This window comes from Silurus meridionalis, chromosome 16 (assembly GCF_014805685.1).
Source record: "Silurus meridionalis isolate SWU-2019-XX chromosome 16, ASM1480568v1, whole genome shotgun sequence".
NCBI classification, from domain to species: Eukaryota; Metazoa; Chordata; class Actinopteri; order Siluriformes; family Siluridae; genus Silurus; species Silurus meridionalis.
This window is the reverse complement of record NC_060899.1, coordinates 3,545,581-3,617,669: the sequence shown is the minus strand read 5'-3', so window position 1 is coordinate 3,617,669 and position 72,089 is coordinate 3,545,581. Positions and strand designations below refer to the sequence as shown.

At 40.0% G+C, this 72,089-nt stretch overlaps 3 protein-coding genes across 4 annotated transcripts in view; all 3 read left to right on the top strand.

Moving 5' to 3' along the window:
* Window positions 1-4,227, top strand: part of hmgn3 (high mobility group nucleosomal binding domain 3) — a 15,797-nt gene extending 11,570 nt beyond the window's left edge. Inside the window, exons 5-6 of one of the 2 annotated variants that reach the window (XM_046869962.1) lie at window positions 609-710; window positions 3,505-4,227. In XM_046869962.1, the coding sequence (XP_046725918.1) occupies window positions 609-710; window positions 3,505-3,546 (144 nt within the window). In that variant the 3' untranslated portion in view covers window positions 3,547-4,227. Of the gene's footprint in view, window positions 1-605; window positions 711-3,504 lie in introns of both variants that reach the window. The other variant, XM_046869961.1, reaches the window with a different exon arrangement.
* An 11,531-nt stretch (window positions 4,228-15,758) lies between these two features.
* On the top strand, window positions 15,759-66,119 carry LOC124398770 (pleckstrin homology domain interacting protein). Its single transcript, XM_046869106.1, has 39 exons — window positions 15,759-16,152; window positions 16,283-16,341; window positions 16,430-16,459; window positions 16,626-16,685; window positions 19,637-19,787; window positions 21,255-21,353; window positions 24,467-24,627; window positions 32,023-32,244; window positions 32,826-32,926; window positions 33,073-33,143; window positions 35,649-35,749; window positions 35,874-35,914; window positions 37,235-37,333; window positions 39,851-40,007; window positions 42,160-42,294; window positions 43,834-43,962; window positions 45,381-45,606; window positions 45,878-45,997; window positions 46,081-46,264; window positions 46,703-46,808; window positions 46,936-47,067; window positions 48,372-48,463; window positions 49,592-49,811; window positions 49,990-50,103; window positions 50,462-50,569; window positions 51,494-51,618; window positions 51,744-51,826; window positions 51,907-52,018; window positions 53,854-53,915; window positions 54,122-54,277; window positions 55,577-55,697; window positions 57,008-57,133; window positions 58,165-58,237; window positions 59,476-59,538; window positions 60,403-60,558; window positions 60,965-61,117; window positions 61,283-61,473; window positions 63,653-64,044; window positions 64,795-66,119. Exons 1-39 carry the CDS (start codon window positions 16,113-16,115, stop codon window positions 65,460-65,462), a joined length of 5,439 nt encoding a protein of 1,812 aa, XP_046725062.1. The 5' UTR covers window positions 15,759-16,112; the 3' UTR covers window positions 65,463-66,119.
* A 5,939-nt stretch (window positions 66,120-72,058) lies between these two features.
* Window positions 72,059-72,089, top strand: part of si:dkey-261l7.2 (uncharacterized protein LOC569751 homolog) — a 7,919-nt gene continuing 7,888 nt past the window's right edge. Inside the window, exon 1 of the mRNA XM_046870075.1 lies at window positions 72,059-72,089. This exon is cut by the window's right edge and continues 167 nt beyond it. The gene's annotated coding sequence lies outside the window, so the exon portion shown is untranslated.

Here is a 72,089-nt window from a genome sequence, read left to right as displayed (position 1 = left end):
AAAGCCCTGCATCGAACAATTTTGGTATTGAATACGTGTACCATTACAGCCCTGATGTTACTAGAGAAATTTTAAGAAAATTAATAATTTAGAAGAAATATTTACACTGTTCAGAGAAATTGTCTACAAAATCTTAGCAAATGGAATCAAGTGACCAGAAAAGAAACTGTGCAGAACTGAAGTTCAGTGAATTACTGATGATGATATATGGACAAAAGTATTTAGACATCTGACTTTTCCTGCCATATGTGGTTCTTCTTCAAACTGTTGGACACAAAAGCATTGGACGTTTTTAGATGTGATGGCATTCAGTTTATCCTTCACTTCAACAAGGAGACTCAAACCTGTTCCACCTGTGCACAAAACCAGCTCCCTGAAGATATGCTTTTAATGGGTTGAAGTGGAAGATCTCCATCTCTAGATCTCCATATAAGATGAAAAAAGCCCCAAGGCCTATAACAAGTGCTGTGAACACTTTCCATAAATAAAAAATAAAATACTTTTGACCTTGGTTTGACCTTGGTTTACTCTCTGCTGACTTCCTGCCCTGTTTGTACCTCCTCGCCAGCTCAGTGCGTTTTTGTAAATCTGTTTGTTGTTTGCAGAAGGCCTCCGATGACAAAGTGGCAAAAGGAAAGAAGGGCGGAGCCAAAGGGAAGAAGGAGGAGAAAGAGGGAGTGCCCACTGAGAATGGAGAGACCAAGCCAGAGGTTACTACTTTTATAACTGGAGTAAAAATGATGCCCATCATTATTATTATTATTATTATTATAAGTAAAATTTATCTTGAAATATCTTTAATTATTTTTTATATCATTTTTACAATGTTTTTTGTTTTGTTTTAAATAATTATTATATCATAAATTAATTTTTATGTTAATATGCAAATCGATTTAATCCCTGCATTTTCCATATTGTTACTTAGTGACCAACTTTGTTAGCTGAAATATAGGCTGAGCGTAAAAACTAGTAATTTAATAAAATATATGCTTTAATATAATATAATTTTACATTTATGGCATTTGGCAGATGCTTTTATCCAGATCGAATATATATATATATATACACACACACACACACACACACACACACACACAAAGGCTTAAATGATTAAGGGCCTTGCTCAGGGGCCCAACAGTGGCAGCTTGTTGATACAGGGACTGGAACCCCTGACCTTCTGATCAGTAATCCAGTAACTACAGTATCATCTCCCCAGCTGTCACAGCTTTATGACCTTTCTGTATAATATAGTTCAAAGCCAGAGAGTGCATCGTGCACGCGTCACGAGGAATCGCAAGTTCACGCGGCTTTCTGCACCAGCGTCTTTTTTTCTTTCTTTTTTTCTTCTGAAACTAACAGGATATTACAGACGAACAGGAAATCGTTCGAATCTTTCTGCCTTTCAGTCCATCAGCAGCATGAACACACACTTTATCCACATACTTACTTTAATCATAACCTCCATCTAACTTTCATTTCCCAACCCTCTCTCTTTCTTACACACACACACACACACACACACGTAGATCTGCGTCTCTCGTTCGTCCGTCACTGTGTCCGCTCCGGGAAGTCCCTCCCCCACCTTGCTGTCCATCACGGGACAGAAGGAGACGGTGCGAGTAAAGGGTATGAGTAAGAGTGTGAGGAGTGACACTGCTGTGTTTGTGTGTGTGTGTGTGTGTGTGTGTGTGTGTGTGTGTGTGTGTGTGTGTGTGTGTGTGTGTGTGATCATAGCTAGTAACTGAGACTGATGACAGTTTTAGGCTAGAAATCAAAAACGAGAAGATCGCTAGAATTAACGTGACACGCGCAACGAAATTTACGCTCCCGTTAGGCTAAACGCTGTCAATTAAATAAGACGTGTTGTGTTTTATGAGGTGATCAGTTACAGCTTATTGTGATGTTTTCAGAAGAATTTACATCACTTAATGAACGTCATCCTTCTTTTGAGTGTAACAGGGTTTTTTTTTTTTAGCATGCGTTAACTCGACTCCAGTGAAGGCGAGCGTGACATTCGCAGCGTTCCCTCTCAAACCTTCTACAACTTGGTAACTACTACATCTGATCCGTTCTGCACGTTAGAGGTGTACGTGAGGTCCGTGATCTCTTGGCCCGTGGCAGAAAGTCGCAGGAAAGGTTTTGAGTTGATACTTGCTCATGATCAGGGTCGCTTTAGATTCTATTAGCAAACGGTTTCTTATGTTCTGCTCATGAGCAGTACAGGGACGTAAATGTTGTTAGAAGGTTCAGATGGGCAACCTTTGGGAAACGATTGAAAACGAAAGTGTGGACACGGACCGTTTTTAGATGAAAACTCTGTTTTCTAATTGATCTGGATTAGTGTAGATGTAGCCTTTGAGGAGCGTAAAAGAGGGATGAATTTTCTGTTGGAACAGGACCAAGCAGAGAGGATTCCTTCAGGAGTGGGTGTGATTGGTCAAATTTCCACCTAGAGCTGGTGGGATCAGTCCAAATTCCTTTGTGAGAAGAAAGGGTGGACTAAGATTCAGTGGGAGTACACGGAATTGGTCAGACTTTGTCTGAGTGTCTGGGATTGGTCAGACCTTGTCTGAGTGTCTGGGATCGGTCAGACCTTGTCTGAGTGTCTGGGATCGGTCAGACCTTGTCTGAGTGTCTGGGATCGGTCAGACCTTGTCTGAGTGTCTGGGATCGGTCAGACCTTGTCTGAGTGTCTGGGATCGGTCAGACCTTGTCTGAGTGTCTGGGATCGGTCAGACCTTGTCTGAGTGTCTGGGATCGGTCAGACCTTGTCTGAGTGTCTGGGATCGGTCAGACCTTGTCTGAGTGTCTGGGATCGGTCAGACCTAGTCTGAGTGTCTGGGATTGGTCAGACTTTGTCTGAGTGTCTGGGACTCCGCCTCCATCAAGCTTCCACTTTAAAAGGAGCAAATGAAAGTCCATGTACACCAGGATTCTGAAATGTTAGAAAAACAATGATGAGGAAAACGATGATCGTAATGAAAAACTTGTACGACAAACGACAAAATGCATTAAGTACTTTGGGTTGATCAGAGTCGAAAAGAAGGCAAATTTCGCCCAGACATTTTATACAGTTCTTCCCTTTACTCATTTCCTACACTTAATTTACATTTAAAGGAACACATGGCTGGGTGACACCACTATCAAAATGATAATCATGGTCTCGTACACCTTTTGGTTAGAGATGGTCTTTGGGGGCTCGCTGCCTCTCCCAGACTGTTTAAATGAACACTATGATTAGGACTGAGTCAACTGAAATTCCCAACAGTGTGTGTGTGTGTGTGTGTGTGTGTGTGTGTGTGTGTGTGTGTGTGTGTGTGTGTGAGCGCAGTAGTGAAGTTCTAACCCGTGTGGTTTGGGTTTACTAGGATTCACAACTAGTGGTTAAGGTTTTTACAGCAGGACGATTCAACAAGTACAATAAAGTGATATCTCTTTTTCTTTCTCTCTTTCTCTCTTTCTATCTCTCTCTCTCTCTCTCTGTGTCTCTTGCTCCTTATTCAGGAATCTGAGACCACTGAGGCCGAGGCTGAAGATAAGGAGTGACTCTATTTGGCTTTCTGGGGAAAGGAAAAGACTTTTTTTTAATTCTTTATCGAGTATTTTGTAAGATGCTAACTTTTTTTAGACTTCGTCATTGTAGATTTTCTTAGCGACCTCACACTCCTCCCAGAAGTCCTTGTTCTTCTCCACTGTCATCACCGGATCAGACAGATGTATCAGCGGGCGGGGCGGGACGGGGTGGGGGGTTTTGTTGGAGGACAAAATTTTTTTTTTCTTTTTCTTAAATGTTACACCAGCAGCAGCAGCCATATCAGTTCCTAATTTTTAAGTCAGTCGGAAACCTACGTCCCACATCCCACGTCCCCGCCATTACCATAACAGCACGTGCTTAACATTAGCGCCGCGCCGAACGAGCCGCCGGGACGTTCACGAGCGTGTATTTTGTTTATTTTTTATTTCCCAGTTCTAATCTCTTGTTTAATCACATCGTTCACTGTAAAAAATTGCAATTTAAAAAAAGGTTTCTACAATTTTTATTTATTTTTTATTTTTTCCCACGAATTTGAATACGACCCTTTTGATGAAACGGCACATAACCATAGCAATAAAACGCAGAGTGCTGAGAGTGACGTTCGTTCTGAATCCGAACCTGACGTGCTTCTGAAGATCCGCCTGTCCGGCTGTGATCTGTGATCAAGTTTTTAAATAAAACCATGAAAGAAATACACTGTGTGTGTCTCTCTGTGTGTGTCTCTCTCTGTGTGTGTGTGTGTCTCTCTGTGTGTGTGTGTGTGTGTGTGTCTCTGTCTCTCTTTCTGTGTGTCTCTCTCTGTGTGTGTGTGTGTGTGTGTGTGTGTGTCTCTCTGTGTGTGTGTCTCTGTGTGTGTGTGTGTGTGTGTGTGTGTGTCTCTCTGAGTCTCTCTCTGTTTCTCTCTCCGTGTGTGTGTGTGTCTCTCTGTGTGTGTGTCTCTCTGTGTGTGTGTGTGTGTGTCTCTCTCTGAGTCTCTCTGTGTGTGTGTGTGTCTCTCTCTCTGAGTCTCTCTGTGTGTGTGTGTCTCTCTGTGTGTGTATGTGTGTGTGTTTGTGTGTCTCTGTGTGTGTGTCTCTCTCTGTCTCTCTGTGTGTGTGTGTCTCTCTCTCTCTGTGTCTCTCTGTGTGTGTGTGTGTGTGTGTGTGTGTGTGTGGGAGGTTATGAACATTTACGCTTCTAGGTTTCAGGCACAAGTTCCGAAGTCCCCGGTTTAAGTTCTAACTTCATAGAAAACCAGTGAGCATCAGGAACAGCAGCCACAAAGGCCTTTTATTAGATTTGTGTACATGTGACGTGAGCACGTGATCCTACATCATCACTTCAACACACTAAATGCAACTGCTGATGTCAGGAAGTAAAAGGTCAGCAGTGTTACAAAGGGAAGCGAACAGAAAAGGGAATTTAAAAGCCTAAAAGTAAGTAAGTACACCCCTCACGTTTCAACAACCATTTCTGTGTATCTTCAAAGGACAATATAGAAATAAAACATATTTTAGAGCAGTACAGATTTACCTTCCTCTAAAAAAACTCAACACACAGCCATTATTGTCTAAATAACTAACCACAAAAGTGAGTCCACTCTCAGTGATAAGAGCTGTACGTCGTGTAAACGTTTATATTTAAGCAGTTAAAATTTAGTGCTTTGAGTTCAATTCTCTCATACTGACCACTAGATGTTCAACATGGACCCCATGGTAAAGAGTCTCTGAGGATTTAAGATTTAGAATTGTTGCTCTCCACAAAGATGCCAAGGCTGTAAGAAGATCAGTATCACGCTGAAGCTACAGTAGGTGGTCAGGGTCATACATAGGATTTCGAGATGGGTTCCACTCAGACCTCGCAAGCGTCCATCAAAGAAGTCGAGTCCTCGTGCTGTGCGTCATGTGCAGAAGCTGCTTAGAAAAACAGGTAGGAGTGCTGCAGTGTTGCTTTAGAGGTTGCAGAAGGTCCACTTGTCAGTGCTCAAACCAGATGCAGCACACTGCAACAAGCCGGTCTGCATGAACGGCGTCCCAAAAGGAGCCTCCTCTGAAGCTGCTCAAAAGAAGGTCCACAGTTTGCTAAAGAAGAACCTGTCCAAGAGCATGAATTCCTGGAACCATGTCCTGTGGTCTGATGAGATGAAGATAAACTTGTTTGACTCTGATGGAGTCCAGCATGTGTGACGACGCCCTGGTGAGTAGAACCAAGAAAATCGTGTCTTGCATACAGTAAAGCATGGTGGTGGTAGAATCACGGTCTGGGGCTGCATGAGTGCTGCTGGTACTGGGTAGCTGCGGTTTATTGAGGGGAAACGTGGATTCCCCAAACACACCACCACGATGGTAACTGCCCTGCTGAGGAAGCTGAAGGTGTTGAAGTGGCCAAGTATATCTCCAGACCTGAACCCTATTGAGCACCTGTGGGAAGTCCTCAAACGGAAGGTGTTGACACACCATGTGTGTAACATCCAGCAGCTTTGTGATGTCATAATGGAGGAATGGAAGAGGATCCCAGCAACAACCTGTGCAGCTCTGGTGAATTCCATACCCAGGAGGATTCATGTAGCGGTGAGGGAGTGGAGGGCGGAGCCTGAAGGAATACTGTAGTCGCTGTAGTAGAAATACAATACCATTATTCTATTTTTACCACTACTATAAATTTAAGGGTGAAATATTATACGCACAAAATACAAGATTTATGAGCATGAATAACACTATAAATAGAACCAAACGCTTTCCACCAAAAGGTCTTGAAAACTGAATTGCGTTTTTTTTTTACGAAGCTTTATGGAAACCTGAGTTGTTTCTCCACCTGACAGTTACATCAGCTACATTTCTCGCTGTCTTCCTGTTCTGCTTATCTGCTCGGGTATCTCCTGTTTTTACAAAGGAACTTGAATAAAATGAAACCTCCTTAATGTCCGGCTGAGTCAAAGCGAGAAACTGTCTCTTGTGTTACTTTGAGAAACTTTTGAGCACGAGATATTACAGAGTTATAGAGAAGTGATGATGGCGTTCTGATAAGTATATGTCTCACTGCGCTTGCTGTAACAGGCTTAAAATTCATAATGTAGTAACAATTCATGATAGCAAGAAGTAAAAAATGTGAAGGATAAATAAAAGGTGCTAAATTGTTGATATGGTGACGTTCTCTATTTAATTGTTTGGAAGGAGAGCACTTTTGTAACAGTCGGGAAGTTTCCCCTACAGCAGTGTTTTGTGACATGCTGGAACATGAGGCACGGTTGCACATGTACTTCAAGACGACACTTTCTGAGGAAACATTATAGCAGCTATAACCTGCATGTAAATCTAAATGATTAAGAAGTATAATGTAGCTCATTAATCAATGCAAGGTCTCCAAAACAACCATCCGACTCACTGGATTAAAGCATGACTTCCTATCAGCCTGAAAGTCTTTACATGCTTGGCCCGGTGACCTTTGATGCTCAATTTGACCTTTGCGTCTGACCTTTCGAGTGCTTGAGACCTCCTGCGGTTGAGCAAAGCCACTATACATCATTGCGTTCACATAATACATTATACATCAGTTTCAGGTTGACTTTAAAATGTTTTGAGACAGAATTCTGTTCAGTGTGTGTGTGTGTGTGTGTGTGTGTGTGTGTGTGTGTGTGTGTGTGTGTGTGTGTTATGAGTGTGCTCGCAAAGCTTACACTTCAATCCTAACTTCCTGTCTTTCACTAATATAGTCCATATAGTATAATCACTAATTCAGTTCTGTTCATTTTGTGTTTTTTTTTTTGGGCACTTGATTCCAATTCGTTCGATTTTGTCGATTAATTCTTCAAAAAGTATTTTCATTTCTACAGAATTATTTTATTAATCTTTTTTTTATCTATATTTTTTCTAATATGGACATTTGATGTTTTACGTAAGGGTTTGTTGATTTCACATCCAGTGTCATCACTTGCAAGAGCGAGAACGAACTTTTTACGACTATAAATCTAACTATGAGCAGGTCATACTTCTTTGGAAAGAAGTTTTAATTCACAGGAAAAACTGCTTTGGAGAAATAAAAACGCTTCAAGTTTGGGGAAGAACCACATATGGCTGGTAAAGTGAGATGTTCCAACAGTGAGTAATAAATAATTTCTGGTAAGGTATATACATACATACACCCCAATCCGGCATAACATTATGACCACCTGCCTGATATCATGTTGGTCCCCTTTTGCTGCTAAAACAGTTGTGACCCGTCAATCATCAACAGCATGAACGTCTTCAGGGGTTTGAGCTACAGGAGCTCGTCTGTTGGATAGGACCACACGGACCAGCCTTCGCTCCCCACGTGCATCAATGAGCCTCATTGCCCACGACCCTGTCGCCGGTTCACCACTGTTCCTTCCTTGGAGCATTTTTGATAGACCACTGCAGACCAGGAACATCCCACAAGAGCCTTCAATACATCAACTTCAAGGGCAGATCGCGACTAATCGCATGATTGGTAATTAAGAGCAAATTAATTGCACAGTTTTATATTCTAAATGCGCATCAAATTAATACTCTTCGAGTTTTTAATACTCTGAACAACATGGGCATGGACAACTACGGATGCTTTATGCAAATGTATGTTTATTAATAGTGAAACCAAACTCAACATAGAGCATGAAGACAAACTATTGTGAATGTTTGAAAATAATGATGCCGTTTTAAATGACGTAAATCATCAGAACACCGAACAGAACTTTTGCTATGTTTCCACACGGACCGTTTTATTTGCCGGACGTGTGCGTCATGGCGGATTTCGGTGCTCGATTTGAGACTTGGCGCATCAGTAAAACAAATAGTTAGTGATTAAAAATAATTTTTCCGGGGAACTTCATTATTTTTTTTATTAAAGAAAGGGCGTCGTGAATAAATGTGTGTTGCATTAAAGGTTTTAATTTCACCTCTTTTATATTTATTTGGTTATTAAAATTTTTTTATACACTATACTGCTATAAGTACGGTATGTGATTTTTGAGCATCACATTCCACATTTAGTCCCAATTTGCTCTTATAATTCCCTCCACTCTTCTGGGAAGATGTTCCACCAGATTTTGGAGTGTGCTTATGGATATTTGTGTTCATCAGCTACAAGAGTGTTATGAAAGGCAGGTACTGATGTAGGTGAGGAGACCTGAGGTGCAGTCAGGGTTCACATTCATCCCAAAGGTGTTCAGTAGGGATGAGATCAGAGCTCTATTGCAGCAAGATCTTCCTCTCCAAAGCATGTAAACCAAGGAGCTCACTTTGTGCACAGGGGCATCGCCATGCTGGAGCAGGTTTAAGTCTCTAAGTGAATGCAAAATTTAATGCTACTGCATCCAAAGACGTCCTGTACAAGAACCACATATAGCAGGAAAGATCCAGCTTCCACAACCTTTTGAGAAAATAGTGTGTATATATATATATATATATATATATATATATATATATATATATATATATATATATATATATATAAAATTTCTTTTTCCAGAGAATGTGCAATCACTTGACAGCTGTCTTTATCTGATCACGTCCCCGATTGTCTTCCTCACTGTTTTGAACAGAAAAAAGTCACTGTGACTCACAGACGGGCCTTTACACAAAAATTAGGTAATGCTTATATTTGGAACGAAACTCAGTTCAATGTCTGAGCAAGATGCATTTACAGTATGCGTGTGTGTGTGTGTGTGTGTGTGTGTGTGTGCGTGTGTGAAGAACCGAAGTAAAAGTGAAACGAGAGCTTTTTTTCCCTTTTAACCGAAGGTCTGTTTTTTTCCACACACGGGTCACACCTAGTTTTGACCTGAATTACACTTTTACTCAGACCGGAAGGCAGATATGAGCTGTGAACAGAGCGTTATGACAAACTGTGGCTTTTAGTGGAGGCAATTTATAGCCGTTTTACAAAAGAGCAAGAAAAAGTGTCTTTGATAAGCATGGCCATGAGGAGCTGCGATGTCAGGTGGAACTTGTAGGTGTATGTTTTTTTTTTTTTTTTACCTCCCACATATCTTCATATCTTGCCAAATGATCAATGTGGAAATAGTGAGACTTTAGAGAAACACTTGCATTCAACATTGTAATGTTTGCTTTTTAATCTTTCAGTTTTTGCCATGTATCTGAACACATTTGTGACCATGAAGATGAAAACAAGTCAGACGTGAGATCCTACAATTGCAAAATGTCTTACTGTTCAGTTTTTATCTCACACCTGCGACTTTTTATGATTTGTTTCCCCACTTTTAAGATTCATATGACAGTGTTTTATCTTAAATATTATCTTTTTTATCTCATATTTGGCACTTTATATCTCACAGTTCAGATTTTATATCTCACAGTTCAGATTTTATATCTCACTGTTCAGTCTTTATATTTCACAGTTCAGACTTTATATCTCACTTTTTAGACTTTATATCTCACAGTTCAGACTTTATATCTCACATTTCAGATTTTATATCTCACAGTTCAGATTTTATATCTCACAGTTTAGACTTTCTATCTCACATTTCAGATTTTATATCTCACAGTTCAGTCTTTATATCTCACAGTTCAGTCTTTATATCTCACAGTTCAGTCTTTATATCTCACATTTCAGATTTTATATCTACAAGTTCAGATTTTATATCTCACAGTTCAGTCTTTATATCTCACAGTTCAGATTTTATATATCACAGTTCAGATTTTATATCTCACAGTTCAGACTTAATATCTCACAGTTCAGACTTTATTTCTCACAGTTCAGATTTTATATCTCACAGTTCAGTCTTTATATCTCACATTTTAGATTTTATATCTCACAGTTCAGACTTTATTTCTCACAGTTTAGACTTTATATCTCACATTTCAGATTTTATATCTCACAGTTCAGATTTTATATCTCACATTTTAGATTTTATATCTCACTTTTTAGACTTTATATCTCACAGTTCAGATTTTATATCTCACAGTTCAAATTTTATCTCACAGTTCAGTCTTTATATCTCACAGTTCATATTTTATATCTCACATTTCAGATTTTATATCCCACAGTTCAGTCTTTATATCTCACAGTTCAGACTTTATTTCTCACAGTTCAGTCTTTATATCTCACATTTCAGTCTTTATATCTCACAGTTCAGACTTTATTTCTCACAGTTCAGTCTTTATATCTCACAGTTCAGTCTTTATATCTCACAGTTCAGATTTTATATCTCACAGTTCAGATTTTATATCTCACAGTTCAGTCTTTATATCTCACAGTTCAGATTTTATATATCACAGTTCAGATTTTATATCTCACAGTTCAGACTTAATATCTCACAGTTCAGACTTTATTTCTCACAGTTCAGATTTTATATCTCACAGTTCAGTCTTTATATCTCACATTTTAGATTTTATATCTCACAGTTCAGACTTTATTTCTCACAGTTTAGACTTTATATCTCACATTTCAGATTTTATATCTCACAGTTCAGATTTTATATCTCACATTTTAGATTTTATATCTCACTTTTTAGACTTTATATCTCACAGTTCAGATTTTATATCTCACAGTTCAAATTTTATCTCACAGTTCAGTCTTTATATCTCACAGTTCATATTTTATATCTCACATTTCAGATTTTATATCCCACAGTTCAGTCTTTATATCTCACAGTTCAGACTTTATTTCTCACAGTTCAGTCTTTATATCTCACAGTTCAGTCTTTATATCTCACAGTTCAAATTTTATCTCACAGTTCAGTCTTTATATCTCACAGTTCAGTCTTTATATCTCACAGTTCAGATTTTATATCTCACATTTCAGATTTTATATCTCACAGTTCAGTCTTTATATTTCACAGTTCTGATTTTATATCTCACTGTTCAGACATTATATCTCACAGTTCAGACTTTATATCTCACAGTTCAGATTTTATATCTCACAGTTCAGATTTTATATCTCACAGTTCAGTCTTTATATCTCACAGTTCAGATTTTATATCTCACAGTTCAGATTTTATATCTCACAGTTCAGGCTTTATATCTCACAGTTCAGAATTTATATCTCACATTTCAGATTTTATATCTCACAGTTCAGACTTTATTTCTCACAGTTTAGACTTTATATCTCACAGTTCAGATTTTATATCTCACATTTCAGACATTATATCTCACAGTTCAGTCTTTATATCTCACAGTTCAGATTTTATATCTCACATTTCAGATTTTATATCTCACTTTTTAGACTTTATATCTCAAAGTTCAGACTTTATATCTCACATTTCAGATTTAATATCTTACACTTTCAAAACTAGTGCTGTATGTTGCTATGCCTCCTCACACACTGGCACTCACACACTGTAGAACGTGTAGTAACAGTATTTGCTGAAATGAACTATTGCTAGAATCAGAATTTTATGTGGCCAACGCAAATTAACAGCGTTATACAAACACGTAGAAATTGCAAGTCGCAATACCGTTATACAAAATACGTTGTATTACACATACACCACTTGTCCAATCAAATTAGTGGCCTGGAAGTCTTGTATAACTGTGATATATACCATTAATTTCCAATTGTGAGATAAAAAGTTGGCATGTATGAAAATAACATTATTATAAGATAATTGATTGATCTTCCAAAAGAAGTTAGTGTAAGAGTGGTAAAAAGTTGGTTGTAGAAACGTTGTAATTGTGCGATGTCATAATTACCTCAGCTACTTGGAACAGATGTAAGGGGAAGTGGAAGCTCAGTGGATAATATGTTGGACTTCTGATTTGGAAGGTCATGTTTTTGCATCCCAGCACCACCTTCAATTGCCCAGCTGTATAACTGAGATAAATATAATTTACTCTGGATAAGGGCATGTGCCAAATCCTATAAAAGTTTAAGCTATTATTATTATTATTAGCCTGGCATCTGAATCTCGATTTATATAACAAAAAAAACCCCCCACATTATTTAGTTGAGTACAGCATTGCTATTCAAATCATCTTCTAATAAACAAACATGGAGCATTAGTTCAATTGTAGGTCAAATCATTGCATGATGCTACTCATTAACAGTATACTATGTGCATGAATGCGAATACATTGTAGAAATCAACACATTTTTATCTCAGTCACGGCCCTGTATGTATATTTATGAGGTCTGGAATGAACAGCTAGCAACCAATAATAACTCCTCATGTTTACTTACAGAGTCTGTCAGATCTTTGGAAGCACCTAGCATTTCATCCTATCTGAAACACAATGATGTTTTTTTTGTTTCTATGCAACAAACTCGGTAAAAGAACAAAAACAGACATAAATTGGAAAATGAATAACTGGACGAAAGTTTTGCGGACAGATGAGTCAGAATTTGTCGTTTTATCTCTAACAGAAGAACTTCTTTAAGACGGAGAACAGGAGAGATGTGATCAGACTGCCTCACCCCTACAGTCAAGCATGGAGGTGGAATGCTCTGGGGTTGTTTTGGATCAGAGATTATTTCAGGTGAAAGAATACAACATGGCAACCATTCCATACTTCAACACCACTCAATTCCGCCTGGACTGCGGTTCATTGGAACCGACTTCACCATATAACACTGCACCTAAATCCTATTGAACTGCTCTGGAATAAACTGGATCACAAGAAAGAAATGAGGCACAAGGAAGAAAGAATGGAAGAAATTTCACCTGAATGTTTGGAGATCTGGATGTGAAGAAAGTGTAAAGCTGTTCTTCATGCTAAGGGGTGATTTTTCAATGAAAATAATGTTCTGTACATGTATCTATTTGTTGCGTCAAAGTAACTCATCGAATGTTTGTCAAATAGAAACAAAAAACGAACATGCACGTGTCTCGCAGAAACAATTTAAGACCAGGGCACGGTATGATCCTAAGTGTTCATTAAAATGATTAAAATAATTTAAGATACTATTAGTACAAGGCAATATATTATAATAGAAATCTGGTGATTTGACCATCTGAAGCTTTATAACAGGTTATTACAAGTAATAACAAATTCTATTTTGAATGAGTTCAGACTCGCATGTTTTACTGTTGTAACTACATACAAATATAATTGACTCTTATTTTGAATTATTTCTATTGGAAATGCATTAAAGACAAATAATTATGCTTTAAAGATTAATAAGATGGAACATGAACTTATTGGTTTCTTGAAGTACAAAATATAACGAGGTATGACAATAACCGACCAAAAGCAGTAACAGTGACAATGACAATGTAATGCAGAATGAACACGAGTTCGACGCCAGTGTGGCGCCCCAGAGGCCCAGACAACATAAAATAAATAAATAAATAAATAAAATAAACCAGGAAACACTGAAGTACACAAATCTACCTGGGACACGACATAAAGTGTGACATTTATCGAAACAAAACAACACTAGACAGTGAGACGGTAGACACAGTGACACTGCAGCGGCGAGGATACAGAAGATTTGTATTCATGCAATTGAATTGTCCTTATAATAATAACCAAATACTGTAAATTAACCTGTTTTAATGACTTTTTCATTGGTGTGTGAAAGAAACTGGACGTGAGGGTCCGAATGCTCTCAGATTGAAGAGTGAAGAGTTTGTGTGAGAGGTATGTGTGTGATCAGCCACAACAATATTGGTCTTGGAGATGCACTGTGTTGTGTAAATGTCCACGATGGAGCACTAGACTAAGGAGACCCCCGATTTTCTGCATTTCCCAAACCAGGTGGTGATGCGGGATGCTCTTGATGGTCCCTCTGTACAACACTGTGAGGACATGCGGTGGAACCTTCACCTTCCTCGGCTTTCTCAAAATCTAGAGATGCTGCTGGGCTTTCCTGTTTTTGGAACTGGTGTTAAGGAGTCAGATGAGGAACTGCTGGTAAACACTAGGGAATTTGGTGTTCTTGACCATCTTCACAGAGGTTTGATATTCAGTGGGTAGTTATAGCTTTTTATAATGTACTTGGTCACTATGAATAAAATGGCAATGATCTGATTTAGTAGTTACATTAAAATTAATCTAAAGTCTGAAAATCTATTGGTTCCACGTCTTATTTTCCTGAAAATGGTCACACCAAAACCACTAAATTTTCAGAGTTTAAAATGACCACAGGTGTAGTTAAAATCCCAGTTCTCAAAACACATCATACACATTTACACGTCACACTAGTGTTTTCCAAAAAATAAATAAAAATCGCATTTCTTTTTAACTTTGTGCTGGAAAATTACACTTTAAAAAAACCACATTGATATATTTTAATTTTCACAGAGAAAATACCTGAAGACAATTAGCCTGTAGGAAGAAATAATTGCGCTGCGACCAGATGTGTGAAACTTGAGGAATGTAATGCTCTTTAGATGAAAAACATTATATTTAATGTATGCATTTGTATAACGAGCCGCATCTTCTGGACATGTTTGGACGGGATTTATCATGCACTTATACCAGATATCAAGAAGTTTTGTGAACCCGTGCGATACATGCGATGCATCCACCTGAGCATCAAACACCTGGTGCTCCAGATGTTTTACAAACGATCCACCCAAGACTGTAGTGCATTTTTAAGGCTTGTGTACTTTTTAGGTGGAAATTTTTTGTTTTGACTGAAATTGGTTAATGGATATGAGTATAAAGGTGTAGTATACAGTGTAGTATCAAGGTCAGAGATCTTCATCCAGGATGGAAACTTTGTCCAAAAGTCGTCCATGTTGTTTTGTGTCTATCAGACGTGTTTTAAGTGATTTAATTCATGACATCCCCCCCACGTGTTTTTTCTCCCCTGCCCCCCTATTTCACTTTCTGTTCTCATTTAGGACAGATATGGAGAGCTTCTGAGTGATGGAGAACATCTCAAAGAAATACAAATAAATACATCCTTGCCACTGTATTTAAATCTCCAGGGCAAACCTCCATTAATGTCGGATGAGGAGGAGAAAAAAAAAGCACGGACTTTGATGAAACGAAACGAGGACATTAAATAAGGCGGTGATTGTAAGCAACATGGCAGCTTCTGGTCTTCAGCGTCGAAAAAAAAGAGGAAGCGACGTCAAACGGAGATGATGATGATATAAATATATTTAATTTTTTTTGTATTCATTTATAATTTGGTTTTAAATCTCCAGACTGGGAAAATGGACCAAATAATATATATATAAAAAAGAAATGGATGAATGTGGGTGATAAAGGCCGTGCGTTCCGTCCATGTTAGAAGCGATCCATCCCCCCTGCGCAGTGAGCGAGCGCGCGCGCGTGCGCTCACGCGTCCGGGCGCGCTCACGCGGGGAAAACGCGAGCTCGCGCTCGTGATTCGGGTAGGAAAAAATAAATAAATAAAAAGAGGACCTTTTTATACCGCACGTCAAAGAAAAATAAATAAATCAATCAAATGATGTGGAAAACCCAACGCGAAAACGAATTGATGTAACGTAAAACCAAAATAAAAAACGCGGACTATTTGTCGCGAAGACGCAAAGCGGAGGAGCGGAGCGAAGCAAAGCGGACGGGACTACTTCGGCCTTGCATGCGCGTCGGGTGAATGGAAGCGCCGCAGCTCCTTCCTGGTGGTGGCGAACAAACACTGACAACTACAGGGCGGCCAGCGGCACGGCCACACACACTTCTCCAGTTCACCCCCAAAAAAAAATAAAAACATGGCTGGTGACAGCAAACACGTCGCGCAGTTGAAATCCGGTGAGTATCGGAGACGTGTCGTCGAGAGATTTTTGTCTTTTTTCCCCCCTTTCCCTACACTAACACACACAGACACACTGAGGCGCCCTTCTTCAAAGCTAACGTCGCTACATATGTGCTCTTTCCCCAGAACTCTACTTCCTAATAGCCCGGTTTCTACAAGCTGGACCGTGTCAGGACTCAGCAGAGGTGCGAGATTTAATTATTTAAGGCTTTTCGGTATATCACTGAACTAGAAAAATATGACATCCTAGTGCGTTTTTGTGTTTTTTTGCAGACCCTGATCCGGGAGGTTCAGGAGAAGGAGGTAAGCTGAACAAGGCGACTTGGCGCTGCATCGCTACTGCGCTGTACTTTTACCTCCTTCATCCGTCGCTCGATTGTTTGATTGATTTCTTAATTTTGTATTATTCAAACCTGGATTTTTGTTCAACCAACCAAAAGTGAGATAACACGTCTTCTTTTTTTTGCAGCTCTTACCCAAAAGGATAGATTGGACTGGAAAGGAACACCCAGGGAGTTACGAGAATTTGGTAAGCCCATGCCCTGGGAGTGAGAAAAAGTTTTTTGGAGAGCAAAATAAGAAATTGAATTTCCCGCAATTTTTAAAATCAGGAAGAATAAGAAAAAAATATATGGAGGAAAAAAAAAAAACAACAACAACCACTACACAAACAAACCAGAACCTGAAGTCCTGGTGCCCCCATGTGAAGTCCATCAGACCTGGAGCTTTGACAGCTCAGTGTGTTGTTATTATTAGGAGGATTTAGTTGGGAAAATGTTAGAAATAAAGGTACGTCATGCATGTGAGCAGTGGAAGTGGTGGGAGGGAGTGCGCCAGTGTGTGTGTGTGTGTGTGTGTGTGTGTGTGTGCTGGGCGGGATATGGAGGCGCCCTGCTTCATGTAATACAACAACAGACAGCGTGAAACACACACGATTTATTTTATTGACTCCACTTTCGGACAGGAGTTTTTAACCAAAACACTGGGAATTAACAAGCTTTTGGAATATTTTTTTCCATGCGGGAAAAATGGGAATTCCGGGGGAAGTCGGGGGGGAAAATGAGGTTTTCTTTTTGAATTTTTGGATGGAATTAGAGAATGATTTTTTCCCCCCGAGTTGAAGGGAAAATCAGCCACCGATATCTAATATCGATTATATGATTAGTTGCGATAATCGTTCATAAAAACCATGACGTCGGAGGGATGTTTGGGTTTTTTTTTTCTCGCGACACCGTTCGGAGAACATTTCGGATCGCAGCTCGGATCATCTTAATCACGGTGGATATTTTGTATTTATTATATTATGGGAAAAAAAAAGTTTACGGTTCTGATCCAACCCCCCCTCCCCGTATACACCCCCCACCCCTTATTGAAGCCACCCCCATTCTCTGGTAAATCTCTTACGTAACCGAGGCAGTGTCTCTCGCTCTCGCCGGGGATTGAGACACTTTTCTCGGCGTTCATACAACCCTTTTTTTGCCCGTGTTTCACGCTTCGCACTGGTAGCTCCGTCCCCCTCGGTATACTGCAGCAGAACACGCCGGCGATGGCGGCCGAGGCGACGGCGCTGTTGGACGCGCGGCTCCGTCCTTGTAAAATGTCCGCTTCTTTTACACGTGGAGGACGCACGGCTGTTATTTAACACGCAGTTCGTTAGTAGGCTGTGGCAGTGCGCTGGATCGGGGCTCCGGTGCTCCGCCGGAGAGTGTGTGAGGAGTGTGTGTGCGTGCTCGCGTGGAGGCTGCGGCTGTGGCTCGCTCGCTTGGCCGCTTCGCAGCGCCTCTTTCCCGGCGAGGACCCGGACACAGTGCCGCTGCCGCCGCGGTTCTCCCTCACCCCAAATCAGGCTCGAGAGCCATTCAGCCACCCTTTATTCCTTTTTTTTTTTCTTTTTAATTATACGACAGTAAAGATAAAATTTGAGAATTTTTTTTTTACACAAATAATAATTATAATAATAGCAATAATAAAAAATGATATCTTTATAGCGTTTTGCATTTTATTTCTATTACTCAATAGTGCTAATAATACTAGTATTACTAATAATACACTTTACTACATAAATACTATACATTTCATAAGAAAATATTTACACATCATTATTAACACAGTTGAACATTTTAGTAATAATAATGCGATAAATAAACAACAACAATAACACAAATCCATTATAATAATAGCATTTTATAAATATAATTATAATCATCATTACTGCTTTAAAGGGTTTTAAAACTTATAGTATTACTACTGATAATAACTCATTTTACTACCATTACTCATAGTAATAATAGTATTCATATTTATATTATTATTATTACTAATAACAAGCATAGCCTTTATTTACTATTCCTGCTATTACAACACAGCAAAAGAGAAATAACAATAGTCACAATAATAATTATAATCGTCATAATGGACATTTTAGTATTATCACTATTACTAGTAATAAATATTACTATTAATAATAATCAACATTAGTAGTTTTAACTATTAGTAATGCATGGTAATAATAATCTAATCATAATTACCACTTAATAGTTTTAATAATAATATTCATAATACGACTACTACTAATAATAATAATAGATGGATGGATGGATGGATGGATGGATATTTGTTGGCAGTGCATATATAGCCTTTATCAGAAGTGAAATTATATAAATAAAAATAAAGAAATATAAAGGTTATGGCTCTTGAAAAATGTGTAGAATATGTTAAACAAGTACAGTAATAATAACAGTAAGAGTAATACATTTGGAATAATAAAATATAAATTTTCCTGATTAGTACTGAATGAATTAAGACTGATGCCACCTGAAGCAGTGACACTGGAAGAATCCGGTAATTGACTCTGTGATTATGATGTTGATAATAAGCAGAAATTCTCATTTTACTCCTTTTGTGTCACGAATTAAAGGTTCACGCTTCCGTTTTTTTATTTCATGCAGGACACAAATCAAACGCGGTGTTTGTGCGCGTGGGTGTCGGGTGCGTTTACTTCATTGCGCGTGCGGCAATTTGCTTCTATGTGCAAATGTGTCTTGTGTGCGTCCGTGCATGTGTGTGAGAGTGTGTGTGGAGGACCAGATTGTCTCCTGTCGTCCAATAGGATGCGGCTGAATGCAGTTAAAGTCTCGTTAATTAGTAGCCGGGCATAGTGAAGGAGGCTGCTGATCAGGCAGATGAAGAGCAGCGTGGAAAACGAAGCACGTCACTGAAGAGCGCTCATTTTTTATTCCTCGCCGGATGTCCAGAATTTTGAACTCCTAATCCATAAGACTTTGAAGATCCTAGATGTTAAGATCAGTTGCATACGTGCATGTTTGTGTGACGTTAAATCGAAACAGCGTTTTATTTTGATCAGTGTTATGTTTTTATAAAGAGTACAGCAAATGATATATGTAACATACTGGCTTTTGTTTGTGTGTGTGTGTGTGTGTGTGTGTGTGTGTGTGTGTGTGTGTGTGTGTGTGTGTGTAGGTGAAACTGTACAAACACACTTCTCCGGATCACCTGTTGCGGGTGTGTGAGCGAGTTGGTCCTCTTTTGGAGAGAGAGGTTCCTGCCAGCGTGCCAGGAGTCAACTCGCTGCTGGGAGTGGGGCGCCAGTCTCTGCTCCGCACCAACAAAAGTGAGCTTGATTTCTTCAACACACACACACACACACACACACACACACACACACACACACACACACACACACACACACACACATACTCAGACACACAAGATCCTAGAAAGGACCTTGCATTGCCATGGTTATAAATGCAGCGAATTATATTCAACCTTGAAAAGAAAGCATCTCTTGTTCCTCATGGGGACCAAACAAATGTCAAAACACTCAGGTACTTTCCTGTATGGGGAATTCGGTTCTCACTAAGATATAAAAACATACCGTGCACATACACACTTATCAGTAGGCTGATTTTATGTGTGTAATTCAGTGCAATGCAATTTAACTTTTATTTTTCCTCGTTGCTTTTCTTTTTTAAAAATTATTTGGATAATATCATGGATTATTCTAAATACGGTATTTAAAAAAATGCGGTATTGTACTGTATAAGGAATAAAGAAAGTGCAAAAGGTTTGTCAACATTTAGTGATGTTATTTTGTATCCGAAGCAATCCTGTAATCGGATACTGTATATAAAATAACATTTAACTTCACTTTAAAGTGGTTGTAAACGTTTACACCTTTTTCTCTTCTTTTGTTCTTCTGTAAAAAGAAATATGAAATACAGTATTCTTTAAAGTTTTCTTTTGTCAAATATTTTTTAAATTTGACAGTATTTTATGTCTGCGGTGTACAGTACAGTTTAGGACCCATAATTTAGGCATCTTTTCATTCGTCATAACGTACCGAAGTATTACTATAACAGGACTATTCGATTTCATCTGATATACGTGATACATTTTACATCACGTTTCCGTAACTTTATACATCTAAATCGCTTGTGAATTATACAAAGAGACAAAAGACACGACGATCCGAATTCAGAGATTTCAATTGAATTGTAATTTATGAAACCCGAAGTACCGTCTGAGTCCTTTTGTTTTATTTCTTGAATCCGTGTAAACTCTATAAAAAAGTCTAAAATTAAAAAATTAAAACTTTTAGGCCTTTAAAAAGCTTCAAATTCACTGTTCTTAATTTGAAACACTTTTCAAATTCCTGACGTCTGTCTACCTTTAATGCTCCTTGAAATGCTCCCACAGCACTTTGTTTTTGTTTTCGAAGTTTCCGCGGGGTTAAAATTCTTTGCGTTTTCGCCTAGAAATGAGAGCAACGTAAAACAGCCAATCAGCTTTAGGGCATAATATAGATCTTAATATTAAATTCTTAATGGCTGTAAAAAGGTTTTTTAAAAAAGTCCTAAATCTGACATGGTGTAAACCTGCAGAAACCCTGGTAACATATTCCTTTTTTTTAGAAAGTGAATATGTTTAAAATTTGTGGCCATTTTTATCCAACATATATCAAATTCCTCTATCGGATTCAACAAGACAGATCGCAGCAACATCACCGTATTATAAGAAGCGGATCTTTTTCACGCCATGTGTGTGTTTGTTGACTGTGTGTGTGTGTGTCTGTTGACAGGTTGTAAGCACGTGGTATGGAAGGGTTCAGCCCTCGCAGCCCTGCACTCTGGCAGGCCACCCGAGCCCCCAGTCATCTACGGAAGCCCGCCCAACATCGGTACGCTTTCTCTTATTGGCTGCAGCGGGTTTTCATGCAGATCGCTGGAATTTTCTGTATATTAGTGTTTCAGATTTTCTTCATTTCACACATTTTTTTTTTAATTTGAATTTTTTTTTGCGATTGTAATACATAGTGTTTAGTAAAAAAATTAAAGTGGTTAGAAAAAAATTACAAGCTTCTTTATAAATATGCAACCATCGCAGGAATTAAATTTTATATCGTTAATGCCGCACTGCATCGTGTATTTTTTGTAAACGAGTTCCACCCTGAGGCTAACACAGAGGGTGCGAGGAGGGTTCGAGAGGAAACGCTCGGCAGGAGGCTCTAAAAATCGCATATCGTCCCTTAAAGTGTTTCTGGGAGTTCGAAAGGTTTTGTACCCGAGAGCTGCACCATATGGACAAAAGTATTTGGACACCGGACTTTTTGTTCCTCCCCGAAGTGGTACCACAAAATTAAAGGCGCACAATTCACCAGGAGTTTTTTTGGATGTGATAGAATAGAATTTTCCTTCACTTGAAGTACGAGACCCAGACCTGTTCCTGCCCCTGAAAGCAACCTCCACAAAACTTTACATAGCTTGAAGTGGAAGATATTTCGCTAAAGAACTCCAAAACCTATTGGGATGAACTGGAATGTGGAAGAAAATGTGAGCAGAAATTCCAGAAAATCTGATGGAAACCACTTCAGGACATCTCGCAAGATTCGTTGACAGAGGTCTCCTTCTCGGAGACAATTCTATGGTTTCCATAATGTGAAAATATTCATTAAGCAAGATACTCTAAGTGAACAAAAGTATTGGGACACCTGACTTTTCCAGCCATATGTGATTCTTCCTCAAACTGTTACCACAAAGTTAGAAAGTGTACGGGACGTCTTTGGATGTGGCAACATGAAATTTTCCCTTCCCTTGATCTAGGAGACCCAAACCTGTTCCAGCATGACAATGCCCCTGAAAGCAAGCTCCATGATGTTTTACATGGGGAGGAGTGGAAGATCTGCTATAGAGCTCCAACCCATTTGAACACCTTGGTGATGAAGGTGAACGCTGAGCTCCATAAGCACACTCCAACATCTGGTGAAACATCTTTTTAGAAGATTGGAGGTTCTAGTAATGGAAAATGGGGACTAAATGTGAACCTTTTGTCCATATAGTGTACCTAGTGGTTGGGAATTAGCAATAACAAAAAAAATAGCCTGCAGGGTTTTTTTATTACAGAAATGCCGCATTTGTTTGTATTGGGTTTCTGAATGACAGAAACAAATTCATGTAGAGTTTTACTAAGAAAGAAAACGCATGCTGTAACATCATGGTTATCGGCTCATTCTGTAACAAGTGTTTAATAATCACATTAATGACATTACAACACGACGCAACTCCTATTCAGAACAATCATGTACTTGTGTCCATGCCTCACTCTCGCTAGTGGTGGACGTAGTTCAGTTCAGCTCTTGTCTCTCTCCTTTTCATCGGCTTTACCAAATCATTAGCGATCATCAGCTACAGGTTTGCTTCTTACCGCTCGTTTCACCAGGCTCCGCCCTCCACTCGCGAACAGGCCCTTGTCCATGCACCTGCTGCCACATACATAATCCATATACTGTATAGTTTATACATTACAGTAGTGTTTTGCTAAGTTATGTGCTGTAATGTGTTAAATTATGAACACATTATAGTGTACTACACCGTCTACATACCACATTGGCCACGTCTTGATATTTTCAACTTATGATTCGATCATCAGAACACATTTCGATCATAAGACTTTAAACTTTGAGGATGGATTTGGACTGTAATTAATATAAACAGTCTGGCCACTGAACACCTCAACAATGATGGAACTGTTATGAATGGACATTTTGTGATGAGGATGAGGTTCCCTTTTTAGTCTGGTTCCTCTCAAGGTTCCTTCCTCATAACATCTCAGGAAGTTTTTTCCTTTGCCACAGTCGCCACTGGCTCACTCATTAGGGATAAACTTACGATTACAGGTAGTCCCTAACTTACGATGGAGATGCGTACTGATGAAATGAAATGTTGTAAGTCTAGACATGAGTCTTAAAGAATGATCAGTATGGGGAAGTGTAATGTAATTGAATTATTTAACAAACTACAGTACATCATTTAGCAAAACAGCCATTTACAGTACTGTACTGCATCAACTTTACAGTTTCCAAAGTTTGGGATCATTTCGAACCAAAACATAAACACACTTCAGTGCGGCTACCGTTTCTAAAGTCATTTGCAATTGATTTTTAGATTTTTATTTATTGCTGTCCAAAAGACCCCCGCGGCGGAGTAGAGCCAGGAGCGGCGCACGTGTTTAAAGCCAGGCGATAGCTCTAGTGCGTGAAAAACACGTGGTGATACTGTGCGAGATTTAATACATAAATACACGAGTGAGAAGAATTGACGAGTTTCATTAAATGAATAGTTTCCCATAACCTTCTGTACACGCCACTGCGGAGGGACTTTCTGAATGCAACTGTATTTGTATTTTGATGAAACACGCCAATAAAATGCACCAAATGGGTTTGTTTTTATAAACAGGTTTATTCTTGTGTGCAATTTCAGCAATAAAAATGTGCATTCCACATGTGCAGTTCATTTTAAGAGACCCGTCTTGTATTGTCTCTCTTATTTAGCGTTGCTCTTTCATAAAGACGAGGTACTGCTCATCCGATCACGCGATTAATCGGAATAATCGTTAGAATACCCGATGACTAAAATGATCGATAGCAGCAGCCCTACATTACATAACATTATGTTTAATAACATGTCCTTTTTTGGGGATTTAATAAATGAGAAGCACTCTGTGTATTAGATACTGTTCAGATTTATTTATATATTTCTACTTTTTATATTTAGTAATTTAATGAGACACTTAATTATTAGGACGACCGAGGCGTCTGATTAAAGCGTGTATGTTTATGAACTAAAAGGCAATTTCTGTTGATCTAAAAGTGCAATCAAATAATTTTGTTCCTGATTTGGCTTAATAATATAGATAAATCCTTGTGATTATAATTTTTACCATCTGTTCCTGTGTGTGTGTGTGTGTGTGTGTGTGTGTGTGTGTGTGTGTGTGTGTGTGTGTGTGTGTGTGTAGTGGAGACAGCTTTCAGCCGGAAGCTGAACGGTTCGTACCGCTTGGGTCAGCTTGTCCCCACAGCTGTTTACTCACACATGAAGATGCACAAGAGGATTCTGGGACATCTGTCCTCTGTGTATTGTGTCGCGTTCGACCGGACGGGCCGCCGCATCTTCACAGTAAGTGCGTTTCTGTGCATTTTTGTACGCAAAACATATATACAGGACAGGAGATCAGTGAAAACTGAGTCATTTATCGGGAGGAAACTAGCTACATAATATCCCAGATTTTTCTTTTTTTTATTGTGTTTGACTCCATTTATATTTCCCACGAAAGGAATTTAGCTTGTGTAGGACATTTTATATGCTTTTGGACCTTTTTACACAACGTGGACCAACATTTGATGTTAGTATCTTATTTTTTTCATTGCACATTCAGTCCCCGGTTTGCTGTAATAATACCCTCCACTTTTCTGGGAAGATGAATTTTCTGAAGAACTAACTTTCTGGAGATTTGTGTGAGATTCCTTCAACCACAAAAGGAGTTGGTGAAGTCAGGTAGTGATGTAGGTGAGGTTTTCTGGGGTGCAGTCAGAGTTCACATTCACCATGTTCAATAGGGTCAGAGCTCTATGGCAGATCTTCCACTCCAACCCATGAAAAGCAGATCTTCATGAAGTTTGCTTTTAAGGGCATCGTCATGCCGGAGCAGGTTCGGCACCCCTAGTTCAAGCGAAGGGAAGATTTACTGCTACGCCAAAGACGTCCAATAAAATTGGGTGTCTCTAAATCCATGGTAACAGTTTGAGGAAGCAGCTCATGCGGCAGGAAATGACAGGTGTCCCAGTACTTTTGCCCAAAGGGATCTGGTGAACTCCAGTTTTTGCATTTTGTGTTTCTTTTCCCAGGCACTCGAATCACATCGGTTAGATTTTGTCGATTAATTCTTTGAACAGTATTAATATCTGTACAAAATTATTTTGTTTTTTCTTAGTATTTCTCTAGTAACAATTTGGACTTATGATGTTTTATGTAAGAACTTGTTGATTGAGAGGGTTAAGGGCCTTGTTTAGGGGCCCAACAGTGTCAGCTTGGCGATACTCGGGCTGTGAACCCCTAATCTTCCGATCAGTAGCCCAGCAGCTTAACTATTGAGCTACCCCTCCCCCCATTTATGAAAGGAGGCATGCACACGAGAGCAAGAGCTCACTTTCTACAACTATAAATCTATGAACAGATATAAAAAAAAAAAAAACTCGGTAAGAAAAAGCAAAGGTTTTACTTCACAGCAAACTGCTTTTTCTCTATGTCTTTAGACCTCCAAGAGTTTTCCTGAGCTGTATAGTAGGCAGTGGTGGACACAGAGCATGTAGTTGGTGGAGTTAAAGTAGAGATGCACTCTGTAAAATATGACTCAAAGTAAAAGTGTCCCTTTAAAATTCCACTCGAATCCAAGTACAAAAGTATCTGCCTTTAAATGTACTTAAGTATCCAAAGCACTATGATTTATTACAGCTATAATGTCCTCTGATAGCCATAATAATACTACATACTGCTCTCTCTCTCTCTCTCTCTCTCTCTCTCTCTCTCTCTCTCTCTCGCTCAGACTTGCGCAGACTCTTCCGTTCTCGCGGTATTCTCTCTGGCTCTCATTTAAAGCCACAGTACATCCCGAGTGGATATAAAAGTTTCGATCCAGTCAAAGATAAAAAAAAAAAAGGAACGACTGACTTTGCAACATGCAGTTGAGTAAAAAGTCAGATATTTGACCTTGAAAAGTGAAGTTAAAGTAAAAGTCTTCCCAAAGCGAAACACTTCACTAAAGAACAGATACGCAAAAAAAGCAGCTTAAATATAAACGCATTCCATTTACTTTATTGCTGGACACCGCCGACAGCAGGTAGATCTTCCTCTTTACCCCATGTAAAGCATATCATCAAAACGCTTGCTTTCAAGCGCAGGGTCATGCTGGAAGAGGTTTGGGTCTTCCATAGTTTAAGCGAAGGGAAAATGTCACGGACAAATGCGGGTGTCCCAATATGTTTGAGACACTTCCGATCTTGCTTAAGAGACATCAACACATCACGGAAACCATCAAATTGTCTCCTAAAAAGACACCTCCATCATGTCCTCTAGTGGCTTCAGACAGATTCTCTGAAATTTCTAGGAACGTTTTCTCCTACGGATGTGAAAATGCCGACGTTAGTGACTGTTGCAGCAGGAGGATTCGTTGCTAAACCGGGGTTTTAAAATGAAAAGAGAGACACATTTGTTTACAGCAGCGGTTGCGCTCCAACTCCCATCGCTTTCACCTAAAATAACTTTAACGTGTGAAGTCACAGGCTTTAAAGTGGTTTGTTGGTTGTCGAGCGGTATGACTGGGGTTTCACCCGCTCGATGACATCGCACGCTCAAACCTTAAACGCTATTATCGGCTGTTTATTTTTTCCCCTCTGCTTTCTAGAAGGTATGAAAACGATGGCGAAGCACGAGCTTCACGTCAAATCTGATAAAGCAGACTTTATTCGGCTTACACGAAATGAACACAATTCCGACGGACACCCGAACATCCCGTTTCACGTTTAGTCTCTGTTTACTGTTCGGATGACCTCCACTTTTCTGGGAAGATGTTCCACTAGATTTTGGAGTGCGCTTGTGGAAATTTGGGCTCAGGTCACGACGCCCGGGGTGCGGTCGGCATTCACGTCCATCCCGAGGGGCGTCCATCTATAGCAGGAGAACTCCCACATCATCCAACCCAAGTGAAGGGAAAATGTCATGCTGCCGAATCCAGAGACGTCCTATACAACATTGTGGTAACAGGAAGGAGCACGTATGGCAAACTAGCCAGATTTTCCTACTCGAAATTGCAAACCCATATAGGTAATGTGGGAAAGGGGAAGAGGATCAGGAGATAAGCAATTTCAAATCTCAGCAACCTCAAGTGCTCACTTGAAATAAGGGATGTCACTAATGGGAAGTTGGAGTTCAGTGTTTTGGGTAATTGATCGGAAGGTGGTGGACGAAGTACACAAACCATGTAGTGCACTCTAAAATATCACTCCAGTAAAAGTAAATGTGTCCCTTTAAACTTTCACTTGAGTAAAAGTACAAAAGTGCCTTCAAATGTATTTAAGTTTTGAAAGTACTATGATTTATTATAACTATAATGTTCCTGTTATCCTTTTTATCACAAGACTCTTTACTTAATCAAATAAATCGAGGTCACGTGTGTTGCTGCGTGTGTTTATGGAGTTTCTTCCATCATTTATTCCTCTCTAAATGTTCTGCTTGCTGTTGAACTGAAGCTGAACTGTATGTTGGTGATCAGTAGATACACCAAGCGCCGATCAAAACAAGTTCAAAAGAGAGCGTCACCCTGATTGGCGACTCGCTGCGTGTTTGAGTTCTTATCCATGTAAATAAAAAGGAACGACTGATTTTGGAAAATGTAGTTGAGTAAAAAGTCAAATATTTGACTTTGAAATGTAGTGAAGTAAAAGTCTCCCCAAATAGAAACACTTCAGTAAAGTACAGATACGAGAAAAAGCTACTTAAGTGCACCAACGTATTTCATTTACTTTGTTACTGTCGATCACTGATCACCAAGCTGCCACTCTTGAGCAAGGCCCTTAATCCTATGTCCTCCAGGGGCACTGTATCATAGCTGACCAACTTCCTAACAAATTCGATTGAACATGTGAAAAAAAAGAAAGTATATATGACTAATAAAGGCTCTTCTCTAAATTAAAAAATGATAATTAGCTCTGGATGAGGGCGTCTGCGAAATCCCGTAAATGGAATGCTATAGGATTAATAAGCAAATATGTCTGTATGTCAAAGCTTTATTGTTGCTTCCCAGAAAAATGTTTGTTTGGAGACATACTTGGCCACTCAATCACCTTCACCTTCAGCTTCCTCAACAAGGCAACAAGACAAACTGTTTGTGGGGTTTCTTGTGAGCAGCTTCAGAAGAGTCTCCTTCTGGATCGACGGTTATGTAGACCGGCTTGTTGCAGTGTGCGGTGTACGGTCTGAGCACTGAAAAGCAGACCTTCTGCATCTGCAACCCCTAAAGCAATGCTGCAGCACTCATGCGTCTGTTTTGTGAAGCAGCTTCTGCACCTGACGCACAGCACGAGGACTGAACCTCTTTGATCGACCCTGTAAAGCAATTGGTAAAATCCATTAGGTTACTGAATACAGGAAATCTGTTTGTCCTGTGTGTGTTGAGTCTGGTTCCTCTCAAGGTTTCTTCCTCATAACATCTAAGGGAGTTTTTCCTTGCCAGAGTCACCATGGCTGCACATCAGCGGTAAATACACATTGTTCACCTTAACTGTTATATACTGTAAAGCTGCTTTGAGACAATGTCTGTTGTGAAAAGCACAATAGAAATGAACTCGACTTGACCTGCAGAAGTTGAGAGTTCGGTATGCTGGAACATGCTCGTCACAGAGAGCCTGATATTCTGTCCTGACAAACATTAGAACCTCATAGCTCCATTACTTGCCACATAGCTCCATGGTAGTGGAGGAATGTGTACAGTACAGATTTGCTCATGTCTGAGTGGCTTTGTGGATCCTTTGGTTTCCTTCCACCTACTAAGAACAGGTGTAGGTATAGCAGATATAAGGGAATGTGTTGCGAATAATCCAGGCTGAGAGATTATTAGTCCTGTTTTTTTGTGCTAATCATATTGTTTCAGGTTAAGTACAGGATTGTGTCCGATAAGTGCAGCTGAGAGAGAAGTTGAAAGGAAACAGCAGTGCTGCTGGTTGATATTCCTGTACGTTGAGTGCATTAGCAGGCACAGACCGCTGCTCCAGCCAATAAAAAAATGGGATGCGATTTGCATTGTAGAGAGAATATGATTACAATGCAATACAATTATATATACAATATAATATATAAGTGTACATATACAATTTGTGTCATGAACAGTGATCAGCATGTTTGACGTGGACTGGGGGCCAGAGGCGGGCCGTGCATTTCACACCGGGTTCTTTTGACACACATCACACGTGATTTGACGGTTGAAATGTAATCGGATAGAAACTCTAATGTAAACAGACCCTCCAGCAGTTCAAGTGAGAGAAGCACTATGAAATGAAGAGAATAAACTATTGGGGATAATGAAATATTATTCTCTGCTGGCCTAAACCAGTGAGCAGAATCACTCACTCATGTTTTAATATATATATTTTTTTATGAATATGTATAAAATGATTCTCAATATTCTATTCTCTTCATTCCACAGTGTTTCTCGTGGTTGCTTTGCTTCAAGGAGTTTATGTTTATGTTCACTTCATTTTATCCAATCATATTTCAGACATCACGCATCAAATGTATCTGGCGTGAGGCCTTCTGGAGCAGCGCTGCGACTGTCTGTAGAACTACATGCTACATGAAGCTGTCGCTTCAACCAATCAGATTTTGACTTGGTGACGCCTGGGCCATCTAGCCGGTGTCCGATAACGTCTTCATTTCCACGTCCTTTGATCTGACAATCAGAGAGCACGCTAGTCAGGGCTCGCAAACCGCGTCTGTAGCAACCTGCACAAGCTCGAGGATATTCATTTAATAGCGTTTTTTTTCTCCATTGCACAAAGGAGACGCTTTTTCATGGACCTTTTATACTTTTGCATTTTCTTCCCTGTAGAATTTGCAGAAGCAATTCGCCTTCATTTCGAATCCCCAGGAAAACACAGAAAAAAATGCACAGGGGTCGTTTTCCGAGGTTAATATCTATGCCCCCACTGGAGACGATGCATGCGGGCGTTGCGGCTGCGGCTCCAGTGAAAGGAGACGTGTGAATTTGTGTTCATTGGGTTTTTTGGCTTTAGTGATGGTGTTCATTCTTACTGCATGAGGTTCCTGTGTGTGATGCAGTGCTTCGTTCTATTGCGCTTCTCTATAATACTGATGCTTTCTAAGGGCATTAAGGGGTGGATTGCCTCTGGTAGGACTCCACTGAAGGCCTGGGGGGGAAACGCACGGCTCGTTACCGGAATGATCGGAAAACGAATCCGATTTGAGAAAATTCACAAGGATGCTTTATAAACGTGTATATAACACATTTTTCTGCGAATGTGAAAGGAATAGGAAAACGGCAGGAAGTGCATCTGTGATGTTGCTCGGTCCTGCGTAGTGTAAGCATGAACTTTGTCACGTGTTTGTTTTTCCTCTGTTAGTGTTTTTTTACGTGTGTGTGTGTGTGTGTGTGTGTGTGTGTGTGTGTGTGTGTGTGTGTGTGTGTGTGTGTGTGTGTGTGTGTGTGTGTGTGTGCGCTCACTCGGGTTCCATTTTCTCCTGCAATAGTTTTTAAATAACCAAAAATGGCTGAACTGCGAAGATTACTCCCAGACAGCCGCCCACCTCCCCTCCCTTCTCGCCTTCCCCTTCATTTCAATCTCTTTCTCCTTCTCTTTCCTGATGCTCACTCAGACTGTGTGTGTGTGTGTGTGTGTGTGTGTGTGTGTGTGTGTGTGTGTGTGTGTGTGTGTGTGTGTGTGTGTGTGTGATGGGTGTGTGTGTCGTTTCTGTTTGCATCACGGAGAAGTGGTTCTTTTGTGGCTCTGGAAGCAAAGCAAGAATACACTCACTATCGTCGTCCCCTCGGTATCGCAGAGTGCGGCATTGGCATGCAGCGGCCCCTCGACCTCCTCGCGGACCGCGCCATGCGTGTAAAGCCCCAGCCCGGTTTTTACATTTTCACCAACGATTGTTCAAGACGCAATCACCGTGTCCAGCAGGAAGCGAAGGCGTAGCACGTGTCGGACGTTAGACCGTCCGGTAGAAAGTCGCAGGACACAATGATCATCTCGATCAGCTCAGTTTGAACTTTAAAATCTACAGTGGGTTACTGTTATGAACACTTTGGCACCGTTTTTAGGAAAAAACAAAAAAAAGACTTGTGAGTTTCTTCAGAATCAAAATGATTTATTTTACAAGATTATTTTACAAGAAACGAAATGAATGTGCAAAACCGAACAGCATTTGTGGTTACAAGCTGGCAAAGAAATGCAATGGTGACCCTGTGGAATCAAGAAAAATTATTCCACAGCAATTTGTAGATTATTCCTTTTTATATATATATATTTTTTTATTAAAGAAGGTAATAACTTTTGGTTCAATTCAGTTCAATTCAATGTTTTTTGTTTGTCAGCTTTACGGAAATATATATAATTTACAGTAATATATTCTAGCATCATACATTATTGCCTATAAGTTTTGTCTCATATAAGTGAACCAGTGGCGACTGTGGCAAAGGAAAAACTCCCTGAGACGGCATGAGAAGGAAACCTTAAGAGGAACCAGACTCAAAAGGGATCCTCATCATCGAATGTCCATTCATTACAGTTCCATCACACAGTAACCGAATCAGTTACTGGGTTACTGATCGGAGGGCCGGGGTTTTAAGCCCCAGTGTCACCAATCGGCCACTCTTGGCCATGAAGAATTGTTCTTCACAAAGCACTCATCAGTCAGAAAAACGTGATAATGTACTAGTAACCAACGAGACTCTGTGCTGGTAGGCCCGAAAACACTGAGGCTCTCTTTACTGTCTTGTAGGGTTCAGACGACTGCCTGGTGAAGATTTGGGCCACAGACGATGGAAGGTTGTTAGCCACACTGAGGGGTCACGCTGCAGAAATCTCCGACATGGCCGTGAACTATGAGAACACCCTGCTGGCGGCTGGCAGCTGCGATAAGATGATCAGAGTGTGGTGTCTACAGACGTGCGCTCCACTCGCCGTGCTCGAGGGACACGCAGCCTCCATAACGTCATTGCAGGTATACACTTTTTAGCAACCACACTGCAAAAAGTAACCGTCTTACACACTCGCACTCTTTAAACATGCACAGAAAACATCTGCAAGAATATAGCGAGATGAATTTTGTGTAAATTCGTAGAAATACCACATTTATTGTAAATACTGTACAGCAGTGGTCCCCAACTTTTTTGCGCCCCGGACCGGATTAACGTCGGACAATATTTTCACGGACCAGCCTTTAAGGTGTGGCGGATAAATACAACAAAATAAAATTATACGATCGGCATCAAAACTGGTATTTGGCAGCACAGGGTTTGGGGACCACTGCTGTACAGTACAGTACTGTAGCGTAGCCTATGCATAGTTTCTCTGTTTGTTTATTGGTTGAAGTGTCCTTTGATGTCAACAAAGGGGCTGAGTTAAAGATACACAGCATAGCATTCTTTGTTTTCATTGGCTAAATCAGGTGACGTACATCATCTTCAACTCTGAGACTAATGGGAATTGGAATCAGATATATATATATGAATGTGTGTGTGTGTGTGTGTGTGTGTGTGTGTGTGTGTGTGTGTGTGTGTGTGTGTGTATACGTGTGTGTAGTTCTCTCCGCTTTGCAGCGGGAATAAGAGGTTTCTCTCGTCCACCGGTGCCGACGGTACAATCTGCTTCTGGCAGTGGGACGCTCGGATGCTCAAATTTGGGTAGGCGTTCTCTCGACTTCCTGCTCCAACACGTACCTGACCCACGTGTCACTGGTTCATTCTCATACACGCGCCTAATTTTCATTCGCTTTTTTTCCACGTAATCATGCCATCATGTAACGGTGTGTGTTTACGCGCCCATGCAGGCCACGACCCAGCAAATTTACAGAACGGCCCAGACCAGGTGTGCAGATGATCTGCTCATCATTCAGCGCAGGTAGGCCCTGAACCACAGCCCTTCCTTCTGCCTTTCCTTCTGCCCTTCCCTCTCCATGTGTGTCATCACTGACAGACATTTCCAGTGTGTCCGATCTCACCCATGATCCATCTGCATGCGACAAACGAAACACGAGCCAAGTTAGATATACAGTTTATTTATTTCCAATTCCAAACATCTAAACAATTTTGCATTTTATTAATTTCGCAGAATTACAGCCTTAAATCAAATATAGATTTAGATTTATGTATAAAAATATACAGAATTGTTTAGCTGAATAAATCGAATTTGATTTTAGATTGAGTTTCCTGTAACACGATAACATCAGGCATTGCCCACACCAAAATGATTTTAAAACTATTTTTGGTCACCTGTAAACGTAGCTTGTTTGAAAAACGTTCCCCTCCGAAGTGGCTACAATTGCAAACGCCGTTTCTTTCGCCCCATGTGGACTTAAAAAGATTCATTCTGTGAAATATTACGATTAAACTAAAAAAAAAGTCGAACCGTGGGTACGGATTACGGATCAGCTGTAGCACCCTCTAGTGTGGACACAAAGAGTTTGTAGACGAAAACGCTGTCTTCGAATCTTTTTTTTTTGTGTAGATGTAGCATCAGTTTAGTAATCCAAAATAAGGTACTTTTTTGTGAAGCCACCCAATCATTGAATGCTGTTTGCCCTCTTATACATAAACTATTTTGCCAAAAGTATTGGGTCACCTGGTCATAAGTATTTTGATGATTTTTGAGTGTTGCATTCCACATTTAGTTCCAATTTGCTCTTATAATTCCCTCCACTCTTCTGGGAAGATGTTCCACTAGATTTTGAAGTGTGCTTATGGATATTTGTGTTCATCAGCCACAAGGGTGTTATGAAAGGCAGGTACTGATGTGGGTGAGGAGACCTGAGGTGCACTCAGGGTTCACATTCATCCCAAAGGTGTTCAGTAGGGATGAGATCAGAGCTCAATAGCAGCAAAATCTTCCTCTCCAAAGCATTTAAACCAGATCTTCAAGGAGCTCACTTCGTGCACAGGGGCTTTGCCATGCTGGAACAGGTTTTGGGTTTCCAAGTTCAATTTTATTAGAGCGCATCTAAAGACATCTTGTACAATTGTGTCTCCAGCTTTGTGGTAACAGTTTGGAGAAGAACTGCATATAGCAGAAAAGGTCAGGTGTCCCAATACTTTTGCCAATATAAGTGTACACTCGACGATAGCAATAGGATTCGCTGATCAAATAATTTGTGTAGCATTTGGTAATCTGCATTTCCTCTCCCCCCGAATTTGTGTCCTACACGAAACCTAATAATCTACTGTCTGACTGAGTAGAGCAACAAAACCTCCTCTGTAGGATGGATCCCACCTTCCCATGTCTGTGCTGCCAAACATGTTGTGTGGATTAAAGTCATAGAGTAACAGAGATGAATGAATAATAGTGCAAACGCTTTTTTGCGCTGCACCACTCTGGAGTTTTACTGTAATTCAATATGATTGCTAAAACCCAGAGGTAGAAATTCCAGTCCTGTCAGCATTCTTTGTTAATTCAGGAAGTTTATTAGTTTATTATTTATAGGTGTGAACACAAACTGCCCTGCTGCTTTACACGATTATTTAGTGAACAGTGACAATTTACATATTTAAACGCCCATTTCGTCTGTTTTGCCTCGACGTAAATGTAAACAAATGTCAATGTTTTTGGATACACAGGGTTAAAATGTCCCAAAAAAAAAAAAAAGTCTAGTCGCTGTTCTAGGTCTTATTTTAAACAGGTCTAAATTTTATCATCAGCTTTCTGTTACTGGTGTGACTCTCTCATTTGGATCGTACCACAGACGCAAAACGGATTTTATATCGCAGCTATGGCAAAGTGCAAGTTAGCGATACTTGCCTTGAAAAATAAAGGAATTTAGGGCTTGGCCAGTTGCTAACAACACATTCTTGTTTGAGTTTTTTGGATGTTGTGATATAGGTCTTAAATTTCATACCGAATGATCCTAAAGGTCTTAAAAAGTCTAAAATTTTACTTTGTGAAACCTGCAGAAACCCTGTTATATTGGATTTTACATTTATATAATAAGATTTAACAGTGATGGAAGCTCAGGGCCAAAGTAAGTTGTAAGGTTTGGTCAGAGTATCCAATCAGATTTCAGCCATCACATCACATCGCGGGAATGTGTGGGAGGGGTTTAAGCGGCGGTCGGCTTTAGTTTTTTTCCCAGGTGGGACACCAGTAAGAGCCTGGGGGTTGAAATGCAAGGCCAAGGCTGTTAAGTTCTGTCCATGGTTTTATTATGAACATGATACAGGCACACGTTATATCAGACAATCCCTATTAATATGTCCGAGTTACATGCTGTACATAAAAGCTCTATGGAGCTTCATGCTCGGCTTGAATTCTGCCCCACTTCTAAGTTGCTTTATATTAAGGTGCCTGCTAACGGATTCATTGTCATGTAATGTAATAGAATGTAATCTAAATATAGTGATAACTGCTGTGTTTCAGGTGGGATGTTTTTGGCCACAGGCAGCACTGATCACATTATCCGAGTTTACTACTTCGGTGGAGATCAGCCAGAGAAGATAGCCGAGCTGGAGTCACACACTGTGAGTGTGTGTGTGTGTGTGTGTGTGTGTGTGAGAGTGTGTGTGCAGTCGAATTAAAGGCATGCAGATTTTTTTTACTTACTGGTTCTTACACTCTCTTCATGCTTTAATCATCTTTGTGCAGGATAAAGTCGACAGCATCCAGTTCTCACATGGTGGAGACAGGTGAGATGTGTGTGTATGTGTATGTGTGTGTGTGTGTGTGTGTTTTATGTCTGCAAAAACGAGATGAAAGACAAACAGCCTTCTTGACATGCCAGCACCTACATACACACCCTAATGCACGGTTTTAAATGAGCATATACTTAAATACACACACACACACACACACACACACACACACACACACACACACACACACACACACACAGCAGTCACATGCCGAATTTAAAGCCCCTTGTATATTTACAATAAAACTCTAACACTCGTTTTTAATGAAAGGAAGCAGTGCTTGAAGAAAAATAGCTTGCAAAAATGCAAAATAGCTTGAAGAAAGGATGAACAATAAGGATGGGTGGAAGAGATAATAAAAAAAAAGGAACAGCTTGTTTGGATTGAACAGAAAGGAGACTCGAGGTAAACCCAGCTCTTACCCTGAGAGATGGTGCTAGAAGATCTGAGGGAACGTGACTTGACCTTTTCTAAATGTCCACTCTATGTCATGCAGCCTTTTGAAGCCAAATTTAAATCCACTATATGGACAAACGTATTGGGACACCTGACCTTGACCGATGATTTCCCTTGAGTCTGGTTCCTCTCAAGGTTTCTTCATCGTGCCGTCTCAGGGAGTTTTTCCTTTTTCACAGTCGCCACTGGATCGCTGAATAGGGACAAAATGACACTTGCAAAGCAGCTTTGAGACAGCGTCTATCGTTTTAAAGGGCTACACAAATAAAAAACGAAATTAAATTCTGGTTGAATGAGCAGTAATCTCCACCAAAATCTAGCGGAACATCTCAGAAGAGTGGAGACCGTTATAACAGAAATCGGGAATTAAATGTTCAATGAGAAGTTCTCAAAAACGCACATGCGAATGTCATATTCAGGTGTCCGCAAAATTTTGGTGTTACAGTGTACTATTTAACACTTAATAGAATCGTCGCTTTAAAGTGCAGCAAACACTCAGGAAAGCTAAATTTGAGCTACTTGTTTCAAGCCGGCATCAGAACGGCAAACTTTAAATTACTTTTTTTAATCCACTTGGCATATTTTCGGAGACAAATTTTTTTTTTTATCAGGAACATTGCTTATCTCAAGGACCGAAATTTCTATGGATATGGTAAAGAGGCGAGAGCTAGCTCAGCTTACTGTTCAAAACAACACGGAGAAACGTATTATTTTTTATAACGTTTTTATTTTTTTAGTGCACTATCAGTACTTTCAGTACTTAGTTATAGTGTTCTTTTGATTGGCATGTTTTTATTAAATCCAGTGTGGTTTCTATGTACAATGTGTGTGTGTGTGTGTGTGTGTGTGTGTGCCCAGGTTTGTGAGTGGCAGCAGAGACGGCACGGCACGAATATGGCAGCTGCAGCAACAGGACTGGAGAAGCATCCTGCTGGACATGGCCACGAAACTGCCAGGGTAACACACTACTTACCCACCATGATTATATAAGTTACTGTTCCTACCTCAAAGTAGAACATTTTCCAATGACAGCATGTTTTAGAGTGTTTTATTCTGTATATTTCCTTCCTTTAGTTATTTGATACATACGTGCATTTTTGGAACGTGCGAAACAAGTCACGTTCTAGCGCTGAAAAGAGATGTTTGGTAACCAGTTTGTTTCTTGAAATTAAGAAAAACGAATGCAGCTTGTAATGTGTTTAAAAAAAAAAAAACACACCAGCAAAGTTTTAAAGAATTCAACTTAAAGGTGTACCTTTGCTTTGGAGTACCACAAAAAAAAGAACACATCCTTCTATAAGTGCTAAATCCCCCAATGTTGGCCTAGAAATAATAACTTTAAAATGAGCACTAATAATAAAAAAAAATATACAAATATATATAAATAAATATACAGTGGTGTGAAAAAGTGTTTGGTTTCTTTTTTTTTTTTTTTTTTTTTTGGCATGTTTGTTACACTTTAATGTTCAGATCATCAAACTAATTTAAATATTAGTAAAAGATAACACAAGTGAACACAACATGCAGTTTTTAAACGAAGGTGTTTTCAAATTTCTCTGGATCTCGGCATGATGTCTAGCTTTTGAGGATCTTTTGGTCTACTTTACTTTGTCAGGCAGGTCTTTTTTAAGAGATTTCTTGATTGTGAACAGGTGTGGCAGTAATCATGCCTGCGGGTGGATGAAGAAATGAAACTCCGGTGTGATAAACCACAGTTTAAACAGGGAGGCAAACACTTCTTCAAACAGATTTTGCTTTCCCTCAGTAATAAAAACTTCATTAAAAACTGCATGTTGTGTTCACTTGTGTTCTCTTTTACTAATATTTTAATTAGTTTGATGATCTAAAACATTAAAGTGTGACAAACATGCACAAAAATAAGAAATCAGGACGGGGGCAAACACTTTTTTACACCACTCTATATGCGATTTGGTGCTACCGTCAGTGCAGCTTTTGACCAGTCGGAATGAAGAATTTAACGTTGCTGTGGTTTAAATGTCCCGAAGTGTCTCAGTGTGTTTCTGAATCATGTTCACGCATGCCTTCTTCTTAGCATGATAGAGATTGAACCTGCATTTGTGGATGACATGGCAACCTGTGTTCACAGACAATGTTTTCTCGAGGTGTTAATAAACCCACGCAGTGGTTTTCATTACAGTATCATGACTGTTTTAAATGCAGTGTTGCCTGAGGGCCCGAAGATGATGAGACGTTTTTCAATTTTATGTTGAGGAACATAATTCTGAAATGGTTCCACAATTTGTAGGCACGGTCTTTCACAGATTGGTGAAGTTCTGCCCATCTTTACTTCTGAGAGACTCTGCATCTCTAAGATGAACCTGATTAGTTGCATTCATTTTAATAAATCATTATTATTAAGTTTTTTTGTGAATAAAATATGCCCTTATGTGATTTGTAAATCATTGCATTCTGTTTTTATTTATATTTTATGCAGTGGCCCAACTTTTTTGGAATTGGGGTTGTAAATTTAATGCTACTTTTAAATAGTGAAAATAAACATTTGCAATAAACAATAAACATTAAGGGTTCATATGATTCAGAGTCTCAGTTGTGTAATATATATATATAAATATAGTTACAGTATTATTGAGAGAATTGAATTCTCTGTATAACTTTATTTCATTGTGTATTAAATTTTTTAGCAGACTTACACAATTAGATGAAAAACTGATTTCGAAACAATATTTTTTTATTGTTACACTATGATGTTTGCGGATGATGTGATTTGTGGTGAGAGTAGGGAGCAGTTTGAGAAGAGTGATAGCAGGAGTGATTTGTGATAGAAGAGTATCTGTGTGAGTGAAAGGGAAAGTTTATAGGACTGTGGTGAGACCTGAGATGTTGTATGGTTTAGAGACAGTGGCATTGAGTAAAAGACAGGAGGTGGAGCTGGAGGTAGCAGAGCTGAAGATGTTGAGGTTTTTGTTGGGAGTGATGACGATGGACAGGATTAGAAACGAGTTTATTAGAGTGACAGCGCATGTAGGACGTTTTGGAGATTGAGATGGTTTGGGCATGTGCAGAGGAGGGACATGGGGTATATCAGTAGGAAAATGCTGAGGATGGAGCCACCAGGAAGGAGGAAAAGAGGAAGAACAAGGAGGAGGTTTATGGATGTGGTGAGGGAAGACATGCAGGTAGTTGGTTTGAAAGAGGCAGATGTAGAGGACAGGGGGGTATGGAGACAGATGATCTGCTGTGGCGACCCCTAATGGGAGAAGCCGAAAGAAGAAGAAGAAGATTAGTGTCTGCATTTCGTGTGACTTTTGGGATTGTCAGTCTGGAAAGAACTTAAACTAATTAGTTAGTTTGTGTGTGTGTGTGTGTGTGTGTGTGTGTGTATGTATTCTTTTTTTCTAAAGTAGGTCATTGAAAACACTGCAGATTGAGACTTCTTGTGTGTGGTTTTTTTTTTTTTTCTTCTCTTTAATAAATAATATTTCTCTCCAACAGGAAGTACAATCCTCCGCCCCTAGAGGACAAAGTGACCAAACTCAAGGTCACCATGGTGGCTTGGAATCGTCATGACAACATGGTCATCACGGCGGCCAACAACCTGACCTTAAAGGTGTGGAACTCGTACACAGGCAGCCTCATCCACATCCTCATGGTAAGAACTCTTGAGAACTGCTTCAGTGTAAGGTCACGTGATTCGTCCTTCATCTGTTAAGTGTCGTGTTCAGTTAAAACGACCCCGTAATCAATAATATATAACAGGAGATGTTTTTAAGGAGAAAACTTCATGTAATTACAGAGAGGAAGCCTGTCAGGGTTAAAACCAGGGCTCAAGTACATGTCCAATCCTAAAAAACTCAGGTCGCAAAAATACAACAAAAAGCAGAGCAACAGAAATTCCGTAACAAAAAAAAAATAATCCAAAATTCCTATACAAAGTGCAAATCCGGCCAGAAACTAATTTAGAAAATCCTAAAAGATTCCTTCGATCCGAGGATTAAAGCTGTAGTCTTTGATCACCGGTTTGTTCACCGACAGCCGTCGCAATCATTTTTATTCCTACTTCTAAATTCAGGCGGAATCCGAATATTTTTTTTTCTTGTGTGCGTCGGTTTTTTAACCGTCGTACAGTGTGGCATGGGGATTATGTTCATACAGTCTGACAATTGACAACCCCCAGATCCTGACAGAGCCAGAGAAATATTTCAGTACTTCTTTATTTCTTTTTTAAACCTACACCATCTAGCGAATATCCATGTCTCTCTTTTCATTCACTATACAAATGTAGCATCATAATTTTTACATAATAAAATATATAATTGTATAATAGTTAGCTGTTTTTCGTCCGATTCTGCATGTCGAATTGGAGCTGGAGCTCGACTGCGAGAAACACATCTCTGATCGGCTGTTCAGCTAATGAGTACGCGGAAAACGTAACGAACGTATGCAAACAATGACGGCGTAAAGAGGAAACGCACAAACGCTTGTCATTCTTGCTCTTGTCTTTGCAGCTTAGCAGACATGATTAAAAAAGGCTACGCGTTTTTTGAGCGTATACAGGAATTGCTACTTAATTTCCGACGATGTTTCCAAGGTTTGAAATGTTTTCAGTCCTGAATTCGTAACTGGAAAATTTATAACGGCGCGACTTGCCTAGTGTGTGTATCGTGCGTGTGCAGTGCTAAATAAGGTCCCTTAATGGAGTTAAATCACTCTGACAGAGAGCAGGTGCTTTCTACAAATATCCGATCACCAGCATCACATTATTACATTCCGACTGCCAGTCCCACTTAAACTGGCTGGAAAATCCGAGTTACAGGTCACGGTTACAGTACGGGTTAAACACACTTTCCGCAAACATATAGGGAGACCCGAACGAGAGATCCGGGGATAAATTGGGCTCTCAGCTCCATCCTGTTTCCATGGATCACAGCAATGGAGTCTGATATGACATTTTTATTGTGTCAGCACACAAGTCATCAGTGTACAGCTCCCATCAGCAGTAAAACACCAGAACGTCTCTAGCGAGAGGAAATGAGCTCACCATGAGGGGTTCTGGCCCGAGGAATTTGGGTCAACACCCGGCAGTCTTTTTTAATAGACAGACATTTTATTTAGACAATAATGGCTATTTTCTTTTAATGAGTTCTTTTCAGAGGACAGTAAATTTTTACTGCTATACAAGCTGCACATTGACTCTAAAATATATCCAAGTTCCCTCGAGAAGATACACTTCAACGGTTGCAGACCGTACGTATAACGATATAAATACCGTTTCCCCCCCCCCAATAAGCAGCTAATGGTGGATTAGTAGGGGGTAAAATCATTTCAAGAAATTAGCAATGGCTTGACAGAAAGGAGGAAAAAAGAGACCAGAAAACTGTAAACAAAGAGTGTACAGTTAACCTCCTGAAAAGTTGCGGGTTCTCATTTGGAAAAAAACTAACAGCAAGTTGCGGAACTTGTTCATGTTCATTTGACCTGTTATTATTTACATTATAGCAGCATTTCCGCACATTATATCCTCAGTCTTCTGGTGGAAAGTGCTGACACTGGAGACTCCGTCCATGAATGTGATAAATCTCACCTCATAAAAAGCTTCATCACATTTCATATGGACTCTCATTGTACACATTTTGTTACCAAATGTTAAAAAAATTTAATTATCATACTTTTTTTTTTTTTCTTTTGGAAAACGAGTGAAATATTGTACATGCTCTTGGAAGCTCAGTGAAATTACGTACGGATTACTGTCAGTATCACGATACGACTATTTTTGGCTCATTGTATGACTGATCTGTTCTCAGGGCCATGAGGACGAGGTGTTCGTGTTGGAGCCACACCCCTTCGATCCCCGAGTGCTGTTCTCCGCCGGCCACGACGGCAATGCCATCGTGTGGGATCTGGCGCGAGGAGTTAAAATACGCTCCTACTTCAACATGGTAATATCGGTAGCTGAAAAGTCACCGGTTCCGATACGACTTGAATAAAAGTCTTTGAGTACGTGATTTGAACAACACTTGAACAGCATTTGACTCACGTCGGACGTAGGCACAAAGTTCTCAAAACCACGACACGTTAGTAAAAAGCCGAAAAACGGCTGATTTGTGAGGTTTTATTTTCTAAAATACAAATCAAAACTCCCTTAGATTTTATGAGGAAGAAACCTTGAGAGGAACCAGACTCAAAAGGGGAACCCATCCTCATTTGGGTGATATCAAGAGAGTGATTATAGTCTTTAAACAATACAGAACACTGTAGCGTGAGAACTAACATGAGCACTGGACTGTGTGATTATGAGTGATGTATTTTCTACAGTCTTATACAACATGCCAGAATGAAACAAATGATCCAAACATCAAAAGGGGATCTTTAATTAACAAATAAAATCACAGTATCGTGTCACAACGTAGAAAAACCAACTTCCAACTTTCTTAGTGTTTGAAATCGATTCGAGCTTTTTTATCCAAATTAAAAGGAAACGACTGATTTCGCAAAAAAAATTGTTCAAATCTCATTAAATGGAAATACTTCAGTAAAGTACATGAAAAAGCTACTTAAGTACAATGATTAATTACATTTGCTTTCTTACTGTCCACCACTTCTTGTAAATATAGTGGAGTAAAAAGTCCATTTATTAAATCATAAATGTAGTGGAGTAAAAGTTGCATATCTGTTTGATACTCTCTCAAACTACAAAGTAGCCAGAAAGTGACTTAAGCGCACTAACAAAGTACATTTACTCAAAAACTCTCGCTTTCTTCTACACTTGGTTTCTTTCCCCAGCGACTCAAATACAGTATTCCCCCGCTTTACCGCGTTTTGAATCTGGCGCCCCTCCCTGGTTCATCGCGGAATTGCATTTGCCACATAACATTAGTTTGGTTGATTTTCCCGGTAGACCAAAAAACTCATAGGAAATTGGTTTTATGGAGTTTTTATGTTAAAATAATGAAATTGAAAGTAAAAGTATACATAAAATACTATACAGCGTATATCATACATTTACACAAGAGACAATGAGCATGGTGTTGTTTATACGAAATCTCGGTTTGGGATGCTGCAAATGTAATACCTAGTGAACTGTTTTTTATGCTGAAATAAGCATTTTTGGGGTGGCGTCCGTTTAACGCGATTTTTCCGTTTTGGAAAGTTAACACTACGGTAAATTACTGTGTTTAGTTAGTTTGAAGGAATATAAAAAAAAGCTTATAAGAAATGAAATTACTACTTATTTCGTCGTTCATTTTGAGCTTTTAAACTCTTCAGACAATTGATTAAGAGACGTGGGTCGGTCAGCTGACCAGTGGCGATCGCTACGTTTTCTTTAGCACGCCTTATCTTGGATCTGACTGATTTCACGACTAAACCACTTCAGCGCACTTCACCTACTTCAAGGTTTACTGCTTTTAAACCGTGCTTGTCTCCCAAACGTCTTCTCCTCACGCCGCATGTTTCATGTGTTGTTTTTTTTTTTTCAGATCGAGGGTCAGGGGCACGGTGCACTGTTCGACTGTAAGTGTTCTCCAGACGGGCAGCACTTCGCCTGTACGGACTCTCACGGACACCTGCTCATCTTCGGCTTCGGCTCCAGCAGCAGATATGACAAGGTACCGAACTTGATCGGACAGAATCTGGGGGTTTGAACGAATCGTAATGGGGAAATGCGCTGTTACTTCACAGCATCAAGCACCTTGTTCGCTGTGATCATCTGAGCCCCATCATCATCTTTTCACCCACCTGATCGGTGTGAACATCATCTTTGATTAATTTGACCTGGTTTCCCAGGACACTGCACGTATTTATGATTCCATTTCTGTTTTATAGTGTGGGGTTTGGCCTCATAGTGACCTGTTTATGTCCAAAAAAAGACATAACCCATAAACCAAATGTATTGATTTGCAAATCTCATAAATATAATCTATAAATCTATTCACAATAAAACAAAATAACATATAAACTGAGAACATATACCATATTACCATATTTTTTAAAAGAAAAAAACCTAATTTTGAATTTGATGGCTCCAACACGTCTCAAAAAAGTAGGGAAAGGACCATGTTTACTACTGTGTAGCATCACGTCTTCTGCTCATAAACGTCTGGGAACTGAGAGAGGCAGGTTGCTGAACTTTTTGGGAGAGGACTTTTCTCCGATCTGTGTCTGATACAGGATTCTAGCTGCTCAACAGTTCTTGGTGTTCTTTGTTGTGTTTTTTGTTTCATTTCAAATGGTGAAAGTTCTAGACTGCAGGCAGGTCAGTTTCAGGCTCTTCTACTATGATGTCGTGCTATTGTAATAGATGCGGTATGCAGTTAGCATTGTCTTGCTCAAATATTCAAATATGCATTCATTCAAACAAACGCATTCATCCAAAAAGACGTTTTTTTTGGATGAATGCGTTTGTTGCCCTAAATCCATAAATATATCGTTCAGCTTTGGTGGAGCCTTTACAAATGTGCAAGCAGCCCATTCCACAGGCACTAATGCACTCCCGGACCTTCCGGATGGTCCCTCTCCTCTTAAGTCCGGAGGACATGGTGTTCATAGTTTCCGAAAAGAAATTTAAATTACGATTTGTCTGACCACGAAACAGTTTTTCACTTTGCCTCAGGACATTTTAAATGAGCTTTGGCCCAGAGAGGATGGTGGTGTTCATGGATCATGTTCACGTATGCCTTCTTCTATGCGTTTGCGGATGAAATGGCAAACAATGTTCACAGACATTGATTTCTAAATGTGTTAATGAGCCCATGCAGTAATTTCCATTACAGAATCATGAGTTTTAAATGCAGTACAATTCCTTCGTTTAAATTTGATATGTTCTATTGTGAATAAAATATGGGTTTATGAGATTTGCAAATCGTTACATTCGGTTTGTATTTACATTTATTCTTGGATGTATATAAATAAGTTGTTAATCCTAATTCCAAGCTTTGCACCAGTGCTGTGTGAAGTCTGGATACTCGGATCATGTCTGTTCCGAGTGCCTCTGTTTGTTGTTTACATGTGCTGATCTGTGTACCAGATAGCGGACCAGATGTTCTTCCACACCGATTACCGGCCGCTGATCCGCGACGCCCACAACTACGTGCTAGACGAGCAGACGCAGCAGGCTCCCCACCTCATGCCCCCGCCCTTCCTGGTGGATGTGGACGGGAACCCGCACCCTCCTCGCTATCAGCGCCTGGTGCCCGGGCGTGAGAACTGCAGAGAGGAGCAGCTCATTCCGCAGATGGGGCTGACGTCATCAGGTAGAGAACACGCACGCCGACATGGCCGGCTGCATAAAGTTAGACTTCATCAGGGATATACAGTATATGGCAGTATGTAGGCATTAGGCAATTTATCCGCACTGGAAATTAAACATTAAAACTGTAAAACTGCTCAACAATTAACAATGAATTGAATTGAATAATTTGGTTCTTAGGGTACAGAAGGTTAACTGACATTCTTTTTCCATTTGTCCATCTCTCTCGACTTCTCCCTACCTCTTTCTTTTGCTTTCTCTACTTGTCATCCCAGGACTAAATCAGGTGTTGAGTCAGCAGGCAGCAGAAGGTTCCAGTCCCTTGGACAGTATTATCCAGAGACTGCAGCAGGAACAGGACCAGAGACTGGGCTCGGACTTCAGAGCTGCCCGAGGTCCTGACGAGGATATAAAGATTAACGTGATTGACGTGCTTAGTTTAGAGATGACTGATGATGTGGCGTGTATGTGTGTTCAGGGTCTGTTAGTTCCCCGACAGAGGTGTCTTCTCCCCCTAACGTGGGTCTGAGGCGCAGCGGGCAGATCGAGGGCGTCAGGCAGATGCACAGCAACGCTCCCCGTAGCGAGATGGCCACAGAGACTGACCTGGTGGCCTGGAGCAGACGAGTCCTGGTGCCTGAACTCTCACACGGTACAGCCAGGTAGCCAAGAACACAACACACACACACACACGCACAAACACACACACAAGATATACACATACAACCTAATGCCTACATGTAGACAGAACAGCGCAGTGGTGTTTCAGTGGTTAGTGCTCTGGGTTACTGAACATAAGGTTGTGGGGTCAAGCCCCAGCACTGCCAATCAGCAAGTCATTAATCCGGGGTACCATGGGCTCAGACCCCGGCTTGTCAGGTATGTGAAAACTCTTGGAAGTGGTAGCTCAGTGGATAAGGCTTTTGGTTACTGATCAGCAGGTCAGGAGTTCAAGATCACATTGTCTATGCACACATTTGGATTCAATTTCACATGTAATTTCACAACTGTACATAAATATCATAAATATTTAGCTGTTTTTTTCTGTTCGGTTCTTGTTATTTATGCGTCGCTGAACGACAGTGTTTTATCCTGCGCAGTAAACAAGAGATCTGGAGGACGGCTCGAGGAGAGGAGGAGATGAACGTCTACAGATCGGAGAGGAGGAGACGCAGTGTACACAGCCAGTACCACCGAGAGAACCGGGTATAAACACACACCCACACCCACACACACACATATACACACTTCCATTTCACTTATAAATTGGGGTCAAGGTGTGTGCATGCGTGGGTTTGCGTGTGTGTGTTAAGGTCTGAATTTTTCAAAGCAGCATGCGACGGAAAATGCGCCGGAGGAGGGACGGCGTCACCAAGGCAACCAGCACAACTACCACACGCGGCTAGCCGTGGAAGAGACGAGCCGTCAGAGTGAGGCTAATGAGGAGGAGCCTAGTGCTTCTGAGGTACACACACACACACACACATACACACACACACACACACACACACACACTTGTGATGAATCGCAAACTTATTTGCACATTTTTATCTGTTCTAAATGTACCTTAAATTAACATTAATGCTTTATGCAAGTGTATATTTATTATTAGTGAAACCAAACTCAACATAGAGTATAAAAACATGACGTTTCAAAATTAATCGTTTTTTCAAAGAACTTGGTTTTGTCTATTAGAAACGTAAAAAAGATCGAAAATCGAAATACCAGGTTCCCAATTATTTTTCTTTCTTTCCACTGAACAATTTACTTACACAAGCTTGTTTACAGTTTCAGATGACAGGGCAGCTAAAAATGTTCTCTTAAACATTCGAGAATAATTATGGTGTTTTAAATTACGCAAATCATCAGGACACCAAAAGAAACTTTTGCTTTGTTTACACACGGACGGTTTTAATTGGCGGATGTGCGCATCATGGCGGATTTCGGTGATCGATTTAAGACTTGGCGCATCAGTAAAACAAATAGTTAGTGAATTAAAATTATTTTACTTATTTATATCTGAGGAATTAAAAGACTTAATAAGTAATATAATGTGTAATTTTAAATAATAATAAATGTGTGTTACATTAAAGGCTTTAATTGCACCTCTTTATATTTATTTATTTTTTGTAATAAAAAAAAAAACAAAAATGCACGCTGCATAAATCGCACGTTAATAAAATGTGTGGCTTTTTATATATATATATATATATATATATATATATATATATATATATATATATATATATATATATATATATATATAAAATAGTAAATCGTTCAATCGTGTCAGTCCCTGAGATGTTATTCTTGGGCACTGCGGTTGCCATAAAGTGTACAATAGACGTATTACACAATGCAATATAATTATATAAAAAATGTACATTTGAACCTGTTTTTATCACTTTAACAATGTAGATATAAAGTCAATAGAAATGTAAGGATAGATAATTAACGCTGGTAATAACGCTCATTCTGGGAATACAGTCTTTCCCGATCCTAATGCAAGATATAAAAAGCTTATTGTACTCTGTAGTATCAGGTGTGATCACGTTACAGACTTACTCTACGCTGGGACATTTTTATTAGTAAAGATAATTATTTCTTTTAAATCAGGACATTGACGCTTCTAATGATCGCTGATAACAGTCCTAATTACCCGGGCGTTTTAACTGCGTCTGGACACAGCTTCAGTGTTTCGTCTGCAGCCAATACGCTGAATCATAATCACTCGCAACGATGATGATGAAGCTTTGTGTCGTTTATCAGGGCGAGGCAGAGGTTCGTCCTCCAAGCAGAGAGTCTTCAGATGAGGAAAGAGAAGAAAAGGAGCCCTGGCCTGATGATCACAGCAGCTCCAGGTACTTTCCATTCTTTTTTTTTCTTTTCTTTCTTTTTTTTAAACATGAAAATCTGCAACCACTGAACCACTGAGTCACGTGTAGAAAATTGGCTCTAGATTTTACATTTCTGGTATTTGCCATATACAGAGAGACTTACACCTAAGCAGGTGAGGGTTAAGAGCCTTGCTGTAGGGCCCAGCAGTGGAAATTGCTGCCACTGTGATTTGAACTTGTGACCTTCCTAATCCAACTGTACAGTTCAGCATCAGTTCAACATCAAGCAGAACATTTAGAGAGGAATAAATAATGAAGAAACTCCAGATTCGAACTCGCCGCAACACACGTGACCTCATTTACGTGAAGTAGTTGAAAAGAAGGTTTTGGGCTCGTGATCATTTTAATCAGTTGATTATGTAAAGAGTCTTGTGATGAAAATTATAACAGGAACCTTATAATAAATCATCGTATTTTGGATACTTAAGTACATTTGAAGGCACTTTTACTCAAGTGAAAGTTTAAAGGGACATTCTTACTTTTACGGCAGTCATATTTTAGTTTTTCTCTACTTTTACTCAACTACACAGTTTGTGTACTTCATCCAACACTGTGGAAAAATGGAAAAAAAGGCCAATCAGAGATCTATAGTCACAACAGTCAGGCTGGAGAGCAGTGTGTTAGTGCAGAGGTACATGATGTGTGTGTGTGTGTGTGTGTGTGTGTGTGTGTGTGTGTGTGTGAGATCAGAAGAAAAGACATGGCCGAAGGCAATCCGTCTGGCCATCGAGTTCCTCTTATCCGATCCTAAACATAACCATATGATGGCACACACACACACCGACCCAATTTAAGTCATTTAAAATTTCAACGGAAAACGTTTTTTTAGAGGTCTGTACTTCGTTTGTCGCAAAAATGAACTCGACAGCAGTATCACAATAGGGGCAAGTTGTTTTCCTCTGTAAGCATCAGCGAATCTCCTGTAACAATTTTGTCATCCAGAGATCCTATTACGCTTTTCTGGGAGCATTAACTGTGCACAAACCCTGACCCGTCCCTGTGTGTGTGTGTGTGTGTGTGTGTGTGTGTGTGTGTGTGTGTGTGTGTGTGTGTGTGTGTGTGTGTGTGTGTGTGTGGGTGGGTGGGTTTTAGTGACTACTCGAGCGATTACTCAGACTGGACGGCGGATGCAGGCATAAATCTTGAACCGCCCAAGAAGACGACTGTAAAAAAGAAGAAGAAGAACACCAGCAGCTCCGAGGAGGACGGAGAGAAGAAAAAAGAGAAGGATGCCAAGAAAGAGAGGAGGAAAGAAAAACAAGACAAAGACGGAGCACTACCAAAGAAGAAGAAGCCAAAGGAGAAGAGGAAGGTAAGGATGTGTTTGTTCTTTGAGGCAGAAATATAGTTGTGCTGTTAAAACCTCTCGGCCTTGCAGTATATCCTCTATAGTTGCATGATTGCGCGCGTGTGTGTGTGTGTGTGTGTGTGTGTGTGTGTGTGTGTGTGTGTGTGGGTGGGTGGGTGGCTGGGTTGGTATTTTTCAACAGAGATTACCCGAGTTACAGGAACAGGGTCTGACTCTAGAGGAGTGGCTGCCCTCCGACTGGATTACAGACACTGTGCCACGGAGATGCCCCTTTACCCCACAGATGGGTGATGAGGTATTTTATACACCCAATTCACACCCATAGAATATATAGTCAAAACCATACTCACTCGCTGTTCCATGCACGCACTAGCATTGTCGTCGGCCATCTTGTGTCTCATGTGCGCTACCTATCAGTCACAGGACACACTAGCCACTGACTACTGTGTGTAGTAACGCCACGCTAGCATCCATTTATCTGTAACATGAAAAAACCTGGCACATTTATAGCACAATTAAATAACAGGTTATTAAATTTCGGTCAACATACAGTTAAATACATTTTAATAGATTTTTTCGCTTGTACATTTTTTTAATAAAAGGTTCTAAATTTGTCAACTGCACCAGGGTGTAAATACGTCACGTCTGTGCAGGTGTATTACTTCCGGCAAGGTCATGAGGCGTATGTGGAGATGGCCAAAAAAAACAAGATCTTTAGCATCAACCCCAAGAAGCAGCCCTGGCACAAGATGGAGCTGCGGGTATGGCTTTATATCTTTTTTATTTTATTTTTTGTAGGATTGATTGAGGAGGAAATGTGTTTTTTTTTCTGTCTAATAGCACAATATTACAGGTAGTTCTCGAGTTACGAAGGGGTTGTATAGTGTAATTTGTTAATAATTGAAGAAATGACAGCAAAACAGTACCCAAGCAATTTACAGTATCGCACTGTATAAACGATCGAAGCCGAACGATTTTACTGTATTCGATAACTAGTTTCGATCGAACTTGCAGATAACCGATTAATCATTAGTCAAATAGTATTAACTTTATTACAAAAATAAAAATAAATGTAACTTTCATGCTCAGGCCTTTTAAAGATCAAGACATTTAGATCAAGATCTGTTTTAAGCAGGACCGGTTGGATTTACATGAAATAATGACGCTTTGAAGTTCAATTTTATTTTTAACATTTACTAATGCATTTTTAAAATGAAGCTCACTTGCGGTGCAGTGCGCAGTCTCGTATCAAAACAGACAGCAAATGTGTCAGTGATTCGCCTCTAGAGGCCGCTCTCGTACTGTATAATGGCAACGGACTTTTCCGGCGCAACCCGGAAAAACTCTCGGTATGAATTTTTGCAGGTATTTCCAGCAATCAACTATGGGTGCCGATTAATCAAAACCGATGAATTGGTCGACCTCTAATGAATTATACAGCAAATATGTATGTGGCAGTGGGTATCAAAATCATTGTAAGATTAAAAAAAAAAATGGAACCACCGTAATTAGAGGCTCATCTGTACTTTCATTCAGCATCTTTGCATGTGGGAATTTGCTAAATAACACACACTTATTCGGCATAAATGGTAAAAAAAAACTGATTGATTAACATAAATATTTTAAAATGACAACAATGTGTTGTTAAAATTGGTCTCTTTGTGTCGACGTGTGTGTGTGTGTAGGAGCAGGAGCTGATGAAGATTGTAGGTATTAAGTATGAGGTGGGTTTGCCCACTCTGTGCTGTCTGAAGCTGGCCTTCTTGGACCCAGACACGGGCAAACTAACAGGCGGCTCCTTCTCCATGAAGTAAGTGGAGACGTGTCACATGACTTACTCTCGTTTACTCACTCATTCATCAAAGCTGCATTTCTTATTTTTTTTCAGGCTTTTGCAAAGATGAAACGACTGATTTTTGGTTCTTCACTTAACAGGTACCATGACATGCCAGATGTGATCGATTTCCTGGTCCTCCGTCAGCAGTTTGACAATGCCAGACAGCGTCAGTGGATGATTGGTAAGTGTTACATCCAGACGATTGGATTTGTAATCGAATTTGCATGTGTGTGTTTTAAACACGACTCTGTGTTGACTTAGGCGATCGTTTCCGCTCTGTCATCGATGATGCCTGGTGGTTCGGTACGATCGACAGTCAGGAACCATTCCAGGCAGAGTATCCTGACAGCCTCTTTCAGTGCTATAATGTTTGGTCAGTATTCGCACTAAAGACGTTTTTATATATATATATATATATATATATATATATATATATATATATATATATATATATATATATATATATATATATATATACACACACACACACACACACACACACACACGTTTACTTTTATAGCATTTGGCAGATGCCCCTTATCCAGAGTGACTTACATTTATCCCATTCATACAACGGAGCAGTTATGGGGTTTAGGGGCCTTGCTCAGGGGCCCAAGATTGGCAGCTTGGAGAGTCTGGGATTTAAACTCACGACTTTTGGATCCAAAATCCAATGCCTTAACCTGTGAAATTCCCTGCATATGCAGTCATGGAGTTGACTTGTAGGTTTATTTAAGGCTGCTTTCAAATGGAAGTCATGTGAATTGGTTAAAAAGCTGTTAGAAATCTTTTTTCCACACAATTCAGCAGATAACAGGAAAGCACCAAAAAAGGCATTGTTTATAGATAGAGAGATAATGTACATATTTAGGAATCTTTCAAAATGTATTACCAAAACAAAAGCAAAAATACTAGAATACTTACAGAATACTTACTCCATATAACTATTGAACTCTGGCATAATCAAAATGATGAAAAGAATCGAGCAAACAAACAAACAGCATGTAATGTACTGTATATATGTACAACAAAAAAATATCTGGACAGTGTAAAAAAAAAATGTTAAGCAAGTACACAAAGATTATACACACACAACCGTCTAAAATGGATGCTGGATAAATAAAATAAAAAAAAAAACATACTCCATGTAAAATAGTACTGAACTTTATAACAAAAATAGAATAAATTAAAAAACAGTACTAAATCATGAAAATGTGCTAAATGAAATAAATGAATGAATATATATTAATTATATGAATAAATATTAAGGAAATAAAAGACATGCGTTCAAACTGAAACAAAAAGTAAAAATACACACAGTTACAACCAAAATGAATAAAAATAAAAGCATGCGGCGTCAGTGATTCATCTCTAGAGGTCGCTTTCATACTGTATAACGCAACCCGGAAAAACTATTGGTATAAATCTACACATTTATTGTAGAGAATGTGGGATATATACATTTTAAATATGTACCCTGTATGTACAACTGTACAAAGTTATACACAGTGTATATACATTTGATATACAGCTATAAAGATAATCTAGGAGACAACAGAACAACGTGACTTGTGTCTCTCTTACCCAGTAAACCGCAAGCTGGCCGGGAACCAGGAATTAAATGGTTTGTGTGACTTATAAAGACCTTTGAATCATTTTAACTGTACAGTTAGTTATCTGATTTGTGCGGGATGCCATTGTAGATGTTATGAATTGATGTCGGAAGAGCTGACACTAGGGTTATGGTTTATAATAATGTTCATGATAATGGTGCTTTAAAAAAAATAAAAAAATAAATAAACATACTAATGTATAATTTGTGCTTTATCACTCGCCTCTAAGTGGCCATGAGCCACTAAGCTAATAAACTTCACCGCCAGTAGTTAGCTATTATTAGAGATGCGCTGTATATGGGGAAAGGTGCGCATAAAAACGTGTAGGGCTTCGGGAAAGGGAGAATCAGCAGACAATGTAATGCTTCTATTGTTAATTATTTCGAAATGAGCACCTGTGTAGTGTGTCACAAAGGTTAGAATCTCTATTTGAGATGTTAAAACCCAACAGCCAGAACCGTACACTTAGCCAAGCTCTTATTATTAAAACAGGGCTTACATTAATAAATGATGTGTGTGTGTGTGTATAAATGTACGTGTGTGTGTGTGTGTGTGTGTGTGTGTGTGTGTGTGTGTGCATTTGTATGTTTTGCAGCTGGGATAATGGTGACACAGAAAAGATGAGCCCCTGGGACATGGAAGAGATCCCTAATGAAGGTTGAACACACACACACACACACACACACACACACACACATATTTTAACAGCTTTGTGAATCATGTTTATGCTGCATGCAAATAAGGAAAGGGTGTTTAATTGATGGTTTGAAATTCAGACCAGTGTTTTATTTTGTTTAGATGTTTTACATTCTTGTCTCATGCCCTCTTTTTCTCTCTTTCTCTTTTTCTCTCTCTGTGCATAGCGGCGTTTCCTGAAGTCTTGGGTCAGAGCGTGCCATTAACTGCAGACGAACACAAGGCTTTACTCTATCGTCCTCTGGATGGAGAGTGGGGCTCGCGGACACGTGACGAGGAGTGTGAACGCATCATCGCTGGCATCGAGCAGCTGATCACGCTGGGTATATGACCACTCCATTACTCAGTGTTTTAGCTGATCAACCAAAATATTATTAAAACCCTATTCAGACAGGGTTTGTTTATTTCATACATTAAATTGATGCATTCCCTAAGTTTCAATGGACTGTGGTTTAGTACTGAAAATTCCAGAAAAGTGAAGGTTGAATGTTGTGGTTTAAATCGTTTTTGCACTGCTTTCACATAAAAGTATTCAAAGGGAAACAAACCAATCATGAAAGACATGTTAATTAAACATCCTATTTCAGTAAAAGCTCCAGCCAGTGTTTTTTCACTACTGTGGTTTGATGTAATGTTCATTTTTTGATTACGTGTAAGAAGACCACCGTATGCATCTTCGTGTTAATAGGCTCAACAAATATAACTCAGTGGTTAAGCTGTTGGATTGAAATGTACATTTATGGCATCACTGGCAGGCGCGCTTATCCAGAGCGACTTACATTTATTGAATTAATACATCTTGAGCAGTTGTGGGTTAAGGGCCTTGCTTGAGGGCCCAACAGTGGCAGCTTGGTGGTGCTGAGATTTGAACTCAAGACCTTCCGTTCAGATGTCCAGCACTTCAAACACTGTGCTGCCACCTCCGGATCAGGTTCAGAATCAGGTTTACGTGTGTTGATACACACAAGGAATTTGGTTCCAGCTGTTGGTGACTGTTAAGAGTACAGACATAAATAACTTTAAATTTAGCTTGTAAATAAAATACTATGCAAGACTACATAGACAACACAGATCAAATAAGATCACTGATCTGATCAGAAGGTTTAAATCCCAGCTTTACCAAGCTGCCTCTGCTGGGCCCCTGTGCAAGGCCCTTATATGAATGAGATAAATAAGTTGTTTTGATTGAGGGTGTTTTCTCAAAGGTTGCATGGAAGTGAGATTTCAGTGGATAAGATGCTCAACTCCTGATCAGAAGATCATGGGGTTTCAATTCCAGCATTACCAAACTGCCACTGCTGGGCCCCTGAGAAAGGCCCTTAGCCCTTAACTGCTCACTTGTATAAATTAGATAAATGTAAGTCATAAATATTTATTTACAGACATAATAAAATAAAAGAAAGGAAAACAAATAGTTAATAATTCTCTTATTTCATTTACGCTCTTATCCAGAGCAACTTACATTTATCTTATTCATACAATTGAGCAGCTGTGGAGTTAAGGGCTTTGTTCAGGGCAGATGGTGTGGTTAGGATTCGAACTTATGACCTTTGGATCCAAAGACCAGTGCCCTAACCACTAAGTTACAACCGCCACCATTTCCCATGTGTATTTGATCTCAGATGTAGCAGCTCCTTTCGCCGTGCCCGTGGATTTGCAGGCGTATCCCACATACTGCACTGTGGTGGCTTATGTCACGGACCTCAGTACGATCCGGACCAGACTGGAAAATCGCTTCTATAGGTCAGTGCACACACACACACACACACACACACACACACACACACACACACACAGTAAGATACACACTGAAATTGAATGTCATTAAATTGTATCATAGTGTGTTCATGCTGGTGGTTTATCCCAGTGGTCCCCAACCCCCAGGCTATGGCCCGCCACCGGTCCATGGGTCAATTGGTACTGGGTCGCACAGAAAGAATACATAACTTACATTATTTCTGTTTTATTTATTATATGATTCTGAACGATGTTTTATTTTGGAAAATGACCTGATTCTCTCCACCAGATATGTCTATGACTCACTCTTGATGCATCTTATGATGCCTCGGTTACAAATTCAAACCCCCAAACGAGCAAAATTAACAAACAACACAGTGGATTCACGTTTATTATTATATTTAGAAAATACCAGTTTTGATGTCGGTCGTATCATTTTATTTTGTTGTATTTATCTTAAAGGCAGGTCCGTGAAAATATTGTCTGACATTAAAGCGGTCCGTGGGTTAGACCACCCAAATTTAAAGCCTATGTGTAAACTGATATTATAATATTAAACATGTCTAGACATTTTGATACAGATACAGACATATGCATCAGGGATCGTAAAATTCACCGATTCGAATCAGTGCATCTGCATAAAAGTAAATAAAAGCATCGATTTAAAAAAGTGTGCATCGGATACAAGTTGCCGTTTGTATGGCAGTGCATCGTTTTTTAACATGTGCGTAGGTAAAAAACTTTATATATAATTATTAGTAGATCCGCAATACTTTTATTATTTAGAAATCGACCAATAATTTGTGACGGATATTTGCTATGTGGATCGATTTCTCATCGCTAAACTGTTTCTCGAGCGCGTTCTCTCAGCACCGCTGCTGCTACGTGAATACAACGTATCGCAACACTACAGAGACCGCGTGTCCTGAGACCCACATAGAATACAGATTAACATGGCAGAGGTAGAGCTGTATCTTTCTGGAGACACAACAGGAAATTAACGTCTGGTTTTATTAAATCTTTTTTTCTTTTTTTTTTTGCATTACAAAGACATGATTGTGAAAGAAGCATGTGTTAGAAGTCGGAAGGCGTTTAAGTAAATTGATGATTTGCTGTCTGTCTGAACCAAAGAAATAAAAGTGAACTGTGATCTGTAAAATATTGAATTTTTCATTGCGTCATACAGCTGCTTCATATGTGTCTTTAATGTATCGTATCGTTGGCTATGCATCGAGATGCGAATCAACTATTAAACTTTAATTAAGAAGATGCGCATACCTAATATATGTATATGTTTTTTTCCTTTTTTACGGCAGGCGAATGTCGTCTTTAATGTGGGAGATTCGCTACATTGAGCACAACGCACAGACTTTTAACGAGCCCGGAGCTTTTATCGTCAAAACGGCCAAATTTGTATCAGACCTCCTGCTGCAGTTTATCAAGTAAGTTATACTTCATACCTGCAAATTCCAACTGCAGTAATAGCGTTAAGCAAATGCATAGTCTGTATTGACGATGCACCTCAGTATGTGGTCAACAATTTAAAATGCATTCAAAAAGCGAGCATAAAATCATTTTCATTATTTAAAAGGAAATAAATTGTATTTACTTGTCACATACACATTACAGTGAAATTCTTTCTTCACACATCCTAGTGAGGTTAGGAAAATGGGCTCAGAGCCATGATACAGCAACCCTGGAATGCAGAGGGTTAAGGGCCTTGCTCAAGGGCCCCAATAGTGCCAGCTTGGCAATACCAGGGGTTCAACCCCTCACCTTCCAATCAGTAATACAAAGCATTAACCACTGAACTGACACTTTCTTTTTACACTAATAAGGAGAAATTGTTTAAAAATAGTAAAAAATGTGCACCATTTTAATCATCCTTTGTAATTGGTATAAAAAAATGACAATGCCTTTGATATCCTTTTGACATGGACTTTCAATGTGGATAGAAATCTGGTTGATTTCAGCCCGATTTTGGTGTTCGGTGTCCTCTTTGCTTCTAATTAGTGTTATTAGAAGCGGTGGACAGTAACGAAGTAAATCCGTTACTGTACCTAAGTAGCTTTTCCGCGTATCTCTACTTTACTGAAGTATTTTCATTTGGGGAGACTTTTACTTTTACTTCACTACTTTTTAAGTAGTTTAAGGTTTTGGGCTCATGATTATTGTAATAGAAATCAAAGTGTTTGAGTCATTAACATCATTCTATTAATAGAACACTTTTCTGAGAGTCACATTCGAGTCTTTTCACATAAACTGAGTTGATTAAGTAAAAGTCTTGAGACAAAAATGATAAGAGGAACATTATAGCGGTAATAAATCATAGCACTTTGAATACTTACGTGCATTTGAAGGCAAATACTTACTGGAGTCAAATTTTACCGAGTTTATCTCTACTTTTACTCAACTACGTGGTTTGTGTACTTCATCTAACAGTGGTTATTTGTATTCTTTGTGTTTTTAATAGGGACCAAAGTTGCACTGACATTATTCCACTGTACAATAGTATGAAGAAGACAGCTTTCTCCGACTCGAGCGATGTAAGTAGTCAAACTCAACCTCTCTTTTAAAACAGGTACATCAGAGATGCTCACATTTTCTGGCTTGCAAGCTATTATTAAAAAGTCAAAATGATCTACCTCATTTACACCCCCGAACATTTCAGCCACCATTTCTGTGTATCCTCTCGAGGGACAATACTATAGAAATAAAACTTGGATATATTTTAGAGCAGTACAGATTTACCTTCCTCTCAAAAAAACTCAACATACAGCAATGGCTAAATAACTGAAAAGTGAGTCCACTCTCAGTGATAAGAGCTGTACGTCGTGTTACCGTGCAAAGCCACACGTCCTATTCATCATGTTCATGTTTTTGTCTGCTTGACAGATCCATAGAAATGTGTGTATTTTGTAATTGAGCCGTTAAAATTTGGGGCTTTGAGTTCAATTCTCTCATACTGACCACTAGATGTTCAACATGGACCTCATGGTAAAGAGTCTCTGAGGATTTAAGAATTAGAAATGTTTCTCTCCACAAAGATGCTGCGGAAGATCAGTATCACCCTAAAACTGAGTTACAATAGTCTTCAGGGCCACAGAGGTTTTCCGAGACGGGCTCCCCTCAGACCTCACATGGGTCCATCAAAGAAGTCGAGTCCTCATCCCGGTCAGGTTTAGAAGCTGCTTCAAATAACAGACAATGAGTGCTGCAGTGTTGCTTTAGAGGTTGCAGAAGGTCCACATGTCAGTGCTCAGACCAGACGCAGCACACTGCAACAAGTCGGTCTGCATGAACGTCGTCCCAAAAGGAGCCTCTTCTGAAGCTGATCACAAACAGTTTGCTGAAGAAGAACCTGTCCAAGAGCATGAATTACTGAATCCATGTCCTGTGGTCTGATGAGATGAAGATAAACTTGTTTTGGCTCAGGGTCCAGCATGTGTGATGACACCCTGGTGAGGAGAACCAAGAAAATTGTGTCTTGCCTACAGTCAAGCATGGTGGTGGTAGCATCATACAGACTCCCAAATGATCATCAGTCATGGTGGAATGCGAGAGAAGAGATTTCAGACCTGTACATCAATCAAGTGGAGGATGGATGAAAGGCTAAGAGCTAAACTTTTATTTTGAATGGCACACGATCCACCCATACCTCCATTACAATCAACGTATTGGTCACTCTGACGCACGCGTTTAAACACTGATAAGATTGATAAGCAGGTGTCCCTCAAGCTTAGCGATGAATTTATTAACTGATCAGGTTTCTATTGAAATGCAGGATGAAGAGGAAGAAGAGGATGAAGAGCCCGAAACTCCAGGCACCTCAAAGCGCAATAATAAGGTAAGATGTTTCTCAGTGACAAAGATGATTCCTTGCTTCCTGCTATTTTTGTTCGGTGGAATCTTTCGCAGCTCTGGGTGTTTTCACAAAGTACCTCTGACTCTTCCTGACCTGTAGTTTCCAATGTTTCTTCAGTACTTCTGAAGAAGTTCAGAGGTGTGGCTGTATGTGCAGTGTGAGAAAGTCCTCCAAACAATGGTTGCTTAGCGACAAGTTATCTGTCGCTCCTGACAAAGCCCTTCAGGCTGCTTTGGGTCAGTGTTATGCTCTGCAGTTCTTCGAGGAAACACTGTTGTCCAGTTTATGCAAATATATTTGATCAATGTATTGAATTGTGATTAAAACCTGATTCCTGTGCACTGACTCGAGGTCATGATTCAGTCAGATGTGAGATCATCAACAAATGAGATTATCAGCATATCATTTCAGCGAGAAACACTGTGTGTGTTTATGTTAGTTATTATGTATTTCAACCTGAAAGGAAGACAATACTAATAAACACAGATCAATCCGATACAGGACAGAGCAGTACAGTCCTATTGGATTATACTGGATTGGATTGGACTCATTTTCTAATTTTATTTGCTGGAATCTTAGATAATCACTAAATGCCACTGCGGAGATACTTTCATATTAGAATATTTCATATTCACATTAGAGCATTGAGCCCTGCATGAAGTTTTGCTTTCATCTTTCAGTTTTGCTACAACATTCAAGAACGTAATGCATACATCACTACCGTGCATGCAATCGACACGATTTTCATTTGTAACTGCGACAAGCTCACTTCTGCAATTGTTTAAACAGAATTATTGTTTATATGTTATCCCTGATTGTATGAGTCTGATATTGTGTTGTTTTCAGGGCAAGCAGAAGCCCATCTTGAGAAATCTGAGAAATAAACCTGCATCTGGAGACCCCCATGCCTGGAGGGGGCGCTGCAGAGACCTGCTGGACCTCATATTCCAGTGTGAGGATTCTGAGCCTTTCCGACAACCCGTGGATCTCGAAGAATATCCGGTAACTCACAGATACACACACCAAAACCCTGTTTACCACCTTAGGTGACTGTAATAGTAGTTCATGTGCAGCTTTTAAACACCAATGTCTCAGTATTTTACTATTTGTCCAGTCACACCACTAATAAGTATAAAAAACATGTTTAGAGCCAATATTATTTGGACCAATACCGAACCAATGAGGACAAGCATCTCCATTTAACTGTCAGTCACGTTGCCAGTTCTCATGTGCACAAGCATTCAGGGAGTCCAGGCTACACAGCCATTGATGTGTTTTTCTGGATGTGGCTTTGCCAAAAATACAGGAGGTATAACAGCAGAAATGTTTCTTTTTTTCAGTTTCTCTCGAATGATGTCGTTAATCCTAATTATAAATGTAAAAACCGTCCTGAACTCTTCTCTGTTAGGATTACCTGGAAATTGTGGACACCCCTATGGACTTCGGGACGGTCCAGAAAACTCTCCTAGCTGGAGAATACGAGTCTCCGATGGATTTATGCAAAGATGTTCGACTCATATTCAGCAACTCCAAAGCCTACACACCCAGCAAGAAGTCCAGGGTAGATATACTTATACATACATGCATTAAGTAAAACATATACATACAGTATACATACGCCATATTTACTCCATAGCTTAAAAAAAAAAACAAAGCAGACAGACAAATTATGCTCCTTTTTACATAATAATGCAGTGTAAATTGTGTATGTGTGTGTTTACTGTAGATTTATAGCATGAGTCTTCGCCTGTCTGCCCTGTTTGAAGAACACGTCAGCTCGATTGTAGATGATTTCAAAGCATCTCAGAGCCTTCAGACAGAGCGGCAGACCCGGCAGCGTCTGCACAGAGAGCGACCAACCAGACAAACCATAAAGAGGAGGAGAAGAAGCTCGTCCCAGTCCAGCTCCGCCTCCAGGTGCACTGATTCATAGAAACATTGTGTCCAATTGGTTTTTATGTTCTTTATCAAAACCTAACTAACCTGCTCTTGTTCTGAGGGCACCAGGGAAAAGGTTTCTGTTTTGCCTTCTTTTTACATAGAAATGATTTCTTTTTATTACAAATTATTTTATTGACAACAGTTTTAGTGAAAAGGAGAATTTCTGAAATATTTGCACGAATGTCAGAGTTTCTTAGTATTTGATTCGCCCCATTATGCTTTAACAACAGTGGGCATGGCTTCCGTTCATTTTCACCAAAAAAAAACACACTATATTGCCAAAAGTATTGGGTCACCTGCTCTTTCCTGCTATATGCTGTTCTTCTCCAAACTGTTACCACGAAACTGCAGGCACACAGTTGTATAGGACGTCTTTAGATGCGCTCTAACTTGGAAACCCAAACCTGTTCCAGCATGGCGATGCCCCTGTGCACAAAGTGAGCTACATGAAGATCTGGTTTGCATGATCTGGAGAGGAAGATCTTGAGTGTCCTGGTATAGAGCTTTGATCTCATCCCTGCTGAACACCTTTGGGATGAATGTAAACGCTGACTGCACTCCAGGTCTCCTCACCTACATCAGTACCTGCCTTTTTTGATGATGAACACAAATATCCATAAGCACACTCCAAAATCTGGTGTAACATCTTCCCAGAAAAGTGGAGGGAATTATAAGAGCAAATTGGGACTAAATGCAATGTTTAAAAATCACATACCGTACTTATGACCAGGTGACCCAATACTTTTGGAGATATATAGTGTGCGTGTCCTCTGTTAACATCAATATCTGCTTACAAGTAAATCGGGACCTAAAATAGTGCTGAATCCTTGAAAGTTTTTTTACGTTTACTTTTGTATTTGAAATATTTCCAAATTTTAAAGCCAGTAGGTTCAATTCCAATTGCAGGGCAAAATGTGGAATGCTGAAAGGAAATATAAGTAGCTGTGATTTGTCTCGTTTCTTTTGTAATATGCTATAACAAATACCCAGTTATTGAGTAAATGTGTCTATTATACTTTCTCAACACGATAGTTCTCAAGGTGGCGTCTGTGTATGGTGGTAATCCAGTGGTTGGCCATCAGGGTCAGCAAGGCCTTTCTGCTTACCCACTCAGAATCCAATATATTGGGAATATTTCCAATAGTCCATTCCCTTTATTTCATAGTGTTTCTCTCATGTGCGCTACTGCAAGGAGTGTGATTTTAGATCGGAGTTTCAATCCAATCAGATTTTAGCCACCACATCACATGTTGCCGTAATGCCTGTGGGAATGAACAGCGTAGGCTTTTTGTAGCTTCAAAGAACATCCATGTTGCTGTAACCAGTCAGACTCCGATTTGGCCACTCCGAGGCCCTCTAGCTGGCGTCTAATCACGTCAGCATTTTCACATCCTTTGATTGGATGGTCAGAGAGCACACTAGACACAGTAACAACCCGCATCTGTACAGTGCATTGTGCAAACTGCACAAGCTTAAATTATATCTATTTTTTCATTCAACAATGGCTGACAACTGATCTGGTCACAGATACACTTACAGGGACATTTTCATGGTGAATCTTTTAGGAAAAGCTGGACATTGTGAAAGTAAAGTACACAGGAGTCATTTTCCTAAGTGAATGTCAGTGCCTCTGCTAGCGGGCGGTGCGGCTGCGGCTACAGTGAAAGGAGACGTGTAGATTTGTGTTCATTGGGTTTCTTGCTTTTGTGATGGCGTTCATTCTCAGTGTATGAGATTCCTGTGTGTGATGCAGCGCTCTGTTCTACTGCGCTTCTCTATAATACTGATGGTGTCTATAGCCGTGGTAATAAGAGGTGGATTGATTCAGAATGGACACCACTGAAGGCCTCTGGGTAAAATGCACGGCTCGCCGCTGCGTAAATTTGTTATAGACTTTGGTGAGCGTTTCAAGTTATTAGCCAGATTGTGTGCTCCATTGATATGAATTGGTTCAATAAATAATCTTCACTAACTGAAGCAAGTAGGTAAATAATGTTAACAGCAGTGAAAAACTCTTAATAAAAGCATGGAAAAAAAACTTTGGAATAAAGTAAGGTCCTGTAAGAGAAATCCTCAGTAATTTTCACCCTGCTGGTTATTTCATGTAGTTTTCCCTAAGTAATGCTCCCCTCTGTTTTCTTTTTTCTCCCCTCAGCCCTGAGAGAAAGAGGCGTGTCTCCTCTCGGGCTCCTCCTCGCTCTGATGCAGCAGCTCCACCCACACCAGCTAGCCATTCCCGCCCCGCGTCCTTAAGACAAGCACTTCCACATATCAACGGCAAAGCGGAGCCCGTGGTCACCACCGCTGGACGCACTCGCAGCTCCAGTCGTTTCGGCACCCAGTCCACAGACCCGCCTCCAACGCAGTCATCCCCACCCCCTGCCCCAACCCACAGCAAAGGACCTGAATCCACATCCAAGACAACTCGAACTCCAAACTCTCACACTTCTCCCAGCATCTCCAAGGAACCAGAGAGTTCCAACAACACGGACAGTGGCGGCAGGGAGTCGAGGAGGAAACTTCGAACTCCTGTTAAGCACACGCCAGGTTTGTGATCCATTATATTTTCAATTTATGCAGTTGAAGAGGTGGTAGTTTAGTGGTTAAGGCATGAGAATTGTGGCTCCGAAGGTCGTGAGTTCAAATCTCAGCCACACCAATCTGCCACTCCTGGTCCCCTGAGCTAGGCCCTTAACCCCTCAGCTGCTCAGGTGTATGAAGGAGATAAATGTCAGTCAAATGTCAGGAAATGTAAGATTTCTAGCACGTGGCAGGGTGTGATTTCCTGCATATTTAAGCCACACCTTGCTCCTGTCTATACTTGTGGAACAATTTGCACGTTTTTTTTTTTTTTTTTTAACCTTTTGGATTTTAAATACATACAAGGTGAAATTAAAAGGTTTCGAGTCTAGTTTTGTAACACGCCAACAGTTAGTTATCAGACTCTAAGCGCTGCCAGAAGACTGGCGCTAGACTGGACCTGCACAGCTGTGATTGGTTGTTACCCTGTGAGGCAGCAGTTGCCTTGACAGAACAGCGCCCGCTGACTGTGTGATTAAACATCAGTGATTCTGACATCAGAGATTGTAAAATAACGCATGATATAGTTGGAATTTAGATGTTAATATGGTCTTTAAAATCTTTAAGTAAGTCCTGCATATTTGAGTATAGAAAAGTATGGATTTCTGGAATGAGAAATGTGAAGGAACCCTGACTTTAGAAACAAGAAGGACTTGGTGCAAGAGGCATCTGTCATTGTTTTTCCTCTTTCATATGTCCACTGTGTTCTTCTGCCAGGTCCAGTGGATCATCCTCCTCCTCTTCCTCCCAACAACATTCACCTGAACGGCCATAGCAGTCAAACCACATTGGGCGTAGTGAAAAGGGGGCGAGGCAGACCCAGACTAGAGTCTCAAACAAGGACAGCGGAGGTCGCCGAGCCACCCGTCTTGCCCCGTCCTCCAGGGAAGCGAGGCAGGAAAAGTAAAAAAGAGCTGGAGGCTCTGCGTTTGAACTCCAATAACGAGGAGGAGCCTGACCAGTCGACGGGAGACGAGGCCGGGGTTTCGTCCGCCACGCAGGATGCTAGCCTATCAGACTCAGGGGCGGGGCTTTCACAGCAACCAAAGCGTCGTGGGAGACCACGGTTAGCGAGGACAGCAGAGCAAGCCCCTCCGAGCCCCATATCAGTTCGAAGGAGCAGTCGGCGTGGCAACGAACAGAACATGTCGCCCGCCCCGAAGGAGGTACCAGAAGGGGCAGAGTCCGGTGCGGACGGGAACAGTAAGGGGCCTATGAAAACGCGAAACCAGGGCCGTAGGACAGCGTTCTACAACGAGGAGGACTCTGAAGAAGAGCAGAGGCAGCTCCTGTTCGAGGACGCCTCGATAACTTTCGGCACATCGAGTAAAGGCAGAGTCCGCAAACTTACAGAGAAGGCCAAAGCCAACCTGATTGGCTGGTAGTAGTGCCAACGCTATGGTTCTTTGTGCCATCCTCTATCTTACCCCACAATGCACTGGGGTGACACCATTCCTGCTGCTATCTGACTGAGTTTATGTGAATATGATCCTGACTCTGTACTGAAGGGCTTCTGGCCTTAGAGTTCCCATTAGTCTCCACCCACTCAAAAAAAAAAAAAACCTAACAAATCTCACACATGCAGTTAAACTTTTCACTTTTTTCATTTCCAAGTGCACTGTTTGAAATCCAGCAAGTCACGATCCTCAGTCTGACGTTCTTTTTTTTTTCTTTCCTGCATAACACACGCACATGAACGTTTTTTACTCAGTAGTAGTTGCTAATAGCAACAAATCAAAGCATCCTTCAGAAATCACTTTTAAACACAGAGTGAATGTGTGTCCAAGTGTTTGCGTGTGTGAGTGTGAGTGTGTGTGAGTGTGTGTGTGTGTGTGAGTGTGAGTGTGAGTGTGAGAGCAGAGTTTTGGAATAGTATATTTGGTGGTTATGCAATGATGGACCTTTTAAACTGTTCTTAATGTCTTTAAATGTCTCTCCAAGTCAGAAGAAGAAATTATGACCGGTTTTAGCATGTTTTATATGATTAGCAATACCTTGTGCCTTTTGATCATTTAAATACATTGATATTTCTTTGTACTCCACACTGTGTAGTATTGTGTGTGTGTGTGTGTGTGTGTGTGTGTGTGTGTGTGTTTGTTTGTTCAATACCTTTCTATGGCTTTTTTTTATTGATTTATCTATAATTAATTGTTTAATTGATCTGTTATAGAGATACAGACTGCTGAGCAGAGTCTTCATCTGACCGTGTGTGTGTGTGTGTGTGGAAAATGAAATTCCTATAAAAAAATTGCTAAGCTAACGGGAGTCCAGGCAATCATAACTATGTCTGGTTTATATTTTATTTTATTTGTATTTTTTTATTGTATAAATTATTTCTCTCTTTTATCTCACAGATACAGAAAAATGCAGATAGGGCTAATCATCAGCTGCCGTTGCAAATGAAAAGTAACGCATGCTATATATATATATATATAAAATTTCAGTTTTAGCTCTTCTCTCCTTTTTTTTTTTATCGGTGTCGCTGGCCATTGAAACAGAGCGTGTCAGGCTCCGCCCTCCAGTGCCTGCCAGGCTCCGCCCTCCACTGAATAATTAATATATCACGGTACTGTAAATGGCTCAATTTGCTAAATGATGTACTGTAATGTTGTTTAAACTATTAGCTAATTACAGTACACTGCCCCCTACTGATAATTTTTTAACACTCCTGGGTAGACTAGGCCACGTCTCGACAATATTTTTAATTTACGATGGAGTCATTAGAACACTTCTCCTTCTTAAGTCAGGGGTTCAAGCCGCGGTATTCCCATTGTGGAATCTAGACTTTAAACAAGACCCCTAACCCTGTAACACGGCTGACTCCAGCGTCCTAACAAAGCTGCGAAGAATTAATTTCCTTGTGGGATCAATAAAAGAATTATACAAAAATAATAATTAATTACAATTAAGCTGCGTGTTTCATTACTCGGCCACTCAAGTCAGCACCAAGTCAAGTCAGGTAAGATCTGATTGCCTTCAGTAGATCCTGCTGATTGTAGCAGGCGGTTCATCTGTAACTCCATGGTGAATACAATTCATTGTGTGTTGTAAATCATTTCAGGTGCTCTGTAGGATTGAGCTATTTGACCCCGTATGAACCCTTTTTGTTCCTGTGAACCTTAGAGTCGTCCCCGGGAAACATCGTGGTTGAGGAGGAGGAGGAGGAGAGGGAGGATGTTCTCTGCTTGGAGTCTGGACAAGAAATGACTATCTGGTTTTATGCCGAGGTCGGGTATACATTAGTACGCAACTGATTAGCAATGTAGCCTAAGTGGATTTGATCGGAGGAAGACATAAATGACAGGTTTGCTACAAAAAGTGACAATTCGTGTCAAAATTAGATTATTTTTGTTGTTACTACAAAAAAGGAAAAGACTGAATGATGTATTCGCATTTGGATTATGTAGTAAATATTCTGAAATGGGTTTCGAGCGCAGTGTGTGTGTGTGTGTGTGTGTGTGTGTGTGTGTGTGTGTTTTGTATCAGAGGTAATTTCTTGCTCATGCAGTCTGTATCCATGTATTTTTTCATGACGTTACTTCACGAGTCACACCCTTATACCCCATGTTCCCCGCTGTAGCACTTAAAAACCCCACTTGGCGACACACACATCACGCACTATTCTTTGCCATTTTACCGTTTCTGCACCGCACTTTGGGGTTGGTCTCGTACGCCAGATGCTATGACACTTCAGTCCGGAGCACTGCAGGGGATCTCGTCACATCTGCTCATTCAGAGAGTAACAGCGATGCTCCTTCTGTGTCTGTGCTTCGACATGTCGCCTCGTTTATTTTTTTTGTTTGTTTTTATTAAAGACACCAACATTGGCATGTGATGATAAACAAGTACTACACAATAGAGAGATGAAAATCTGATTATTTTCCTATAAGAGCATGTCAACATGTTTCATTCTTTTTATAGAACAGCAGTTTGTGAACTAGTTCAGTTATTGTTCTTTTAGTTATATTGAGTCATAAATCAATTCCTGTAGTACTGTTTCAATCAGGAAGTATCATTAAATAGGTATTTAAAAAAGCAGCAATTTACATTAAAAAAAATCCCTAAATTGAGAAATAAAAGCAAAAATAAAATAAATAATTGAAAATAATATAAAGCAAAGAATACAATTTGCAAAAATTCAATTCTTAAATAAGTCAAAAGAGCAAATACAATCCCAAAATAGACAAAAAAAAAAAATCAATAAAATTTCAAAATAAGTGAAAATTAAATCCCAAAATAGGTAAAAAAAAAAAAAAAAAATTCCTAAAAATATGAATCCCAAAATAGCTTAAGAAAAAAAAAAAAAAAGCAAAAACAGAATCCCAGATTAAGTAAAAAAAAAAAAAAAAAAAAAAAAAAAAAAAAAAAACATACATAAAAGAAAAAACCCCAAAAAAGTCAATGCCTTCGTCCTTCTGTGGGAATTCTAAAGAACTTGAAAAACTCTCCCGTAAAGTCGTTATGCCCAAATTAATAACATTAAAGTCTGATTTCAGCGGATCATTAAGTCCATTCTTTTTTTTTTTCCCAAATATACAGGAAAAGAAATCTAGTGTTTCCAAATATTAGTAAAATATTTACCAGTAAAGCAGCTTCAGAGTAACCTTCAACTTCCATAGATCATTTATTAGTAATGAATAATGTTTTTAAATGTAATGGTTGGCAAATTGTTGTGGTATAAGAGAAATAAAACACTGTAATTTGTCCAGTATTTTCCTTTTCCATCCGGTTATCTTATGCACTGAGGTCGCAACTTTAATACCATTTCATATAATAATAATAACAATAATAATAATAATAATGTAATTAAAAATATTTCATCTAACTATAGGGGACTAATTTTTTATGCTTCAAAAATGTACTGTTTTTTGAAAGAAATTCAGAAAATACTCAGTTTTCCCTCTGCCACATGAACGCGTTTCAGCAGAAAAAACTAAATTATTCCTACAATTATTTTGCAGATTTCAGATTATTTCCATTTAATATTTCCATATAAATACACTATTTTGTGCTTGAAGAAAAGGTTAAACACTGATTGATTTGGTTTGACTATAGAAATAGAAAATCAGCACATGCCCTGCAGTGATGGTGATGAAACGTCTCGATGACTTTTGAACTTGTTTGTATTTATCATACATTTTATTTACTCTGGTTAATGGTTTTTTTTTCCATCCTGTCAGATGTTGTGGTCTGGTTGGCTCCTGCTGTGGCAGGATTTAGATCATAGCTTTAAGCCTGGTTCAGTGAACCAAAGCCCATGCACCTGGGCTTGTGTGTGTGTGTGTGTGTGTGTGTGTGTGTGTGTGTGTGTGTGTGTGTGTGTGTGTGTGCGTGCGTGCGTGCACGAGCGAGCGTAGGCATGATATTTGTACACTTTGTTAATACTAAGGTGTGTAAGTCGACATGTCATAAAGATAATTTTATATCCATTTCTATTTCTTATCGTGTCAGACCCTCCCTCAGTCACCCACCCTGACACCCTGACAGGAAGTGATGTAATTCTCAGAATAGGATGTGAATGATTGAGAAAAAGGAGTAAAGAGTGTCCTCTGTGCTGGACGCTCCGAGGTGGGGTTTTAGAACGGCCCATCTGGGGGGTACTTTGTATTCAGATCATTTGTATACTTTTATATGAAGAAATCAGAGTAACTGCAAAAAAACAACAAAAAAAAACAACCCTGATTTAATTAGTAGTGCTGTCTTTAGTTAATCCAATACTGATATTTTAATGAAATAAACTCATGTTTCCACATCCTGTTCCAATCCCGATCTTCTTTTTGTTTTTTTGCGGCAATGCATCCAGTATTCGAAATGTTTTATGAGTGGTGTTTTTTTTCGGTATATGTGCATGTAAAGCATTTGAGGGCAACTTTAACATTCCACCTTCATGTAGAAAGATCACTATACACCCACCAGGCGTAACTTTATAGCCACCGAATGCTGAGAAAACACTCCTGACCCATCGAGCATTAACAGCATGAACGTCATCAACGGTTTGAGCTACAGGAGCTCGTCTGTTGGATCGGACCACACGGACCAGCCTTCGCTCCCCACGTGCATCAGTGATCCTCGGCCGCATGTGACCCTGTCGCCAGTTCACCACTGTTCCTTCCTTGGAGCACTGTTGATAGATACTGACCACTGCAGACCAGGAACAGCCTACAAGAGCTGCAGTTTTGGAGATGCTCTCCCATGTTGCCAGGAAAGAAAAAAAAAAAACTGATCAATGGTCATTCAGTATATATTCAGGTGACTATCTGACCTCATAATGTTGCTGAACCTTGACCTGACCAACTGGAGCAACCCCAGATCATAACACTGCCCCCACATGCTTGTACAGTGGGTGTTATTCATGATGGGAACATCACCTCATCTGCCCATCACCTTTCTTCTTACCCTGATCCACCCATTACTCTGGAAGAGGGTAAACCTGGACTCATTAGATCACATGACCTTTTTGTAATCTAAAGTCTAATCTTCCTATCAAATTAAAGCTTTTTTTTTTATTAGCTTCATGGATGAGGAACAGCACATGTGGGACGTTTTGGAGACAAGGTGAGGGAGGTGTGATTGAGATGTTTTGGACATGTGCAGAGGAGGGACATGTGGTATATCAGTAGGAGAATGCTGAGGATGGAGCCACCAGGAAGGAAAAACGAGGAAGACCAAGGAGGAGGTTTATGGATGTGGTGAGGGAAGACATGCAGGTAGTTGGTGTGAAAGAGGCAGATGTAGAGGACAGGGGGGTATGGAGATGGATGATCTGCTGTGGAGAACCCTAATGGGAGCAGCCAGAAGAAGAAGAAGCCTCATGGATGTGGAGTTTTAATCGTTTGAGGTCTATTCACACTTTGGATGCAGAAATGCTCTTACTTTCACTATTAAACATTGCTGTAAGAGATCTATCGCTTTCTTTTTTTATATTTTGATTTCGCCAAATGTTTCACCACGTTTCTTCCTTGAAGATGACGCTTCATCACTTCTTCTTCAAGGTTTTTAATAATGCCTTGGAAAGTTCTTAATTCATTTTTAGTAGTCTCGGCAATCTCCTTTGTTTTTTCGTTTACTTTTGCTTGAACCAGGCCATTATTTTGACCCATGGTTGTGTAAGAATCTACTCAGTGCTTTAGTCTGAGTTTCTCGCCTTATAACATGTCAGGAAGTATTTCCTCGCCACTGACTTGCTCATGAGGAAGAAACCTTTGGGGATTGATTTCTGAATTTATTAAAGATGCTGGAGTTTTCATTGGGAGTGATGAGGATGGACAGGTTTAGAAACGAGTTGATTAGAGGGACCGCACATGAAGGACGTTTTCGAGACAAGGTGACAGAGTTGCACTTTGGATGGTTGGGGTCATGTCCAGGGGAGGGACATGGGGAATATCAGCAGGAGAATGCTAAGGATGGAGCCACCAGGCAGGAGGAAAAGAGGAAGGCCAAGGAGGAGGAGGTTTATGGATGTGGTGGGAAAGAGGCAGATATAGAGAACAGAGTGGTATGAAGAAAGGTTAACTGGAGCAGCCGTATCAAGAAGAATCTGTAAAAGCTGCTTTGGGACAATGCCCATTATTGAAAATGCTATACAAATAAAATGTAATCCAATCAGACCATATCATATAGAAGGTTTTTGGATAAAGGTTATACAGTGTGCTGTAGAAAACACTTTGTAGTTACATCCCAGTCTTCAATGAATTGTCACTGGCTCTCAGCAGACCCTCAGGTGGTCGGTTTATTGGGTGTTTTTACAGTTTTATTATGTACTTATTTACGGTTCCATTGTTTTGGTCGCACAGCGCCCTCTGGCGCACACGGCCGCCGTCGCAATAGACGCACTGACGCGCTCCCCCTCGGGCGCGCTGCACGACGCGCTCCCTGACGTGGCGGAGCGCGAGTCGCACGCGTCCGTACGTACAACCCCTTCCTTCCTCCACGCGTGGGTCTCGGCTATTGGCCGGCGCGCGCGCACACACGCACACACACGCACACACACACACACACACTCCACGTGCCGA

What these genes read in the sequence shown, in the direction of transcription:
- LOC124398770 (XM_046869106.1), top strand. Translation starts at nt 16,113, where the DNA reads ATGGCTGGTGACAGCAAACACGTCGCGCAGTTGAAATCCG. An exon ending in CAGGGAGTTACGAGAATTTG is followed by an intron (nt 16,686 to 19,636) that starts GTAAGCCCATGC and finishes GTGTGTGTGTAG; the next exon opens with GTGAAACTGTACAAACACAC. An exon ending in CTCTCACACGGTACAGCCAG is followed by an intron (nt 46,265 to 46,702) that starts GTAGCCAAGAAC and finishes TATCCTGCGCAG; the next exon opens with TAAACAAGAGATCTGGAGGA.